General features: G+C 47.3%; 1 protein-coding gene across 1 annotated transcript; it reads left to right on the top strand.

Annotated features, from left to right (window-relative positions):
- Window positions 1-744: 744 nt before the first annotated feature.
- Window positions 745-36,519, top strand: LOC121834759 (arylsulfatase B-like). The gene is made up of 8 exons (XM_042288520.1): window positions 745-843; window positions 13,130-13,289; window positions 19,476-19,588; window positions 27,174-27,284; window positions 27,398-27,529; window positions 27,786-27,912; window positions 28,309-28,602; window positions 36,020-36,519. The coding sequence occupies exons 1-8, from the start codon at window positions 745-747 to the stop codon at window positions 36,517-36,519; spliced, it is 1,536 nt and encodes a 511-aa protein (XP_042144454.1).
- Window positions 36,520-60,948: the final 24,429 nt, after the last annotated feature.

The following is a 60,948-nucleotide window of genomic DNA, read 5'->3' as shown; positions in this document are numbered from 1 at the left end:
CCCTCCCCCCCCCCCCCCCCCCCGCGAAGGAAAATCCTGGCTACATGCCTTCCTGCAGCCATATAACTCAATTGTACTAAGCGAATTTGTGTAGCTTTGGTTGCCTCTCTTATTTAACACTCTGTAAAGCTTAAAAACATTTTCAGATATAATACAATCTAACTATAGCGTCACTCGATGTAGTTTTAACGATTGAGCTTGTCTCTCTTGATATCCTTCTTTCCGTGTATTCGTAGGAAATTCTGTAACCCTAAATGCGTGTGACTTAATATTTAATGGCCTTAATACTTTAAAGTCCCTCTTTCCCTATCGTAGCTGGTGAAGATCAACCATATTCTTGAACCACCTGGTGGTGGGTGCAGGAGAAGTAGAAGAACTAAAAGTGGAAGGGGCAGGAACAGAACAGGAAACGACGCATTTTGCTTTTTTCTGTTTCTGTCCCTACCAATGTTGGTTCTTCTAGTTTCCACCCAGTCCCAGGTGGTTCTAGAAAGTGCTTAATATTTTGTTTCCTACATAGAACAAGGAATAAATGTTCAAAATTATACGAACTTTCCGCAATATAGCTTTTTTTAAATATTGTTAAATGCTCATCGATTATGCTGTTATAGATGGGAACAATTATTGATATCTCAAATTTGAGTTAATCACTAGACATTTCAATTTTTACAAGAAGCTGAGTGCAGATAATAGCTGGACTATGCTGAATTCAGGGATATATGCTCTTTTTTTTTTTGTTACAGGATGATTGCACTCGTGCTCTTGGCCGTAGTTGGGATGTCAATGCAACAGAAGGTTGTAAAGAACAAACCCCACATTGTTTTCATCTTGGCAGATGATTTGGTATGAAATATTTTGATATGTTTCATATTATGCTGAAAAAACTGAACGAATTCGGGTTTATAGCTTTAGGTGCGTATATCTGACTGTAGTCTGTTACAGAAAGTAGAATGGTTGCAGCGGGTCTGCTTTGTGATGTACTAATTTCTGAGGTTGGATAAAGAAAACTTAATTTTTGCTAGTACTTAGCCATTGTGGCTTTACATGGTTTGTACCTGGTTTCAGCTGTATGTTTACGGGGTCTTTATGATTGACACCAGTGAACCAGAGACGGTGATAGCCAGTCATTGAATATAAAAAAAAAATTTAAATACATGGACGTGTTTTGTAAAGTTTCCCCACCCCCTTGAGGGTTCGCCGGTGTTACTGAGATTGTCCTGAGCCCCTTGGAAGTGCACGAGCCAGCTTCCGTGTTTAAGAATTGTTGTGCATGAAATCTGACGTGAACGCTCAATACGATATTTTTGCTATCTGGAAAGCGGAGAGGATTATTTGTTCTTCACGAAGCACGTCCGTTCATAATAAGCCCTGCTACGCGAATGCTAAACGCTACTAATCGATATATCTTTATCACGTGTGAATTAGTTGTGATGCGAGTCTCAGAGTCAGAGAGCCGTTTACACCAATTGTTGTTAAACAGCGAGGAGAGCCCGGAGCCAGCCATGCATTCGGACGTTGCTAGTGCACTTGTGTCCTCCGTAGTTCTTGACACTCTTTCAATCGAAGTATTAACCACTGGGCGTCGTCAATGCCAGTATATTGATTACACATACAAGTAAATACATCTGGAGATTATAGGTTGTGCTGCTAGTTCAGTTAAAGCGATGTATCACAGATTACACAAACATACGATATACAGCGATAATGAAAGTGCCCGTCAAGAAAGACGACACAAACAAAGCCTTACTATCAACTGAACTTTAATGCGGAAACACGCACTCACACATACACGCGCACACACAGACACGCACACACCAACACACGCAAACACACACACACACACACACACATATATATATATATATATGCATCTACTCCGATTGATGGCGCAATGTACTCACATTCTTTTGGTGTTAGCCGTAATAACGGTCCAGTGAGCATTTTCCTTCGCATGCAAGGCTGATGATTAAGTGATTTAATGACGCGAAACAGGTTCGCCCATGGCAGCGTGCCAGGCGAAGCATATACGTTAAAACTCTTACGTTAGAGTGCCTGCTAGCCTGCCGCTATGTACGCTGCGAGTGCGAAGAAACCCACCCTAGAATAAAACTGATGTGGCAATGATGGTTATGGTTAGAGAGGGGAAGGGTGAAAGAGTCGGATAAGTGAAAGTAAGGATTGTGTCACAAGCGACACGCCCAATCACACTTGTGTGGCAAATACTCTACAAAGTTCTAGAGACTCCTTGTGCAAACGCCGCAAACTTTTTTTTCTTTTTGCGTGTTTTTTATTGTTTTTTTACCTGCCTACAATCTAGACGGCCAGCAACATTTTTGGTAGTGCAGCGAGTGCCCTGAACACGTGTTTGCTCTCTTAAGAGTTTATGGCATCTTGCTCTTTCATTCAGGCATCTCCCTGTTTGGCCAACGTGTGCACACGGCCATACGTTGTCGACCGCGTGCGATAAAATCCAAGTTATGCGTGGAACCAGGGATGGGCAAAATACATGCAAATACGTATCGAAATACAAATACAAAATACTTCGTCAAAAATGTATTTAATTACAAATATAATTACATTTCCAAAAAAGCATTTAAGTACAAGATACAAATACAACCAAATGTATTTGGTCTCCTCCAAATACTTCTCCAAATACATTCCTCAAAATTTCCGTCAGCGACTTCAGGGCACCTACAACGGGTTTCTGGGTATCATCTTAATTTTGCATCAAACTCTGGAGTAAGTATGCGAGGCTCTAGTAACGTAATAGAAATATAATCAAAAAAAAAAATGTAATCAGCTTGGACGTAATAGGTGAAAAAAGTACAGAGCTTCAAGCAGCTTTTTTTTGTCGATTACATTTTGGTATAGACCAACAAAGAACCGAGACGACCAAGACGCGCAGCACTAGCTAGAGAATCTTTTATTGTTGCAACTCGCACCAGTTACGAAAATCTGGACGACCCGCGCATTTAGAATGTTCCAGGCAAAAATATGGATGGAAATCAGGCTGGGAAGCATCACAAGTTTTCATAGGCACTTATTTAGCCTGTCTGCCTGTGAACGTCTATTTCGTCTCTATTCTTGCCCTGTACTAGCACCGTAATCACAAAGTCACTAAACGCTTGTGCTTGATTGAGAGACACTGCATTCGGTGCAGAACGTAGTTTTCTTCCTGCTCTGGACACTGCCTTTAAAATAAAGCCGGAGGTAAAAAAAAAAAAGCCCCATGGCCGAATAAAGGATGGAGACTATATCTTACAAGCACATGCATAAAAACAAGAATTGTAACTTTGGCAATAACATTTATTTAACGTAATAGAGGCAAGTGCCGCGGGCGCCCGGCGTGCCCGGGCGCCCGCGGTGAGCGAGACGCGCACTGCCGCAGGGCTGGTGTATGAAGAGATTAAGAGTTTCTTGGTTTCTTGTTGCCGTTGGCGTTGAGATGAAGAAAGAGCAGCTTTGGGATGAGCAAAATGAGTCGTGACAATAAATTTGAGGGATGTATTTTCGCCCACAAAATTGTATTCAATTACAATTGTATTTGAAATACCCACGTTTTAGTATTTAAATACACACGTCAAATACATTACGCAATTTGTAATTAAATACAAATGCAGAATACACAAAGTATTTGAAATACGTATTTCAAATACTTGTATTTGAAATACTGCCCATCCCTGCGTGGAACAAATCCAAAACAAAACAAAAAACACACAAAAGTTAAGTTTTTTGATGATCGCCTCCTCAGCATTATGTAAACTAAATCCAGAAATTTTGGATGGCGGTTAACCCAAAGCAAGCCATAATGTCCTTCCGTTTCACTAGTTCTTTAGGAGACGAGCTAGATGCTGCAGTGGTAGAGAGAAAATCAGGAATATTTTTAGCGAGATATTTTCCCAGGACATTTTTTATTGCTATTTATCCCCCTAAATACAATATTATTGTATCATGAATCGATTCAATCACTCTGTCATCTAATGAAATTAATATGCTATTTAACATTCTTTGCGCAAATAAATCTTCTTCCGCAGATAACACATTTACGAAGCTCTACAAGCTCAGTAAACATGAAAGTTTCATATTTTTGTGTTCTATTTTTTAACAGCTCCTAGATCCAGGGCAATTACCAACTGATTGATGATTAACAGAAAGTCACTCCGGTCTTCAAAACTGACCAAAAAAATGAGCTTACGAAATATAGATCAATTTTTCTCAGAAGTTTAGCTAGCAAAGTAATAAGAAATACGATATTGTCAAATGTTATAAGCCACTTGTCTGTAAGCGACTGTATTTTCGATACTCAATATTTTTAATCTGGTACCAATTTATACTGCACCCATTGCCCTAGGGCGGAAACCCATGAAAGTTTTATTGACTTCCAGAAGACATTTGATAAAGTATCATATCGCCGGCTCTTTCTTAAATTTCGCGTTTTTCAAATAGAATCGTCTTCGCAATTCAGTGCATTTAATTTTTTTTCTCTTACGCTTAAAAGCTATTCACAATAATCAGGAATGCTCATATTATAAGAAAGTGAAGTAAGGAGTATCGCAAGAGACCGCTTTGGGCCTCCTACTTTTTATGTCAATAACTTACCGACTACAGTATCCAGTAAATCATTAGTTAGTATGCTAAACATGTAAAGTATTCATGACTGCTTTACGCTTAAAACTGATTTGATTAGTATAGAAAATGTATGTAAAAAGTGTCAGATGCACATAAGTGTTAAAAATATATAGTAACAATAATAACTATTCAGTCGCATTTAACCATTATTACTTCGATGCACCTGTTAAACACGCGTAAAAATATCGGGGGGTTCATTTCACATCACACACCTCTTGGGAAGCACATATTAATCATATAACCACAAAGGCAAACCAAATTCTCGGCTTCTTAAAGCGAACTCTGCAGATGGCCAAGTGGGAAAAAATACTCTTTGGTTACACTCCGCTCGTACGCTCTCAGCTAGGGTGTGCATCTGTAAAATAGAGCCCACCTCAATCTTATTTAATAAAAATTATAATCTGTCCAAAACAAGGCCACTCGCTTCATTCTAAAAAATTACTTTCGCAGAAGCATGACGAAATTGAAGAACGTACTTGATAATTCTCTCCTAACGGAGAGAGTTAAGATGTCCAGCCTTGTCTCCTTATACACCTTACATTACCATACCCCATCAAAGAGATGTTTGTATTGTCTGGCTTCATTCCATATATTGCCACGCGCGCCGCCGAGCGAGCGCATCCGTGGCCGAATAGTTACCGTGCTTGGCTGTTGCACCGAGGCTCCAGGTTCGATTCTAGGGAGCGGACTCTTCTTTCACTTAATCTTCCAACTTGGCGTTCTCGTAAGTTCGAGAACCATGTTGTCTGATCGAGTTAGGAATGTACTACGCGCCGAACATTCTACGCCGAACGCTCTAAAAACTTAAGCGGGTACAAAAAGTGCTCCGCGTGACGTGTCGGAGGCAATCTCGCTCTTGCGTTCGATCGAGCTACTCCGCCGACCTGCGACGCAACCTCTTAGTACTTTTGTTTGCGTCACAAGTTCGCCAAATTAAACGTTCACTTTTTGTTCATTCGTCGCCTCATCATCTGTCATTCGTGCCATTTTGGTGGAGGTGCTGGGTATCGCATTCTATGGCCGTGAAGCGTACCCTTCCGATGACATTCCTGCCAAGGGAGGTGCTCAGCCCCGGAAGGCTACCCTTCGCGGAGCATGCCGACGCCCGAGCAAGCCGCCGTACTAATGTCCAACTCCCGGAATTCGGACCCCTGCTGCAGAAGCCAAAAAAGAAAACCGCGACGATATACACCACCCGTCATGATCCTACCCGTCACACCCCGCACTGCGACGCCGTTTCACGGCGAAGCCCACGATGATGTAGAGTACTTCCTGCAGCATTCTGAACATGTAGCCCGCCACATAGAATGGACGGCTGAGCAGCGCCTCCAGGACCTCTACTTCTCGCTTGAGGGAACCTCGAGGCATTGGTTTGAGAACCACGAAGTCTTCTTTACTTCCTAAGAGTCATGCGCCGCCGAATTGAAGCGGACGTTTATCAACTACCACCGTCGGCAGCGAGCAGAGGACATTTTTCAAACAAGGGTGCGGGGCGCCAACGAAAGCAAGACAAGCTTTGTCGAAGATGTCCTGCGCATAAGTGCCCCAGCCGATAAGGAGGCCGCCGAGGAGAAAAAATTTCGCTCCCGTATGTGTGGCGTGAAAAGTGAAATTTTCAGAAGCCTGGTATATTATCTTCCGACGACTGTCGATGGTTCTGTAACCGAAGCCACCAATATCGACCGGAACTGATGGCTTGATCAAGCCACTACCACCGACTCGCCGGCACGCCTATTGCTCCAACCGTCGCAGCCACCCTCCTGGACCTCAACACCACCGGTGTCGACAGCCATCGGGAGATCGTCCGGGATATCGCCATAGAAGAGCTCCGCAAGAGAACCTACCTTGTGCAGATCGCCCATTCACACTCTCACTCGCCGAGGTCGTGCGAGAGGAGGTTCAACGAGCCTTCCAGCCCGAGACTCTCGTCACCGTAGCAGCAGAGGAGGAGCCTGCTCTAAGCTACTTCGCAATGGTATGACGAGAACCGCCTTTCCCGCGTCCGTACATGGCGCCCCCTTCGACGTGAAACACCAGCGCCGCAGTATCCCCGATGCAAGGAAGGTCAGGCGCACGTACACCCAGAACAAGCTGCGGCAAGGAAAACTGACCTGTGGGGGACGGCTGACAGGCGACCGCTATGCTACCATTGCGGTGAGGCTGGCCACTTCTACCGGAGTTGCCCATACCTCCAAATGGGCCTCCGAGGGTTTGTAACGAACTACCTCCGCCCAAGATACGGCGAACATCCTCGCGACATCGAGGACTACCTCCATCGCCCGCGCCAACAGCACCACGAGGTTCCAGTTCTCCATCCCCCGACGGTCCGCATCGCCTTTCCGACGGTCGCGCCGTGACAGCATGTCTCCCCTGTCCCGCCGGGAAAACTAGGTGCGGCAGATCATGGAAGTGGTGTTGCCGAAGACGGTAAATGCAAAGAGCCTCCAAGAACGCCAGAGAACTTTTACTGCAACGGCAACACGTGTCGGGACGACGCTTCCGCTGGAGTGCCCAACAACGTCAACGTTGTCATCGACGGCCACGACGCGTTGGCACTCATGGACACCAGAGCGGACTACTCCGATTTGGTTGGGAAACTTTTTCGACGCCTCCGGAAAGTCACTGCACCGTGGGATGGCCCGCAGATACGCACTGCCGGAAGGCATCTTATTGTACACGATGGAATGTGACCGCCCGGGTTAGAATTCACGGCGAGACATGTCCTGTGAAATTCGTCGTTCTACAAGACTGTGCCAGAGACGTCTTTTTCGGCATGGACTTTCTGTGCGAATACGACGTCGTCATCGACCTTAAAATGAACAGATTGACGCTTCAGACACCTGTTTCGTCTCCAGAAATGCCCCAACCAACGTCTGTCACCGTCAGAGTACCTGCTGACCAGGCGAACCTGCCGACGCGAGGTTGTTGTACTCGTCGTGACCGATGCAGCTACTTGCGGCGGAGTTGTTTTGGAAGGAAATGTTCAATTGCTCCTAGGAAGAAATATAGGCGTCGCGAGAGGGGTAACTGAACTTTAAGATGGGCGCACTGTGGTCCTCGTGACGAACTGTCGACGAGAAACGCAACACCTCACGAAAGGTTCGCTGTGGGCCGCGTCAAGAACTCCTGAACTCCGCCGAAATTGCCACGATTACTGAAGAATCATCATCACCTCAGCATGACAGTACTTCGCCAGCGCAGCTCGACATTGACCCCAAGCTTCCGTGCCCGAAACGACGGCAGCTGATTAACCTCCTCGCCGAATACAGCGACTGCTGGTAAGAACAGATACCAGCAGCTGCTGATAAGAACAGATACTGCTGACAAGAACAGATACTGCTGATAAGAACAGATACAACGCCGGTTTGGCGCACCTTCGACGAGGTCTCACAGCGACTGCTCTGAGACGTCGTCGAAGGTGCGCCAAACCGCCGCTGCGAAACTCCGCATCGTTACCGAGGACGACCCACTTCCTGTCAATCGATCGCCGTACAGAGTCCCCGTAAGAGAAAGAGAGTTAATCCAGGAGCCAGTTTAAGACATGCTGAATGACGACATAATCCAGCCTTCAACCAGTCCGTGGGCCTTTCCTGTTTTACTGGTTAGGAAAAAGGACGGAAAGTTTAGGTTTTGCGTGGAATACCGGCACCTGAACGCAGCGAAGAAGAAAAACGTCTATCCATTACCCCGTATCGACGGCACGCTAGCCCAGCTGCGCCACTCTCAAAATTTTTTGTCGATTGACCTGAAGAGCGGCTACTGTAAGATCAAGGCTACGAACGGGACCGAGAGAAGACAGCTTACGTTTCGCCGGATGGACTGTACGAGTTCAAGGTGATGCCCTTCGCAGGATGCACGGCGCCAGCAACGTTCCAGCGTGTCATAAATAGAGTACTGGCAGAACAGAAGTGGCAAAACTGTTTCGTCTACGTTGACAACGTCGTAGTGTTTTCAAGCGACTTCGACGAGCACTTGCGACGACACGGCGTGGTTCTCCGAGCCATACAGACCGCTGGAATCACCCTCAAGCCGTCAAAGTGTCGGTTTGCCTATGATGAGTTCAAGTTCCTAGGCCACATGGTTAGTAACGAAGACGTCCGCCCAGATCCAGAGAAGAATCGCACCGACACGGCATTTTCAGCGCCGACAGACAAGTAGCCGTGCGAAGGTTCCTTGGATTCTGTGCGTACCATTTACGCTTCGTTCGGGATTTCGCAAATAGTTCCGCACCGCTCACAAACCTCCCGAATGGCGCCGAGAAGTTTGAGTTGGCTGAGGAGCAGCAGCAGGCATTCGACGAACTAAAGCGAAAACTCCAGACTCATATTCTTGGTCTCTTCGATCAGAATGCAGAAACCGAGATTCACACGGACGCTAATAACGCAGGACTTGGCGCGGTACAGGTTCTAGTGCAAGAAGGCACCGAGCAAGTCATCGCCTATGCAAGTCGCACACTGCTTAATGCGGGAAGAAATCACTCCACAAATGAATAAGATCGTTTTGGGGTCGTCTGGGCAATCACGAAATTCCACCCGTACTTGTACGGGAAGCCGTTGCGCGTAGTAAGAGACCATCACTCACTAGGCTGGCTTGTGAACCTCAAGGACCCTGCAGGGCGCCTCGCTCGACGAAGTCCCTGACTACAAGAGTTCAACATGACTGTGGTCTAGAAGTGAATCCTCAAACACAGCGACGCTGACTGCCTGTCCAGAGCCCCTGTCGAGACAACGTGCGGCAGCTGTGACGATAATGACGACGAGCCATTGCTTGGCGCAGTCAGCACCAATGACATAACTGAACATTCACGAGGCGATCCTGAGATGTGCGCACTAATAGAACACCTGGAAGGGCGCGGGAGTACAATTCCACGTGTTTTCAAACGAGCCGTGGAGACCTTCTCCATTCGGCAAGGTGTACTCTACAAAGAGAACTTCAGGGACAACAACTTACCGTGGCTGCTGGTAATCCCGCGCGACATTCAAGAGGAGATATTTAAAGCATGTCGTGATGACCCGACGTCGGGACACCTTGGTTACAGTAAGACGCTGGCCCGTATTCGTGAAAAGTATTACTATACTCCGCGACAACTTTTCTTGGCAATGCAGTGGAAGGTTCAGGCCTGCGTCCCCTCTCCCATTTTGAGTGTACGCAGGCTCTCCTCCTCCCCCATTTCCGGGGAAAGGAAGAGAGCCCGCGCATACTCAAAATGGGAGAGGGGACGCAGGCCTGTACCTTCCACTGCATTGCCAAGAAAAGCTGTCGCGGAGTATAGCCCAAGTTCCCCTAAAACCGTCCACCTCTATCCCCGATTATGTCATGAGAGCCAACGACGAAGAAACCCGTCAACGAAGCCGGCAGGTCTCCTGCATCGAACTTCTCCGCCAACTGCACCTTTCTTGCCGATCGGTATGAATATACTTGCTCCTTTTCCGCAGTCGTCGCTGGGAGACCGTTGGATAATCGTAACCACTGATTATGTAACACGTAACGCCGAGACAAATGCTTTTCTGTCGGAGACTGCTGCGGAAGTTGCCAAGTTATTTCTGGTGTCCGTCGTCCCACGTCGTGTCGCTTCTCAAGTCCTTATTACAAATCGGGGGTCATCGTTCATTGCGCAGCTTATTAAGGAGATACTTTGTCTAAGCCACACCGAACACCGTCGGACCACGGCATACCACCCGCAGACCAACGGACTGACGGATCGGCACAACAAGACCATCGCCGACATGATCGCTATGTACGTCGAAGTTTAGCACAAGGCATGGTACGTACGTCATGTTTGCCTACAACACTGCAGTTCAAGAAACCACCGGAGTGAGTCCATTCCAGCTGGTGCACGGCAGAAAGATGACAACGATGCTCGACGCAATGCTACCCCACGACCCAGCAGACGACGGAAACGACGGCGTCGAGTTGATAATCCAACAAGCAGAGGAAGTACGCCAGCTCGTGCGACTGCGGATCCAGGACCAACAACGTGTTGACGCAGGACGATACAACCTTCGGCGTGGCGACGTCCACTTTCAACCCGGAGACAGGGTGTGGGTGTGGACACCCATTCGTCGCCGCGGTCTCAACGAGAAGCTGTTAAAACTATACTTCGGACCGTACAAGGAGCTTCGTCGACTAGGGGACCTGAACTACGAGGTGATGCCCGACGGAACTTGGACTTCATCACTGCCGCCATCCACGACCGGAAGTCGTCCACGTCGTGCACCTCAAGCGGTACTACGCTCGATAGGACTGTGAACTGTTTTCGTACTACGTTTAACAAAACCGTGTTCTGCCATTTTTGTTTTTGCTGTTTTGTTTTGTGGCACGTTGCATCAAGGCAATGCGCTTTTAAAGGGATACTTCAAAGGAACTTGAGATATACCCCTCGTGTCCAGAAATAGGCTCAATATGATCCACATTCTCCTTAAATGACAATCGCAAAGTCCCGTTGACAGTCCCATGACAATCATGTTGAATGGGGAGTTCCTCCCTCCCCTTTTCTCTTGCGCTGGCTGTAGAGCTGTCGGGATGACGTCAGGTTCAAAGTCTATATAATTCTAGGCGAGAGAGTTGCCTTCACTACCGTTCAAGGTTCCAAGACGGGCATTACAAAGGAGGCTTTAGCGACATCAACCAGGTACTCTTTGCTAATGTTTTAATTTGTTTTAAAATTCCTTTTCGTGCAGTTCTTAACAACATATTGCTGTGTCCGATGTGATACTGCTCCTTTGAACACGTATAGACCGAAAGCCAAGCGCCGAAATGTCGTTGTATAGTGTTCCTTTAAAGGAGAGGGGGGAGTAATGGCACGCCCATTGCCGAGCTAGAGCATGCGTGGCTGAATGGTTACCGTGCTTGGCTGTTGCGCTGACGCTCCAGGTCTCATTCAAAAGAGCGGACTCTTTTATTTCTTCTTTCAACTTGGCGTTCTCGTAAGTTTGAGAACCTTGTTGTCTGATTGAGCTACAAATGTTCTACGCGCCGAACGTTCTACGCCGAATGTTTCAGACCCACGCGTGTGCGAAAAGGCGCTCCGCGTGGCGAGCCGGAGACAGTCTCGTTCTTGCGCTCGATCGTGCTACTCTGCCGACCTTCGACGCATTGACGCAATCTCTTTGTATTTTTGTTTTCGGCCCAAGTTCTCCTTATTAAACGTTCATCTGTCATTCATGACATATGATGCACTGACTATACTATGCACTGACGATCCCGGCGCACTGACTATACTAAAAAAAGATTTCAATTGGTCACACTCAGAACAAACCTCTTTAAATTGTTCCCTTATTAACTATCCGTTTCTAAGTAGAATTCACTACCTGACAACATTGAAACTACCTAAGAATCATCTAGCTTCCGCGCTTAACTTTCAACTTTCATGAACACAAAGCAACAAGCAACTTTTCTTCTTTTTTGTGTGTTTTATTAATGCGAAAGCATTAAGTGTCTCATGGAGCGCCGCCTGAATTGCTCGCTAGTGAACCAAGAGTCGTCGCGCACCCACCCAAACACAAAGCAAAAATGAAAGAGCCGGAAGTATTTCTGTCTCCCTGTAAATTCGGCCGGAAGTGACGCGCACACCCTGTATAGCAATGTGCTCAGGTAAACTGCCATTGATCAGAAACTAAGGTTGGCTGCTACACAGAATGTCTATGACAGTTCGGCCGTGGTTTATGCGAAATGGTTGTACTAGGAACCGCACCGTGGCGCCAATAACTCGTCGCACACTTTCAACTGCTACATGTGTTGACAAAAAAAGCCAAACGGAGCAAAAACTAAATTACCACTCATTCTAATTGGATAATATAGGCAACGGTAAGATATCTCGAACATATGACACATTTTAAGAATAACAAAAATCATTGGTCCTTTGCATTCTCTCCGTGGCTACAGTAAACATTCTGTAATTTATTTTGTTGCCAACGAATTTCGTCTGCGTGTCGTCTGCTTTCTTTCGCTGGTCGGCTACACCATAGGATATACCCAAACGTTACTCCCGCGCCATCTATCACTACGCGCGCCAAACACGCGTCCCACAACCCGACTCGGCGTCTGCGTCGCCGTCCGCCGTTGACCCTGGCAAGTTTTCTGGCCCTATATTTTACAGAGAGAGAGAGAGACAGCTACACTTTCCAATTTAATAAGAAACACCGGCCTTTGAAATACACATTTCACGAAAAGATTAGATTGCTACGTGCAGGGGTCGATTTTTATGGTCCATTTTAGATCGAGCCTGGTGACTTGTGACACCCTATATATTTCGCCTTATAGAGATTGTTCCGCAGAATAGAACAGGTGCCACGCTTACTTCTACCTACAGGTCTATCGTTGTGATATCAAGAAATGAGCCACAGTTTGCTTGGTATTTATATGACACAAATATCATGGCTACATTTACTGCCCACGAGTCTTTGTTAGACACATCTTCCCTTGGCATCGAATGTCTAAAATAACAATTAAATATGTGGGAGTAATAACTATTATAATGAAAAAGGCCTTTCCACCATAGGGATGGGATGACGTAAGCTTTCATGGGTCATCTCAAATACCCACTCCGAACATGGATGCGATGGCGGCGGATGGCATCATACTTAACCAGCACTACGTTCAGCATTTGTGCACGCCATCGAGGTCCTCGCTTATGACAGGCCGCTATCCCTACCTTACAGGTAAAGTACACTGGGTGACGTTTGGCTGCATGTGTAATTAGAAGGGCGGAAAGTCGTCTAATATATCGGGAAAGAAACTACCATTGGTTTGAAGTGTTTTTTTCTGGATTAATATTTTATACGATGTTTGCTAACGCGCAATTTCAGGTAATCCTGATAGCATTAAAATCAGGTGTAACATTGTCAGTTTGTAGTTTCTTTTTAGTTTTAAGGAACTTTATTTTTCATTTCGACACATAAATAGAGGAAGCAAGAGAAAGAAGCTGTGAGAATTGCTTGACGGAGCCCCTTGCTCCCTTCTAGTGGCATATCCAGAAGTCAAAACAAGGCAACGGCGAAAAACACTAAGCAAACCGACATAACAAAGTAAGTTAGAAAAATTAAGCAGGTTTCAGAAATCGATTCATTCGTTTTCGCCCCACACTAGTTCAGTTCGTAATTCCTGAACTGTAATAGAAATAATATCAATCTTATTTTTTTATTAGGATGCTCAATATAGTAGGAATTGTGTATTTAAGTGATTGCATTGAATAGTTGTTATGGCACAGTGGCACAGACCAATGTTTCGCCGACCGAGTTGGGTACAAAGTTGCATGAGCTTTTAGCTCCGCAAGGTTTACCAAACTATCCCCATTTATTTTATTTTCTAACTTAAAACTGATCGCGAGTCTATACTTGTACATGCTGTAAACAGGAAGTATGCTATTTTTTATGAACAGAAACTGGGTGCTAGAGTAGTAAGAAGCATTCTAACTCACAACATAATAGGAAGATGACCGCTAAGGCCGTAACTAATTATTCCAGACCTTATATTGCTTTCCTCGTAATTTGTTATGAACAGGTCGATCAACGTTTCTGAAGTAACATTTAGCCTACTTGGTAAACTGACTTCGCTCTGAGAACCATTCATGATTATTAAGTTATTTTTTGTATTAGCAAACTAAAACAAATAGCAAATAAAAAATCCAACCAGGGAGCCAAAACGCCACTGGGAAGTCGATGAATGACATTGACAATACCGTGCTTAGTTCGCAAGGACAAAGCTTCATAGCCCTTACTGATGCTAAACGTAGGCGACAATGGACACTGTAGGGATGGCCGAAGGGGCTTAGCCGAAAGAGCTCGGGGAATTGGCGGCGCGGTCACCCGAAGCGTCCTTGGGAGGCGCCCGATGTCTTGTCTTTCCCTTTGGCGGCAAGCGGAGGCCAGCTCCCGAAAGTGGAAGCAGATTTCCCCGCGTGGGAAGTAAACAAACCTCTGTTCGCGGGTGGTCGCCCTTGCCGCCGAGGGAATTGGGGAGGCGACCTTGTCGGGGCCATGTCGGCGACTTCGGGGGAGAGAGGGAGGTCTGGCCTCCCTTCGGAATGTCGGTGCGCCTTTTTGGAAAAGTTGAGTCTGAACGAGCCCGTGCGCGGAGCAAGACGTTATTCTCCCGCGGTCCCGAGGGCTCCGCGTATTCTGTCTCGCGAGACAGAGGCCTTGCCGTGCGCGGCAAGGGACTAGGCGCCGAGGCGCTATTGTTGGCGTTGGGTTGCCGCGGCAGCAGCAGCGTGACAATTGTTTGTCCTGTAAAAAGTTGTTCCTCATCTGTAAATATATATTTATTTACTCAACTACCGAGTCGTGAGCGTCACTGAAGCCACCGGAAAGAAGCCACCCTCCAGCCAGCGCAGCACCCCACGATCGACGAGAAACATTACTGGCGCAGTCGACAGGATCGTGGACGTCGTCGGCCACCTCGACAACAACGTGTGCCAGGAAGACGACGAGGCCAGTGCTGGCGCGGAGTGTGGCGGTGTCCATCGGCAGGAGCCCAGGACCAGTCGAGACGACCAGCAGCCTGGCACAGCGAGGCACGGCTACGAGTACGCCTGTGGCCGACAGCGACGAAAGCCGAGAAGCGGACGTCACGTGGGGTGATCGGCGCCGGTGACCTGCGGGTTCGGCGTCATCGACAACTGCCGTGGGCCTGGGGCCTTCGACGGCGACAACAGATTCAGGCAAGCGAACGTCGCCGGCTGCAATCGACGCCAGTGACCTGCGGGTTTGGCGACACCCGACGCCTGCAGCGGTGACAGCCGGGTCTCACAGAACGGACTCTGCTTGTGGCGATCGACGCCGCGGGGACTCGCGAGTTCGGCGGCGTCAACGACCTCCGTGGGCTCTACAGCACCGCCAGGTAAGTGGTCGTTTTCCCTTCCGTCGCCGGCTGACACCCGCGCACTTAGCTGCATGGCGAGGTATAACTGGCCCATTGGGGAGAGCCTCAGTGACGGAGACGACGAATGGTCGGATGGGGAAGCGGTTCCGCTGAGTGTTCAGATAGCCCTCGTGAGGAAAAGAACGAAGGAGCTAGACCTGCAGATACAACTCGCAGAGCTCCGGGCGGAGGAGCGGAGAGCAAGAGCTCGGCTCCTGGAGGAGCGCCGAGAAGGGTCGCTGATTAATGCAGCGGCGGGCGCGGAGCCCGAGGCTCACCGCGTGAGCGAAACGGAACCGGACGCACTGGGCGACCCGGAGGCTGCCATGGGGTCCGAGGCCGATTGTGCCGCACAAACGCCGGAGACTGCCATGGAGTCCGAGGGTGATCGCGCTGTCCAGGAGCCGGAGACTGCGGTAGGCTCCGAGGCCAATCGAACCGTACAGGGACCGGAGACTGCGGTGGGGTCTGAGGCCGACCGCGGTGTCGAGGAACAGGACACTGCCGGAGGGTCCGAGGCTGACCGCGCTGTCCAGGAACCGAACCCTGACGGGGGTTCCGAGGCTTATCGCGCTGTCCAGGAACCGGAGACTGCGGTGGGGTCCGGGGCCGATCGTGTCGTTCAGGAACCGGACACTGCGGTGGGGTTCAACGCCGATCGCGATCTCCAAGAAGTAGGGTTTGAGGCCGATCGAGCCGTACCGGGACCGCTGACTGCCGTGGGGTCCGAGGCCGACCGTCCCGTGCTAGGACTGGAGACTGCCGGGGGGCCCGACGCCGATCGCGCTCTCCAGGAACCAGACACGGTCATAGGGTTCGAGGCCGATCGTGCCGTACTGGGACCGCAGACTGCCGTGGGGTCCGACGCCGATCGCGCTCTCCAGGAACCGGACACTGTCGTAGGGTTCGAGGCCGATCGTGCCGTATTGGGACTGGAGACTGCCGGGGGGTCTGAGGGCCATCGGGCCACTTGCCAACCAGGGTCTTCCTACGTCCGGGCAGCTGGAAGGGAGGAGCTCCCGGAGAGCCAGGGGTCGGTCCCGGCACTGGGGAGGCTGGTGGATGCCGATGTCGCGAGGGGGGCCACTGCCGCTGTTCAGATTGGACTTCGGGGTCACCACGACGGGCCTTGTGTTGAGGGTGTGACACAGCGGGTGCCACCAAGCGGGCGGCGCGAGGAGGTACAGGTGCAGGAGCACGAATCGCCGTGGGGCAACAATCTTGGAAGGGGGACGGCGATGGCGCGCCATGGGCGCAAAGTTGATCCTTTCTCTGATGTCTGCGAAGCGATTGCCGAAAGCGCTTCCGTGGAGAGGCCGAGCCGAGCACGCCTTCGTGGGCCTAATGAAGCTCTGGCGAGCTACACTGTTCTCGCGACACTCGACACGGGTGCCCGAGTAAGGGTTGATTGTAGGGTGGCAAGGGAGCGCTTTGTCGCACTCATGCACGTGGTGTCAGCGGGCGTGCTTGTGGGGAAGCGATCACTGCCGCGGCCCTTGTGAGGTGCCATTGAACTCTAACTTGTTGAGTAGCGTTTGCCACACTTTTTGAGTTTTGTTGTGTTTTTGTTTACAGCAACTATTGCGGCGCTTTTGATGTCGTTGGTGCGACCAAGACAGGTCCGCAGAGTCTATAGTTAAGTGGGTGATCAAGGTTTCTGTCTCCACGAGCAGAAAGAAGTGTTGTTCCTGTTTTTAATTTTCATTTAGCAGGTCGTAGTAGAGGAGCGTGGCTGTGTTTTATTTTTCGCTCTCTCTATACGGGAGTGCTGTCAGTTCGGGAGGCAATCACTGCCGCGGTTCTGTGCAATCGAACGTTCCTGCGTTGTTCAGTGTTCACCAAGCGTTTTCAGTCTTTCGTTTGCTGTTGGTTTGCCGGGATTTATTGATGTTTTTGTCTTTTGGTTGCGGAAGCTCTTGCGGCACCAACGGTGTCGTTGTTGCGAGCGGTCCAGGTCCTCGAGAGGCCTGCTGAGAAACGGAGTGTACTAAGAAGTGTTGTCTTTTTTTTTCTCTCAGTTTTATATAGCAATTGGTGCTAGAGGTGCCTGGCTTCGTTATTTCCAGCCATGTGTTTTGTTGTTTTTATTTTTCGCTTCAGTTTAAGCGGGTTGTTTTTGTGTTCTTGTTGGGTTTTCGGCTATCCTGTTTTTGTAACTGCTGGCTAGTCCAGAAGTCCTAGCGCAGTTTTCGGGGGGACGTGTAGGGATGGCCGAAGGGGCTTAGCCGAAAGAGCTCGGGGAATTGGCGGCGCGGTCACCCGAAGCGTCCTTGGGAGGCGCCCGATGTCTTGTCTTTCCCTTTGGCGGCAAGCGGAGGCCAGCTCCCGAAAGTGGAAGCAGATTTCCCCGCGTGGGAAGTAAACAAACCTCTGTTCGCGGGTGGTCGCCCTTGCCGCCGAGGGAATTGGGGAGGCGACCTTGTCGGGGCCATGTCGGCGACTTCGGGGGAGAGAGGGAGGTCTGGCCTCCCTTCGGAATGTCGGTGCGCCTTTTTGGAAAAGTTGAGTCTGAACGAGCCCGTGCGCGGAGCAAGACGTTATTCTCCCGCGGTCCCGAGGGCTCCGCGTATTCTGTCTCGCGAGACAGAGGCCTTGCCGTGCGCGGCAAGGGACTAGGCGCCGAGGCGCTATTGTTGGCGTTGGGTTGCCGCGGCAGCAGCAGCGTGACAATTGTTTGTCCTGTAAAAAGTTGTTCCTTATCTGTAAATATATATTTATTTACTCAACTACCGAGTCGTGAGCGTCACTGAAGCCACCGGAAAGAAGCCACCCTCCAGCCAGCGCAGCACCCCACGATCGACGAGAAACATTACTGACACTTAATGCTTTCCTCAATCAAAATTGACACACCTCGCCCTCGGTTTTTAGTGCGATTGGGAAAAAAGAGATTCGTAAAGCTGTAGCCTAGATACGTCAGTATATTCCGTGTACCAGGTCTCGGAAAACATGATAATGTCGAAATTAACGAACTCAGCAAAACAAATCACTCAAGATCAACACTTCTATTTTTAGCTGATCAAATATTAACACGCAGACAACTAGTCGAAAAAGAAAACTGTTTTTCCAATACATGTTTCAAATTGGGGCCGTAAAACGTAATCTGAGGTTGCCATGAGCAAAAGAAGTGCCCCCCAAAAAATGTGATAACCTGATAGTATATTCTGCTCTGAGTTTCGCTAATAAAGTAAACAATATAGCTGCACATTATGAAAACTGAACTGGCATTTCAAAAATTAGAGGAAGATCTACGGGTGAATCCTGAGAGGCATGACCTTCGGGAAATACCACACGTGTCCCAGTTTGGGGGATGCTAAAGCTGACCCCTTCACCGTTCTGTCTTGGCTTTCGTTTTTGCTTCTTCTACATTTTGCTGCCTCTTTCTGGTTTAGTTACGGGGTCAGCGTGAGCGTTTCCCCAAGGGTCATGCTAATGATTCCCTGATGATCCACCACTCCATCTTTCTTTAGTTTCTACCGCCGAAAAAATGGCTCGCCGAGCACGCTTCGTCCCAGCGTCTGTCGCACGCAGACCTGCGTCGGCTTGCCGCTCCTTGTAAGGCATTTCGCCCAGCCGACCTTGGCGCTGCTTCTCCTCCTCTTTCACCCTCGCCCGCCTTGCGCTGCCTGACGCTGCTTTCGCTGTTCACCGGCTTCTCTTGCGCGCATTGGCTTCCGCCCCGTGACGTCACCTCCCTCTCGCCTTTGTCCGTCACTACTTTCCTCCTCTCTACGCGGCGCGCTTTCCTTTCCAGTGTTTTGTCCGCAGGGGGACGGCGAGAGCTTTTCTCTTTCATGTAGGTACGAATGCTAACGCATTAATAAAGTCGCATATTGTCGAAGTATTACTAAACGATGATGTTTTCAAATAGCTTATCGCTTTCTCGGAATGGCATTAAAAATATTTGTGGCAACACTCGTGGTTTGTGCAATAGTTGCCCGTTTTTTTACGTCATTATTGGCCGCCAAAGCTACATATCTCACATCTAGGTATGCAGCATTTTGTGATCATGCCAGCGGAACCATCGGGTGTGCCACTGAAATACACTTTTATGCCACAACACCTCAAGCGCCTCGGTTACCGAACCCACCTGATTGGAAAGGTACGTAATTATTTCTATATAACGTTTTTAACCTAATAACCGTTGGCAGTGGAAGTTTCCCTTTCCTCCCCCCTTAATTTCTAAAAGTCATAATTGGAGATAATCAAAATGATTTATGGATTAGAGTAACATCGCCAATTGTTCCAAACTGGTTTTTACTTGACAGAGAATTTGTTTATGTTCGCTAAGTTTAAACATCTGAACTCTCGCTCTCCGTTTTCCGACGTTAAGCAAAGAACTATCTTAGCAGCATATTTAAAAGGAATAAGTATATTCTAGTCAACGAATAAATGATATTCAAGCAGAACAGGGCCTTTGTCATCTAAGCTCCTGGGGAGGGGTGCGGACTATAATATATATAATTCAATATGCAGATATATAAGCAAGAAATATTAAAACAAAACAGGTGGTGCATTGAGTGAATAAATAACCATATAACTAAACAATAAAAAAAACAAAAAAAATAAGCTAGACAGATATGCGTTTTTTGTCCGAAGCATAAAGGCCGTCACTATGGCAACGAACACCGATTTTCCAAACGCCGTCTCCTATCCAAAGTTTGATGTTTTTTAATTAGCAGCCGCATACTGTCGGCCCGAAGGCACGCGAACCAGGCGGGGTAGTGGGTTAACACGTTCCCCAGTGATACGGGCCGTCCGAAAAGGTCATTCCGCGTTCGTTGCCATGGTGACGGTGATGAAAGCAGACAGTTTTTTTTCTGTGGAAGAACACTGCAGCACTGCGATACGAGGGGAGTGCTGAGGCGCTTTCCGCATGCTTTTCAAAGGGTGGAACGCGAACAAAAAGAGTACGAAATAAGGACTTAACCCAGAAGGCTGGTTTTATCCAGCACCTCATAACCCGACGAGCCTTGCACGAAAAGCGTATTTTTGAACATCCCGCACCCTATTTCTTTTGTTTTTTTCAAAGCGTACCATGGCCCTCAAGTGTCAAGTACCGAGTCCTTGATAGTAGCAGAATTCTAGTTTACAAATGTAATAATGTTCTCCTAATGTGAATGCGCGGCTGCTAATATTTGTCACATAATTCTTCGGAATCTTGCACCAGACGCAAAATCCTCCCAGAATAAACAAGTACACTGTACTACCATCTGCAGGAGGTTTCACGTACGAGAAACGCCAAGACGAAAGCGTACTAGTCAGAGGAGTGAATCTACTTTTTGATGTAGTATATTTTGTACTCACGATAATAATTTAAGTGGCAGCATTCTCCATGCTCATCGATTGTTAGATTCTGCCCGCGATTTGATTGGCATTGTGATTACGAGAATTCTTTTACCAGCACAATCACACGATCAGATTAACGCAGAATCTGTGTGAAATCACACAGAATTCATACTGATTCACACCAATAATTGAAGAAGAAACAGGACCACGACCAACAAAAAATGATTAACTGCAAACAAGAATATGCTTCCTCAAGTGCATGCTTTTCAATACGATTCAACAATTTCTCAGGAACTAAGAAACGACCTCTCATGCAATTACTTATACTATAGGGGTAAAAGGAACACCAACCATTCCCTAGAAACTAGGGGCCCAACGTTTGAAAACCGTCTTGGTTCTTCTTCATGGGCGGCTATAATTCTTTAAAGTGCTAGAGCAACTTCTTCTACTGTTGGGGTGATATTTTCTTTTTCTTCGGTATGTGGCATAAAGGGTTTACCTATACGGATAATAAAGCGCCCAGGAATTTATTGATATTGCAGGGCCCGCTTGCTCGAGGCCGGTTAACTTTAGCTGCGGCAAATGGTTAACCGCATTTTCATACAAGGAGGAATTTTAGGTCACGTCACCGGCAGAGTAAGGACGGGGGGAAAACATGGCCGTGCCCCTGCGAGCGAGCGTCGCTCGCTTTGGAACTAATATGTCGTAGTAGCTGCAATATCGGGCGCGTTAGTTAGCAATGAATGGTGCGGGAGCCTTCCGCTTTGCCTTACCTCACCTAAGTCGCAAAGCGCGAGTAATGACGTCGCCGCATTTTTAGATAGTCTTTCGATTCTGGTAATTTCTAAGCCTAAATGGGCGCGGTAATTGTCGACATGGCAACATCTTTGGAATACTATATAGACCGATCCCACCAGCCAGTTTGACTACGCCACCGCTGCCGCAATGCATCGAGGAACTTTAGTGCTTCTGCACGTGCGACAACTTCGCTGAAGCTGAGCACGTCTAGAGCATGAGCCGGGACGAGCCGTCCTGTGCACTGCTGCCTGCCTCCTGTGAACTAAAGTTATGGCGGCGTCACGCATGCGCCGAACGCTTGGTGAGATCGGTCTGTTGGATTGCCTTGACTCAATCGTACGGGTATTGATAGCACGCAGACACAGACATTGTTCCAATAGACCTTTTGATAAATTTCCCAAGCACCGGGGTGCATGCTGCGTTCAGGCGTCTGCTGTAGCCTTCTAGCCACCTACTGACAAAACCTGGCAGATCGACACGAGAAGCGGCCGCCGAAAGGGAAAAGGTGGAGCGGTTAAAAACGAATGAGAGGAGAGCCACGTGACTAGCGCCCCGCTGCGCCAAGACGCCGAAACACACTTCTCGCGAGCGAACAAGTGTGTTTCGGGTCCTCGCCGCTGCGAAAGCTGAGCGTTGACGTCCAGGTTCCCAGAGAAATGGCTCTTTGATGCTCTGTGCTACCAGATCCCCGCGCTCTCAATCTGCGACCGGGCACTCTATGGCTCCGTCATCGAACTACCAGCTTTGTGAATATAAAGGAGGCTATGTCTAACACAAATTTTGCCTTGCACGCGCGGTCGTCAAAACTCTATTATAATTATTTACTTCGAATCTTCTATACGGGGAAAGCGGGAACGCACGCGGAGTGTACAATTTAATTTTCACCATTCTCCTCGATGCTTGAGCAGTTTAGTAACAGGTCCATTTTTACTGGAGTCGAATTACACGCTTTTCACTTTGTGATGGTTTGATGTACAGTTTTTACATGCTGGCCAACCATGCTGCCGGAATACCGCCCTCCTTTCACTGTTCACTCCTTTGCAATTGTTTTTAGGACTGCACTCCGTCGTCCTATTGCGAAATCGGAGGGAAATTTAATCGAGGATTGTCTTCACTTCAGACAGCCAAACATTTAGAAATTTTCCAAAGAAGGGCTAAATTAGTTTTATCTTACCAAATATCTGTACCACGATCAACAAACAAAAAGTGTTTTTTAAGCTTGGATGTATGCCGCGCTTTATCCCGGAAACCACTTCAGCACGCGTTCTTGGGTTCCCTTATTTGGGAACATTTGCACGAAATCCACTTTCATTCGCTACAACGAGTGGGTGACACCAGCTACCACCCCATAATAAAACGCGGCGATATCGCTCATCCAGCCTTCGTCAAACTTGGCTCGGTACTTGTAGGTACCCAGCAGGGAAGGGCGGTTATCTTTTTGCAGCGGTTAAACTTAACCGGCTTCGTGCAAACGGGCCCTTGTGTATTTTGAATGTGGCACGATTCAAGAAAAAGTATCTGCCGGGATTACTCGCGACATCAGAGATGCACGTTCTCCTAGTCGAATTTGCGCACGTCGTTTTTGTGTTGGCGAAGCGTTGCGTAGAAGTTTTTTGTTTCGCCGTTGTATGTGGCGGCGCAATCAGAGTAGGGAATTCCGCACTTGACTCCTTGCTTCTCTTCATTAGGGGAGCGATCTTTAGGCCGTGGCATTAGTCGTTCCAGTGTTGACATAAGCTTGTGGGTGAGCTGAATTCCATCTTGTGGCAGCACGTGTTCTAGTGCCTCACATCTACCCTTTATAAAGGGAACGCGGATGCGTGTAGTTTTAGTGTTGTTCTTGAGCGCGCCGATGAGTTCGACCTTGACTTCGGGTAACTCGATAAATAAAGGCCTCGCTAAGCGCGTGCTGACGACAGCATTCACCGAATTTGTTTCGCACCATCAAAAATGTTGCTTGTGGCAGACAATAAGGTACTGAACACGTGGACAGCGCTGTGTCAACGCTCCACTGAATTTGGGAGCCAGCATTAAATCTGCCATGACCATTTTTTTATCACGTTTTTTTTGTCTATCTCGGATAAGCAGATACCCATCGCATTGGAGAGGAGTGTCGATACCACCGATGCTTCGTGACTCGTCAGATTGCTTGCGTCAAACCGGAGGTAACGTCGTGTGTACGTTGACTTCCGGTATACACAAATATTGAGTTCTTCGTATCTTTGTATCGAGGAAAGGCAGTTTGTTCCTGTTCTCCTATTCCACGGTAAAGTAAAAGGCGGGCTCGATAGAGTCGAGGTTTGCGAGAAAGCTGTTTATTTGCGACTTCTTTAAAACACAAAAGCAGTCATTGTCGCAGAGGAGGAGCACTCTAGGGCTTGCAGAAAAGGACTGCTGGGCCTTTCGATGTCTTTCCTGGATATGTCTGCCATTGTAAAGGGAGTAGATGTGCCCATAGGCGGTTCCGCTTCTCAGCTTGAAGTGTTGTCTTTTAAAACTTTAGTACTGTACGTACTGTTGAGGCATAATTCGAGGAGTCGGCACAGTTCATCCACACATAGTTTTGCTCTCTCCGTTCCGGTTCTTATCTCACTGCAGGGCAGTTCTGGACGTGTCAATTTTCAGATGAACAGGAACGCCTGTGAAAAGAGAGACCACGTCGAAAGGCACGAGGGTATTTTCAGCGTTGACTTTTCTTTGCGAAACAAGTTCCACAAAGTGGCGGCGTTACGTACATAGTTTTTTGTTTGTCCAGCGAGAGGAGAAATTGTGCGATGCAGGTAGTTGGATAGCTCTAGAAGCAGCGAGGTCGAGAAGTCTTCTAAGGGCCTCAGAGAAACGTTTAACTTATGAATTTTCAGACAGTCTGTAGAAACCTGGCGCAAATCCGTTCCTGCAGACACCGACTTCGTGAAAAGACTTCAAGAACAGGTGCATCCTTAGCGTCGAGAATAACCTCCGGTAGATACTTTCTATTGACTATTGGAACATTCAAAATACACCGGGCAACTACAATAGTTTCCTTGGCACTCTACCATCCCAATGCATAAACGCTCTACGTCACATAACGAAGAAAAGGAAAATATTACCACCAGCATTGAAGAAGTTGCTGCACTTCAAAGAAGTATAGCCGACCCTGAAGAGGAACCAAGTCGTGTTTGAAACGTTGGGCCAGTGGTTTTAAGGAATTGGTTGGTTTTCCTTTAATTTCTAATTTTTTACGCAACCATACAGATACCTATCAAATCTTCAGCGACAGGTCTTTAAATCGCTATAACGCGTGATGTACTTTAGTGATCCCAGTTCGTCAGTAGCATTGAACTGGCTATATTTACCCCTCGATCAAACCGTGATGTATTTTAGGCAGGTTATTTTCCTCTTTCTAAATTTAAAAATAAATGTATGTATAAGAAATACAGGTAGATAATTTGAATATTCTTAACCTAGTAGGTTTAAAATTAAGCAGGTTAGTAGTAGTGGCCATAGAGTTATTACAATAAACGCTAGAGGCTCAGGTGGCGCTAGTCTGCTGTTACATATTGAAGCAGACAGCAAGCAGTCAGAAATTGACTTCCGGCAATGCATTTCTATGGGAAAAAGTGAGTGCATTTTCTCTCTGCGCTTGATTATCAGAGTAAACATCACGAATAATTTTTACGTACTAGGCACATTGGAACATTTCTCAGTCACGCAGACGAAATAATTGGTCAGTTACGGCGTTTTTATTTGAAATTCGTGGCATGAAAAACGGTGCTAAAACCGCTTCGTACGTGTATTTATGTGCACTGTCGGACACTGTTAGCGCGAACAACGCGTCGACGCTTTCCAGCATGGGGGATATACGTGCCAAACGAACGAAGGATATGTGGAAAACCAAGAGAGACGGCAAGAACTACGCAGTAACACTAGATAAGTAACTTCTTGTGCACGCTTTACTCTTTCTGCTCATGAATATGTGCGAAGATGATTGTTCTGGGTTCAAATCATCACCTGCCGCTCCAAATCTTTGCACATAGGGGGAGCCAGAGAGCAGGTGCCCGATAAAAACTGCCCGAGATAGGAAATAAATATTAAGACTGACCTTTCGTAGCTTACGTGCTTTATTTTTTGCATTCGAATGTTTCTTTAACCGATCGTAAAGATGGACGACGGGGTCATTTTCATCCAATGACAGGACGGGCATATTAGCAATATATAAGCACCACCGAAATGCTAGCAAACCTTTAACACACTCTACATTCATTTGGACCGTTATTTTGCTTAGAATCATCGCTCGCTTTCACATGCCTTCCTTGAAACAGAGATTTGGGCCTGAAATAGAGCGAAGTTTAACATTGTTCAGTGGTACAGAAAAATGCTGTAACTAAATCAATTACACTTTCACAATACCAATGAAGGTACATACTATCTGGTACAGCCGAAATGAGAAAAGTTATTCATGTTATTTTCCGGAGGCTGGAAATGTGGATTGCATGCTGTCTGCTTCAATTTGCAACCGGAAGTCCCGTAGACACTAGCGCCAGCTAAGCCTCCAGCGTTTATTGTAATAACTCTATGGTAGTGGCATAAGACATGTAATAAACATATTTCTTGTTTTTTGCGCTCCGTAAGCTCAATATTGGTTACGAATGAAACAGAATCCCGTTTGAGATACGTTACACTTCAGATAAATAAGAGTTATTTCATGGGTTTGTTTTTTAGACGCCGTACTGAGCTGACACGTGGATTTTTCTCATGTAACATGTGCGCTTCTGATGCCGGGCTGTTTTGAAGTGTGATGCATTCAGGCTTTTTTTAATGTTGCAGAGGTTTTTAAAACAAAACACTCGTTTAAAACTGATGGTGTTAAGAGAACGCAAAATAAATTCATATTACTATTACATTATTAAAATATATTATTTCGTTTAACAAAAATTAATTCCTGCTCTGCGAATAAGCCGAAATATACACGAGCAACTTATATCCCAAAATTATAGCTTCGTACAGACGCTTTATGTGGCTTCCAAAATTTTATTTAGGCCTTGTATGCGAGTAATTTTTTTGCGACTAATGAAAATGTTACAATTTGAAGTTTCTTTCAAAGGCTATTTTAAATATCATTTGGGATTTCTCGCACGAAACGAATAACGGAAACAAAACATCGGGACTTCTTCGTATTTAGAAGTTTTTGAAGGTATTCCAGTTTTAATGTATGGGGGCCCCATTGGCGCCAAACGCTTGTGCATATCATTGCACAGAAGTTGTATTTTTAACGTTTAGGAGTTCAAGGAAAAAATATGAAAATAATTGTGAACTATTGTTTGTTCTAAGAATGTCACTCTATCTGATATCCATCAACCATCATAGATTTAAATGGTTTTGAATGTGACATTGGACTGACTTATAAAATCTCATACGACACTTTTGTGTTGTTTTTTTGTTTTGTTCGTATTATGCTTTGAGCGCCATGTGAAGGCTCCAGTATATTAAAAAAATTCAGGAAATTTCAAAGTATTCCAGCTTAAAATAGCGCTTCACCACCGCTTTTGAGATATGTCATGTCGTGCGGCACATGTCTATCAAATACTGAAATAATTCTTACATTAAACATTTCGTTGCAGTGGCATCTTGGCTACTATGATAGCAAGTATGTACCCGTAAACCGTGGATTTGACACATTTCTTGGATTCCACGGCCCCTCACTGGACTATTACACCCAGAACTTCACTCTTGTATGTTCATATAAAACGTTTAAAAATACAATCAATTATTGCCATTTCTTTTGAGCATACCGTGTAAACAATTTAACGTATGAGAACTAACACTTTGCTTTTATTTCTTCTAGGATAATCATACGGGACATGATTTTTGGAATGGTGACAACATTTACTGGGTCGACAAAGAAAAAAAACAATACTCGACACATTACTACACGCAAAAGACCATAGAACTAATTCAGCGTCATAATAAATCAACGGTGAGGAACGCACAATATACTAATACATAAAAATAAAGATTTCAGTTTAGACAGGTCGTGGCCTGTGGTACACCTTTAATGATAGGTGTACCGCAAGAATATACGCCACATCGATCGTATCTACTATTGTTTTATTGACATCCAAATAATAACGATGCATCGATGTATGAGAAATCTATCATATATGTTATGTTTCTTTAGGCTTCTAATTACAACAATTAGAACAATATTTATTGAATTTGTTCTGCAATTTCAGCCATTGTTCTTGCTCCTAACTCATCAAGCACCTCACGGGAGTGGTGGGCCCACGATTCTCCAAGTTCCAGAAAAGGGCGTTAGGAATTTTTCTTACATTAAAGAGGAAAACAGAACATTATATGCAGGTTCGTATAAAACATCGCATTCTCACGCGTGCGCTCATTAATGTTTCATTTTATGGACGTACATGTAAAAGTTTGTATAACTATTTTCGTGGTTCATTCAAAACTGATGTAGAATACATTTACATTCACCCGACCGTATCTTCTGCACAGACATCTTACGACTTCACAGCGTATAAGTCGTGAGATGGAAAACCAACTAGTTCAAACTGCTGTGTTAACTTCGCAGTCAGTTTATCTTGTGCAGAAGGCATGGAAATGCAATGTTAATTATGCTACTTTCATGTATGCTACTTTCATGTATGTATTAGTTTTATAAGAATAATCGTGGTACATTTGCATGATAAAAAAATGAGGCCCAAAATGTTCACAATATTTCACGTCTTTTATGCTTCTAAGGTATGGTGGACGCACTGGATCAATCTGTGGGTCGCGTTGTGGATGCCCTGCAAAAAGCGGACATGTTAAACAACACGATTATCGTGTTCTGTACGGACAACGGAGCTTTACCCTGGGGATTGCAGTCAAATCGAGGCTATAACTGGCCCCTTAGAGGAGCCAAGTTCACCCTGTATGAAGGTGGTGTTAGGGGCACTGCTTTTATATGGAGTCCTCTTCTCAACAACTCAAGGCGGGTTTCCAGCCAACTAATGCACATTACCGATTGGCTTCCGACATTATACTCTGCAGCGGGTGAGTATTTATGAATTCGGGATGTAACATAAATCTACATTGGTTTCCTTAGGTTTCTAATTTGTACATACTACATAGTAACTTGAGTGTTTGTAATATGAGTCATAAATGAAATATTTGCTGTTTGGTTCTTCAAAAAATGCATATATCGAATTGAATGATTTGAGCTTACATTATGTTTCAAGTCTGGTTTCTAAATTGAGTGTTTACAAAACGTTGCTACGAAAATAAAATAAAACGAAGCAATGTATACAGAAAATGCTTTGTTTCTCGACAGGGATTCAAAACTGGGCGTCTCGCTCTCTAGTCTTATGCTACCACAGCGACATCGAGATAGATTAGACGAGTGTCCTTACAAATGCTATGTACTGTTGTTGCCAAAAGAAGTTACCCCAGTGCATGGAGGGGTCACGTGAATTTTGTGATCAGGTAATCAGAGTTGCTACATCATCACGAAATTAGAGATGTTACGAACATTTTCGAACTGAGGTATGAAATCGACTGGTTGACAATCCTTTGAACTTTTCGCAAATTTTGACAAAGTTCGACTTTTTAAAAAGTGTTTACAACTTCTAATCGAGATTTAGAACTTTACAAAATGCTTATGGTAATTTACCCCGTTATTGATGACTGGAGGACATGGCACTGCGCTCACGAACAACCGTTGCTAGGGTTGTTGTTATAGACAAATGATTGGGGGCTCGACGTGAGTTCAGAATTTGCCTTATATATAGTAAATAATGTATTGCAAGCATTTTGTCTTCTCAATACCTCATTATCAAGACCTTTTCTGTCGTCTCAGTGCCATAAAGCGATAATAAACGCCCGTAATAAAGTCTCACAGCCGGGTTTGCCTTGCTAGCGGACGGCACGATGTCTTCGTAGGTTATGTGGTTCTTTCGGAGGGAGTACGCGACTGTTAAATTAGGTTTATAACGAGAGACGAAACTTCTACTTTTGGGGTAAACTTATTATGGGATTTCTGTAGTGCCCGTGCACAGCTTTAAACGCCGCTCGAGGTACGTCAGCTCACGAACGCCAGCCTGGAGATTATTTCGCAACATTTAGGAATGGTGAAAACATTGTTAAGCCCAATTCCGTAAGACGACGACGTGAAATGTTTCAGCATCGAAGTGCACGTCAGTACACGTTTCAAGAAGTCGTGACGGAACACGACTTCTTGAAATCAGATTTATTTTATCAAAGGAACTGTCTCTAATATATATATATATATATATATATATATATACAGGGTGTTTTTACTTATTCTTTCAGATTTGTTTTAAAAAAAACGTGACAGCTACACTTATGCGGTTTATGCATGAGATTTATACGGCCAAGAGGACATAGTATAGGGTGATAATCGCAACTATTAGTGGGTTAATTAAGTAAATTTGTTATTTAAATTTTTAATTACTGCAAATGGACATATAGTTCCAATAAGAAACTTGCTGAGCATCATCGAAAACCACTAAATCAACGCTTTTTAGAATGATATAACGCCGGGGCAGCATTTTACGGCGCTCTGTAAAAACGCTTCATTTGGTCGCGTTTCTAGATTTCGGTTTCTTATCGGAGCACATCTACGCGCCCGCGGTCCTGCTCCCCAGCGGCTGAGATGTGCAACACATGCGTGCCCTACTTCCTTCTGTTCTACGAGGGAGGCGAGGGGGTGGCTTCGCGCCCCCACCACCGGGGAGCGGGACCGCGGTCGATAGGAGGCGCTCCGATAAGAAACCGAAATCTAGGAACGTGTCCAAATCGAGCGTTTTTGCAGAACGCCGTAAAATACTGCCAAGGCGGTATATCATTCTAAAAAAGTTGATTTAGTGGTTTTCGATGAGATCTCAGCAAGTTCCTAATTGGAACCATATGTCTAATTACACTAATAAAATGTGAATCAACAAATTTGACTTAATTAGCCGACTGAGAAATGCGACTATCTCCCTATACTGTGTTCCCCTGGCCATATAAATCGCCTGCACAAACCGCATGATTGTCGCTTTCACAGAAGAAAGGTCAGGACAGTACACGATGAGAGAGCAAACACACGATTTATAGAGGCCGAGCCGGCCCGTGGGTCCTGGCGCGAGATGGTCGCGCGCGCCACTATCCTGTCGTCGTCGTCACCTTCCTAACAATATATATATATATATATATATATATATATATATATATATATATATAAAGAGAGAGAGAGAAAGAAAGTCAGCTAGATTTTTTTGGGTCAATACTTTAGCTTGGGCGAGCTGGTGAATCAAGCTAGCACTTCATAGCGCACAAAAACAGCACACTATAAAAATACATAAACACAAAGAAACAATTCTCACGCAGCGCTGCGTGAAATTTATTTCTTTCTGTCTATGTATTTTTATAGTATGTCTTTTTTGTGCGCTGGGAAGTGTTAGCAAGATGTTTTTCTCAGTGTGATGGTTACAATCAGGTACGACGCACACCCAGATTGGGAGCGTCGAACACGAAGTTTGGGGTTTCGAACAAATCATGTTGGAGTAAAAATTATTACTCCTTTGTCTCAATACAGAACAACTGCAAACTAAAAAAAAAAAAAAAAAATGGCCTGACGCAGCTTTGATAACATGCTCTAAACAGATACTTCTCTCGGTGTATTTTCGCAGGTCTCCACACGTGTTATGATTTTAGCCAGACAATATCCTGTATCTAACGCAAACGCAAATAGTTTTTATATACCAGAAAAGGTCTTTTAGAGCGCAGCTCTTAGGGGCCCGTTCCCGGCTTGAGCGGCGTCGGCGTCGCCGTCGGCGTCGGCGTAACCAAGGTCATCCCAAGGTCACGTGGCCCCCAAAGTCATCCCAAGGTCACGTGACCCCCAAGGTCACGTGACCCCCCCTGAAGTCACGTGACCCCCCGAGGTCACGTGACCCCCCCAGGTCACGTGACCCCCCCCCCACCCCGAAGTCACGTGACACCCCCAGGTCACGTGACCTCCCCGATGACGTCATCGTCACTGATGACGTCATCGTCACTGATGACGTCATCGTCACTGATGACGTCATCAGTGATGATGACGATGACGATGCGGATGCCGGTGAGGTCATCAGTGACGTCACTGATGACGTCATCAGTGACGATGACGATGACGATGCGGATGCCGGTGACGTCATCAGTGACGATGACGTCATCGGGGAGGTCACGTGACCTCGGCGGGGTCACGTGACCCTGGGGGTGTCACGTGACTTCGGGGGCATCCGCATCGTCATCGTCATCATCACAGATGACGTCATCAGTGACGTCACTGATGACGTCACCGACATCCGCATCGTCGTCGTCATCATCGCTGATGACGTCATCGGAGTCCGCATCGTCATCGTCACTGATGACGTCATCAGAGACGTCACTGATGACATCATCGGCGTCGTCACGTGACCCCCCAAGGTCACGTGACCCCCCCCCAGGTCACTTCACCCCCCAGTACCCTTCCCTCTTCCTCAAGAGCTGCGCTCTAATTCGGTGTTACAGGGAGTTGTAAACGGCTTTCACTTTTTAGATGTACACCCAATAAATACCCAATCAAACTCGTACACGGAAACAATTCAAACCTGCAGACGGCATATTTCATTCATTCTGGATGCCTTCGTCGTCTACAGAAGGTACCTGAGACGTCTCAGGGGCAACAATTTATGTAGCAAGTATTTAAGGGACAGCCCATTCTCGGTAAACTTCTCTCCTGTAAAGGCCCGTTCACACATTTGCGTTCGGAGCGACCACTATACTTACGAACGAATGCAACCGCTGCGACTTCAACGACAACTGTGCGCGACGTGTACACACACATGCAACCACATGCAACCACACGAATCAACAGCCAATAAGAAACGAGCTTCAGCTCTTGCTCCTAGCCAATAGGAAGCAACCCAGCTACGCTTACAAACATGGAGGACGGTTTCGTGCCAGACGCGGGGTAGCGGGGGTGGCGGGGTCCTCACCGGAGCAGCCCGAGGTTTCGGCCACGGCGTACAGTCACAAAGATCTGCTGTGCGCCTACAATATCTGTGTAAAGGCTGGTTCAGACATCTAAAACGAACCCGTTATCCGCGACTGCGTCCGTTGTGACCAGAGCGACCGGAACGATCGCTCTGCGCCGCGCGTACACTCCTGCTACCACTGCAACAAGCGCAGCGGGTCGGCAGCACGGCGACCGCCTCTCCGTTGGCGTCAGCTGTTTCAGCGGTGCCTCCAAAAAGAAGGAGACGCGCTGCCACTCACTTGCGTAACAGAAAATAGACAGACCGTCTTCTATGACCTCAAGCTTTATTACTCTTTTTTTTTAGGATACGCTTGCAGGGTAGTGCATTAAAAAAAGAAAAAGATGCAGTACGCCGTCTTGCACGATCACGACTTTAATGCACGACTTTGCCAACCGTACAAATCTCGCCACACGCCTTTTCTACGATTATAAAAGACGATGTAATCTTAGCAATGATATAGCAACATAGAAATACAAAATGACAGACGATGCGAGCTTTCAGGATTGCTAACCCTAATCACCTTTTTCGGGCGATGAAAACGAGTAAAAAATTCGCATCCTTTGTACGGTACGCACTAGTAATACCTTGAACTTGAGCACACGCAAGGAATGCGCCAAAAAATAAATCCGGGTGATGTTTGAGGACACAAATGCTAAGAAAGCACTACTGTAGTCGAAGTAAACAAACACGACGGCACAGGCGTTTCTGCTGTCTTGAGAGTGCCACCACGAGGTCGCCGCACAAGAAGGTGGATCTTCCCTACTAGTACGTGCTGGGTTATCATAACGACACACGACGAAAATTCACAGTCAAGGATAGCGCTTTTACGGGGAACGATGAGCGTTTACCACGCCGTCCATGTCGACGATCACCACCGACGCCATGTTTGCAAATAGTAGGAGCCTGAACGACCGGCATGCAACATGCGCGACCGAGCTCCTCGACCTGTGATTGGTCTGTCGCTCCCGTCGTTCCCGAACGTAACGAAAAAGTTCAGCCCGGCTCAACTCCTTGCGTTGCGAACGAACACGAACGAAACGACCGTTTGGCGCTTCGTTGCTACGATAACTCGTCGTTCCAACCGGTTGCATTCGTTCGTAAGCGTAGTGGTCGCTCCGAACTCAACTGTGTGAACGGGCCTTAAGTGTAAGATTTAGGTGTCCTATACCTATTCATTTCCGACGTTTAAATTCCGCGCCCAAGTTTTGAACGATGTCATTGTTGTTTGTCGATATCACAGTTTATTTCTTCCGGAAATGTACTTTTTAGTGAGCGTGCCCTTGCTTTGAACTGTTGTTGCGCGTTAGGAAAACGAGCATGTTGATATTCAAACGTTGCAGAAACCTCAACGTGCGAAGCTTTGTGGTGGGCGAGCGCGTTATAGGAACCGTCCCCGTCACTGTTCGTGGCAGATTATTTTTGAGGGTAATGGAAATATCGTCTTTGCGCTTTGCCTGGCAATTAGTGCTCCAAAAAAGGGAGCCGCGCAAGGTGACCGTCAAGAGCAGTGTTCACAGCATTGATGTCTTCGTGCCACAGGCTCGCAACTCGCTGCTCACCGTCTCGATTTTAGTGTGTTGCAACAAGTGATCCAACTGCTCTATGGTTATTTGATAGGAAGTTTGTTACCGCAGGCTATCATGCGGTGTAGCATTACAATAGAAAGCTCGCACTGAGCCTTTGAAGGACCATTTTGAGCGCGCGCCAGGAGCGTTGCCGTGCTCACGGTAGCCAACGGTAGCGCGCGGTAACGCTATGCTAAAACTTCTTATGAACAGACTTGGTGTGTTTAGGGGTTTTATTTATTGCTCTAACAAAAATAAATAGTTCAATACTATACCCCACATTTTTTGTACCGTGTTATTTGCAACGTCGCGGCCCCTCTCGCCAAAACTGCCAGTCTAAGCTGTCGTCACGAATGGCTGGCTAACACAAGCGCTTGAAAAACTTTGATCATTTCTTATTTGCTTTGGAATTACCTGAAAGCAAGTACGCGTATTCTGTCTTTTGAAAGGGCTTGGAATAAATGGTCATGTTTCTTGTAACGGCCTAAAAACACGAACTCATTCCCGAAGTGTAGTGCTCGACATACCGTTGCGCGACCAGTTTTGTCCTACTTAGGGCAACGAACAGACCTTTCGTAGACCGTACGCTACAGCTCTGCATTACTAGCGGGAGCGTTGGCCGTCACGTGGAGCACAGATTGAGCTGGCGAACACAAGACCAGAAATCTGCAGCGTATGCGATATACGAAACTTCAGGGCGTCACTAAACGCCCTCAAAGATGGCGTCCAGTGCCGCGATAATTGAGAGGGAGTCGGAAAAAAACTAAACATATTTTAAAGATAAATTTCAGATCACGCTTTTAGTGTCATATGAAAACGTTAAGAATACCTTTATTTTAGCTTTTTTGTTCTTGTTATATTCAATCACACATATACATGTACCAATAAAATTTTGCCATCCTGCGGCCGCAAGAAATGTGAAATATCGTAATGACGCGAAGCCGAAGCGCTACGGAAAATAAAGACAAGTTTTCTTGCTAGAGGCACTCCCCGAACTAGGCCCAAAATTATAACATATTTTGTAGTAAATGTATAGGCGCCGCCGTCGTGGTACGGTCGGGACTAAACATTTAGCACAAAAAATTGTAAACGACCGCACAAAGTGTCCTGTGATTGGCAGCGGTAGCTGCTGCATTGCGGAAAGGCACGTTGAAGGAGATTTGCCTTCAGTCTGTGTGCTGTACAATGTTTGCAATGTGTTCTTTTCACTCAGTGGAATTCATGTAGGAGACATTTTGGTGTATTTTATGAAGACTAAACCAAACGAATAAAATTCTTAATTGTTTAAAGCAAGTCAAGCATTTCTTTTTGTATTTTCCCAATTAACTAATTAATTAAGAATAATCAATGATCTTTTCAAATATTCACTCAAGAACAGAAGTTCCAATGACAGCGCGGTAAGGCATCCTCAGAAACATCCAAATGGGACTTCATTTGTGTTTCCAATACTAACTCCTACCGCTGTTAGTAAGGCAACACCCCGAGAACCAGATTGCCTTGCGGTAGCCATTTTTGTAGTACTGGGAAGGGCAGCCGACAACAGCCGCTTTCCAGGCGTGCTTTTAAAACACCTCTACACTTTTGCAGGCTTTCACCGACCGTGCATAAGTGCGCGCAAGGTGTCTTTTTTTTATGGTTTAGATCGATCACTGCCTGCCGCAGCTCTCCTGATGCCAAAATTGGGGAACGGTAGAACCGCTCTCTATTTTGGTACGTTCGTGACAATGCAACCCCGCGTTCCAGTTCCGTCCCAATTTCGTGGATGACTTATGATGATCTCCTTTAGCGGCGATTGTACAACACTGGGTGTCTGATTGCAGCTTCCATGGGAATTGCTTCTTTCAGGAGGAAATGTGTACGACCTCGGAAGTATTGATGGAGTCGATATGTGGGGTGCATTACGTACAGGAACTGAATCCAGGCGTACAGCTGTGGTGCACAACATCAATGGCAGATTAAACTACTCTGCTATTCGGGATGGCGATTACAAACTGATTGACGGAACATACAACGAAAGCCTATTTGACCAGAGATTTGAGAGTGTTGGAGGCAAGCGCCCGTACGATGACCTTGACATATTGATGAATAACTCCATGGCTGCCAACGCGTTGAGAGCCTTTTATAAACGGAAGCATCTGAAGTATCGTGAAAACTGGAGAAGAGACGCCAAAATTGACTGCGGTAACAAAACCTCAACTGTGGACATTCATCAGGGGAGATTCTACTTGTTTAACATAAAGGAAGATCCCTGCGAAACGAACAATTTGGTAAAGAAGCCAGAACTGGTAAGTAAGCTTTATAGTTATAGAGTGACAATAGTACTCGGAGTAAAAAATGGTTCATAAAAATGGGGGGGGGGGGGGGGGATTGTTGACTGAATTATATTTGTTGCTTTTCTTCACAACACACATTACATTACAACTTTTCGGAGGAAACGGTAGTTTGAAATCCTTGGGCTGCTCTCTTAAAAACGGGAAAGATGTAGAATAAATGGACACCAGGGCCCGTTTGCTCGAAGCGCTAACCGCGGCTAAAGTTAGCCGCAGTACCTAGGAGAGGGATTTTGAGATCACGTGACTGGCTCGGTAGGGATGCGGGGAAACATGGCGGTGCGCCAGTGAGTGAGCGCCGGTCGCTTTGGAACTAATGTGTCGTTGCAGCTGCAATATCGGGCGCGTTAGTCAGCAATGAATAATGCAGGAGGATTTCGCTTTGCCTTACCTCACTTAAACCGCAAGGCATGGGCAATGATATCGCCGCATTTTTTAGATAGTGTTTCGATTCTGGGCATTCCTAAGCCTAAATGAACGCGATAATTGTCGGCATGGCAACGTCTTTGGAAAGCGGATTGTTGATAGCACACAAAAGCAGACAGCGTCCCGACCACTGATCTCAATGACAATTGCTGGATCGCGCTTCCCCACTTGTTCGGTGCAGCGCAAGTGAAGCCACCGGGCCTCACTCGCTTGGGATACGATTTGCCGTTTTTGCTAGCCTTTGCTGCGGTTTTCCAGCGTGCTGACGACACGTTTTCTACTCGTTCGTCGTCATTCGCCGAAGAAGTTTTTTGAAGACTCTGTGTATTGTTGAGACTTGCCGTTGTGAACACGTGAAAAATTTTACGAAAGTGCAGTGTCGCAGGAAAAAGGCACAACGCGTCGAAAGGAAGGGCTGGCGGCGTGTTCAAAGCTTCCTTGGCAAGCCGAAGTGCCGTGTCTCTGTGCCTTCGCACGCTTGGATACCGACTAAGAACCGACGCCGTGTGTATGTGTTCAGCGAGTGCAATGTGCGTGAAGCTGTTCGTGCCTCTGGATCAGCGTCTTTTCCTCTCGCGTTTTAGGAACGAGCTTAATCCAGCGTCCACTAGCGACGGAAGATGGGGAGAAGGTACGTATTTTTTTCGTCCTTAGACGATTTCCACAATACCGTGCACAACAGCTCCTCATCACTGATCAGTGGTCCCGACAGACTTTTTTTTCTAAATTATTCATGCATCGCGAGGAGAATGCTGGAAGTGTAAATCTACGGTTCACGCGCGCTGGCCTTCCTCTTATAAAAGATTTGAAGTAAAAAATCATAAATAAGGCTTTAACGAACGCGCGTGCAAGGCAAAATTTGTTTTGTACTTTTTGCTTTAGAACCGTTGCTACTGCAGACGCCAGCACGTGCGACGCGTGTAACTACAGTCGTAGCATGCACCTCGGTGCTTGGATAATTTAGAAAAAAGGTCTGTTGGGACGCCGTCTGCTTTTGCGTGCTATCAACAATACGCTTTCCAAAGGTATTGCTATGCCGCCAATTATCGCGTTCATTTGGGCTTAGGAGTGCCCAGAATCGAAACACTATCTAAAAAATGCGGCGATGTCATTGCCCATGCTTTGCAGTTTAAGTGAGGTAAGGCAAAGCGAAAGCCTCCTGCACCATTCGTTGCTGACTAACGCGCCCGATATTGCAACCACAACGACATATTAGTTCCAAAGCGACCGGCGCTCACTCACTGGGGCACCGCCATGTTTCCCTGTATCCCTACCGAGCCAGTCACGTGATCTCAAAGTCCCTCTCCTAGGTACTGCGGCTAACTTTAGCCGCTGTTAGTGCTTCGAGCAAACGGGCCCAGGTTTGCTTTATACAAACAGCCCGTTTTATCAGTTTGAATAAAAAATAACGGCCAGTCAGTGCTAAACATGAGTAAATTTTCTGCCCAAATAGTTTTTTTTTTTGGACAGAGTTGGGTGAATCGAAACGCAATGCTCACTTTCCCCATGCATATTGCATTGCTGGGCAGGAGGCAAGCCCTTTGGTCTTGTCATTTGCTTGGGACTTCAAACCTCATCATTTGTTTCGTTATACAGTTATATTTCTTTAAGACTTCGTTCTGTCTTAAGTCGCAGTTATCGCCAGATCTGTGATGCCGTCTCGCCACGTCTTTGCTATCGGCAAGGCTTTGTCAGCTTCCGGCTTCCTCACCCTTGGAAACGTCCCGCGACCAGCTTTTCTGTGCGACAAAAGTCAACATAGGGTCACAATTAGTGATAATTGTTTACGACATTTTCCAATTCAAATAACATTATTTGCCTTTTACACAACCCATATATTTATGTGACCTTTTTCTGGGAAGAATGCGATGGTAGGAGGAGGGGGACGGTACACATATTTTTTAGTGCATAGTGCCACGACGTTGACGAACTGCTCGACCGATGATGCCGTGGTAGTGGTGCTCGCAACTTTAATGGCGTACCTGCTTGGCGTAATGTACACGATTTGAGTCTGTGGTTGCCGCTTCGGCAGTCAAAAGTAAGTAGCACGCATAAGTTTTGCTCGATTCTTGAGCTAAAACGGTATGGCAAAAGTCTGTAGTAAACAAATATTTAAGATATTTGTTTATAGATTGCTTTTAACCACCGTTATTTTAACCTTAACATCTCACGTGTTGCCATAATTGGTAACTTACCATGTGCAAAGCAGTTTGGGAGGAATGGCTAGTAAGTGGTGGAAGGAATGAAATAGCGTCGCATTCCTCTCTTTATTAGAGCGCAGCTCTTAGGGGCCCGTTTCCGGCTTAAGCGGCGTCGCCGTCGCCGTCGGCGTAACCAAGGTCACCCCAAGCTCACGTGACCCCACAGGTCATGTAACTTGCCCCCAAGGTCACGTGACCCCCAAGGTCATGTGACCTCTCCCAAGGTCACCTCAAGGTCACGTGACCCCCAAGGTCACGTGGCCCCCTCCCCGAGGTCACGTGACCCCCTCCCCCGAAGTCACGTGACACCCCGGGAAGTCACGTGACCCCCTCCCCCGAGGTCAGGTGACCCCCCGGAGCATATTAAAGAATGAGGGGAGGAGGAGGAGGGGTCTACCCTCCCCTCAGTACCCTTCCCTCCTCCTCCTCAAGAGCTACGCTCCAATTCGACGTTACAGGAAGATGTAAACGGCTTTCACTTTTTGTCACGATTGACAATTGATGAGGCGACGAAAACGTAAACTAAACGTTTAATGAAGCGAACTTGTGCCCAAAACAAGAAGGGAACAGAAGGTAAGAACAAAGCGTCGCGGGCGCCGAAGTCGGCGTAACAACAGAATCGGACGCTGGGCCGAGACTGACTCAGGCTCGCCACGCGGAGCACCTTTTGTGCCCGCGTGCGTCTCTGGTACATTCGGCTTGTAGAACATTTGTAGCTGGATCGCACGAGAAGGGTCTCGAACTTATGAGAACGCCAAGTAGAAAGAATAAATAAAGGAACATTCCACTCCCTGGAATCGAACCCGGATCCTTCGCGCGACTGAAAAGCTCGCTAATCACTCGGCCACGCACGCGCTCGATCGGCGACGCATGTGACATTATAAACAAGTGTGCTCTGACCAGTGTATCAACACCAAGGTTAATCTGCAATTATGGTGTACCACCTAAATTTATTTCATATTGCATTCAGTCTCGCAATTAATTGTTTTGTGTAAAATGTTTACGATTCTTAATTCCCGGTTCAAAACCACGAGCAATCGGAAGAAAAAAAAATGCGGCTGCAATCGGGTTTCTTTTCTGATGACGACCCGTCTCCTCATAATACTCACTACTACAATTTTTGGCTCAATCTTTCATGTGTCTAATTCTTTCCTGGAGGAAGGGTGGAATGGGACACGTTGGTGATCTCGCAATATATATATATATATATATATATTACATTCCTAGAATGGCGCTCTTTGAAGTACTGTTCGGCTGATGTGTAGGTTGTTTCATGCCTTTTTTAGGATCATGAGACCTGTTTCTAAGCGCTCATTAAACTACACAAAATATAGTGTTAAAACTGTCTATTAATTCCACTCCATCCTCCCCTAATTTTTAACGTTTCTCTGGGTAAGTATTTTTATATGTATTTTACTAGTGGGTGTCCTCTTTTACCTTAGGATATGATGTTAGTTTTTTGCGAAAACTGCACAGTATGTTAAATTTAAAAAAAATGCCTGGTTTATTAAAACACAGATAATTTCATTTGAAGCAAATCACCTTGCTTTATAACTGCGCTTTGTTTAGAAGCTTAAAAAAGTAACTTTTATTTGGTGACCGTTCCTTATGTCCATATCACCAAACACCAAACTGAGATAACAAACTGAAGAGCACTGCCTCACAAACGACGGCATGGCCACTAAAAGCAAAACCGGTCTGCGACAAAATGTATTAAAGGCGTAGCACCTTCGGATGTAATGACTTGCCTCTGAGTGTTTTTTTTTTGTCCTTTTTATAAGTTACTTTGTCGGTTCCAATCTTTCCTGAATTTACTAGCAAGAGTCTTCTAAACTTCTAAACGTCTAGACCGGCACATTTGCTCGCGTGCTCGTCATTTGCAAAACACGCAAGAAGTGGACGCTTTTCCAAAGACGGTAAAATTAGACACCATTTTTCTCAACACGCCACTTTTGTATAAATAAGGGAAAGTCATGTCTACACATTTTTTGACTGTGACCAACACTCCAACAAATTCAGGATTCGGGAACGCAAGCACCCTTCTTGACCAAAGGGCCATGAGCCGCTTTAGAGGGTCACTGACACCCTCTAAAAAATTGCTTTCCTTTTTTGTCAGGCGATTTATTATGATGTCGGAAGACTACCCAATTAATATTTGCAACAGTGTCACGTGTATTTTTATTAAATTCAAATTCAAATTCAGATCCGTTTATTTTTGCCACAAACGGTACATTTGTGACAGGGGCGCTGGAAAAAAAGCTGCAGGTCTGCAGCTTGACCAGTCCCAGCGCCCCAGAACAAGGTAAGAGCGGCACCGGCACATACAGACAAAAAGAACGAATATGTGCACACATACATAGGCATACACATATACAGAGGATAAACACGAGAAAAACAAAAAAATCAACTTCGCAATCAACAGTATACAAAAAAGTGGTGGTTATTTATTATAAAGCTTCTTGAATTGAACAATGACTAATGGAGTGCATCTCAATATCACGGGAAAACAGGGTGTTTAATAAAAGTGGTAACTGGTGGCGATATCTTTGTAGACCAAAATTTGTCCTTGAAAAGGGAATACGCCAGGGGGGCCTACGTCGCGATGGATATACAGACTCGTTTGCTTCTAGATTACCAAGATCTAAAGAAATGACATTATTTTCTCTTACGGATCGTTGATAATTAGCTATCAGTCTATGTGCATACAAATTGGTTATATCAATGACTTTATGTTTTTCGAAAAGAGCAAGGGAATGATAGTCACGCGGAACATTTTCGATTATCCTGAGTGCCTTTTTCTGTAATAGGCGTAATTTGTTAATGTTGCCCTTTGTAGTCGAACCCCATACCAGGTGGGAGTAGCAGAGCACAGGGTAAAACAGAGCATTGTAAATTAGCTTTTTAATATTTACCGGAAGTATGTGCCTGAATTTATTCAGTATTCCGACAACATTGCATAGCTTTTTATGAATATAGGCAACATGATTATTCCAGGACATGTGACAAGAAAATATTACTCCCAACGTCTTTATACTATCGACGCACTCTATCGCACAATCCCCCAAAAACAAATCGCGCGACAGCCTAATGCGTGGTCCTGGACACTGAAATAAAACTGCCTTTGTTTTGGATGTGTTAATAACAAGGGAATTCATAACTACCCACGATTTTAATTAATTTAAAAATAATTCGCTTTGAAAGTGAGCACCCCTTCCCTAGAATCAGAAAAACATATGCTGGTATCATCCGCGTATATAATACATTTAGCAGACGTTTCAATATTTAATATATTGAAACGTCTGAAAATATATTTAATATATATAATATTCAATATCAATAAAGCCAAAAGAACGCAACTGCCCGAAACCGGAACTGAAACCCGTTAAAGGGGGTCGGAAAAGTGGAAAGGGGAGAGAGAGTGGCGGAAGTCACGTAACTACACCCGACCCTAAGGGTTTCTTTTTTTTTTTTTGTGCAGCAGACGACATGCGTGGCGAGAACTGTTTGCCGTGCGATTCCTTTGCAGTTATGTTTGTTCCGCTCGTTGTTCTGTACTTCATGATGAGTTGTTTTGTACACTTAAGTGTTGGCAATTAGTAGTGAGTGCCCGTGGTGAATTTCCGTGATCGACTCCAAAAAGAATACCCCCAAGATGTTGTGTGAAGCGCTGCCTCACATCTCTTGTTTCGAAAAAAGTGGCATTGTGCGGCAGAAGTCTGCACAAGTTTCCGAAAGACCAACGGGACCGGGACCAATGGCTGGCTGCAATTCCTGTAGAATATCTACGGCCACCTCGGAAAGCGGACGCTACCCGGTTTATATGCTCCTTGCATTTTTTGGAAAGTGATTACATTGAGTTCGCAATTGTGAAAAAGGAAATGCCATGCCATTTGTTGGAGAGGAGAGACTGAGTATCCGAGGGTGGGCACTGACACTATATACGTATGTTCTCTTGATTTTTAATGGCAAATGAAGTCCTTGTGCTACCACAAAACAAAAAAAGTAGTCTTAGTGCGGACTACATTTCATGTATGACGTGCTTTCATTTAAATGTTAGGTCGGCAAAAAACAAAGCTGTCGAACTCAATTTGCTTTTTGCCGAATTTGGTTTTAATTTTGAAGTAATGATGCTTACTGAAACGTGGTACACCGAAGAAACTGATGTACTAAGACTGCCTTCGTACCGTTCTTTTTACATAAATCGTACAGAAAAACGCGGTGGTGGTTTAGCGATACTGACAAAGTATGTTCGTTGAGAATTAGAAAGTAATTACAGTGTTATCACTCCGAATTACGAAATGCTGTGTAATTTTTGCAGCGGTTTACAGACCACCAAACGGCAACGTTAAGTCGTTTCCTTTTTTTTAATTGGAGGGATATTTTTGGTTTTTGATAATAAAAAAAAAGTGCGTTGTCATGCGTGGTAGGGATTTTAATATCGATATGAGTGCTGATACCACTGTTAAAAGGACTTTAGAATTGCTAATCAGTGCAAATGGCTGTGCAAATGGTATCAATAAACCTACAGGGGTTACTCTTTTATCTGAAACGCTAATAGATTTGTTCATTTTGAATAGCTCTGTTGAATATATAAAGGCCGGTGTCATTGGTTGCGACCTGAATGACCACCTCCCTATATTTATTTCTCTTAAAAACGTCTCGAAAAAGATCTGCAAAACGAAGCGGACACTGGTTCAGAAAGAAAACTTTAGATCGACTAGACGCCTTCGATATCGCTGTCTCAAAGGCAAGCTGGAATGGTATACTGTGCGAAATTAGTGCCGACGGTGCTTAAAACACTTTTATTGAATTATTTCTAAGTTTGTATAAAACATACTTTCATTTCACACTTATACAAACAAATAAACGCATAAGAAAGCCTTGGATAACTCCAGAGCTTCTTTGTAAAATTAACACAAAAACGTCTTAAATGGTAAATTCGCAGAGTCAAGAGACCAGAATTATCTATCAATATTCAAAAACTATCGCGCACAACTTAACAAAAAAACTACGGCCTGTGAGACAGCGTTATCATTTCGGAAAGAAAAGAGTATAAATTTAGAGGAGAACCAAGCATACAAATGTGAGAAGAACAAGAGAGATGCATTCAACCGCTGAACTACCAACTCTGTTTAATGAAACACTTCACCTTTATCAACAGGCTAGGACCAATCAAACCTAGCTTGCTTCATTTCTTTCTTTTTTCCCTCATTCTCAAACTAGGGCATCCTGCTCGTCTGTCTACTTGTGGGCGGTACCTCCACCTCGCAAGAACGTCCTCTCTTCTCTGGTTAAGGTCACAGATGGTGAAGTAACACACATGTCCCCTTTCTCTTCAATGTTTAAAGCTTCTAAAACCTCACGTGGAAACCGGTTTCGATGGTGCCCCAATGACGGTAACTTTGTCTAAGTTTGCCTTTCACTTGCAGTCATGGCAATGTAGGGCTAAAATACCTGCTGCCGTCAAGTTCTTCAAATTATGAGCATGTTCCCGGGTCCTATCATTTATACACCACCCGGTCTGTCCGATGTAACAGCGGCCGCATGTCATGGGTATGTGGTATATAACCTCCTTGTGGCACTGGGCATAAACGGTCCTGTGATTGGTGCCACACCCCTTGCTGTTGCTGGTTTTCCCCTGATTAACCTTGCGGCACAACGAATAGGTCTTATTGGGCGCCGAACACAGCACTTGTACCTCGTGCCGTTTTGCCCTCTTTTTTAACCTATGTGTAATCCCATGAATATATAGAACAACCACAAACGGTTTTGTCTTCTTTTGCTGTGTGGAATGGTCGTTGCGTCCGCATGTCGTCTTGATGGTGCGGCGAATTCTTTCGCACACGGAGGCAATTAGACGTCGTGGGTAGCCCGCGTCCTCGAGTCTGGATATTTGTAACTCAAACTTCGGGAGATGTGATGCTCACATGATTTGTTCAGGCTAGAAAACAGGGCTGTGACAGTCACTGCCTGCTTAACAGTTTTTGAATGCTGAGACGAGAAGGGGAGAAACCCTTTGCCTGAACGGGCTTGGTATCTCCAGCAAACATGATCTGCTCTGAACTTCAAAACCAAATCAACAAGCTTGATGGTCTTTCTGACTGGAAGCTCATGCGTGAAAGTGAGCCCCATGCACGACTGCTGAAGGGTGTTGTTGAGGTACCCGTCGATATGATCGTCCACTTCTGTAGCGCATAAAATGAAAAAAAAAATCATCTACATACCTAAATATCGACGTGATTCTCGAATCTTTAAAGGGATACTACAACGAAATTTCGGCGCTCATTTTTTGGTCTATATGTGTTCAAAGGAGCAGCATCACATCGAACATACCAATATCTTGTTAAAAAAATCACGAAAAGAAATTTTAAAACGAATCGAACGATTAGCAAAGAGCACCTGGTGGATGTCGCTAACACCTCCCTTGTGATGCCCGTCTAGGAACCTCGACAGCTAGTGACGGAGGTTGTCTCGCCTCCGGCCACGACGAGAGAAGAGGGGCAGGAGGAACTCCTCTCTTCCCGAGAATGCCTTTCGTGTGTTGCAGAAGTCGATATTTTCCCCCTACAAGATTACGGAAGATTAACCCGTCACTCAAAATTCGTACCAAAGCAGCCGCTTCGGTGGCTGGAACGACTAGGCCATCCTCTCGACGTCAGCCTCGCCGTAGCTTTGTGCTCGTCCTGAGACGACCTACGTCACGATTGCGTTGGATGTCACGTGGTCTCCACTGGGCCTTCTCCGAGCGCTTGCCAGAGTGGGCCATTTATAAAGAAAAATACAGCCACACGGGGCCAAAATACAAACGTGCGATTTTCATTTACGGATATTATGGATCATATTCAACATATTTTTGAACACGACGGGAATATTTCAAATTTCGTTGAGTATCCCTTTAATGCTTTCTTGGATGGCACGGCACGCCCGCACGCTCCGCACGCTCTGCACATAGTGGCGGTCTTGGTAGGCCACGACCGTGGCTGATAGGTAATAGCGCAAATGTTCTAAGAAGGTATTCACTTGCATCCCTACCGCATTCTGGAATGATGTGAGGCCTTGGTCTTCTATGTTTGACCGAAGAACTTGTAGTAGACGTGCATGAGGAATGGAGTAGAACATGTCTTGAACGTCCATGGAAAACCCAGACACAATGATGTTCCCTTTTTCTTTAAGAAAATATACCACATTTTCAGCATTGGAAATCCGGAAAGGGTCTTGCATTGAAACAAAGTTGATCTTTTCGGAAAGAAATTTGGACACGCAAGCTTGCCACGTGTTCCTCTCCGAAATAATTGGCCGGAACGGAGGTCCCTCTTTGTGCGTTTTGGCTGAGAAGAACACCGTTAACTGGTCAATCCTGTCTGCCTTGATCTTGGAGCACAAACCACCCTGATGGTTTCTCTCTAATATCGTGAGAATGTCTCTTTTTGTTGCTTTTGTTCTATTGATGTCAACCGGGACAAAATTCCTGTTCATGGCTTGAAGGGCTTTTTCTCCAAAAGCCCCTGAGTCAACAACTACAAAACTTCCTTCCTTATCGGAAAGGCAAAGCTTAAGGTCCTTGCTTCTCAGTTCTTGTATGGTAGGTCCAAAGCTCAGACATGAGAGGGCTTGATGTTTAAGGTTTACAAAAACCTGAATCCCTTCATCACTGACCTGCGGGCATCTTTCATGTGCTACTTTGGCAGCTATGCTCCTTACAAGCGCTACTTGGACAACGGCTTCAAGCTGTTGTCCCATATATTCATGGTCCCATAAATTCATAGGTTAAAGAAGATGGCAAATCGGCACGAGGTACAAGTGCTGTGTTCGGCGCCCAATAAGGCCTACTCGTTGTGCCGCAAGGTCAATCAGGGGCAAACCAGCAACAGCAAGGGGTGTGGCACCAATCACAAGACCGTTTATGGCCAGTGCGACAAGGAGGTTATATATAGGGTTCCGCGTTTTCGGTTTCTATTTTTCGAAATTCGGTGAACTTTTTTGGTGTTTATTTTAAAATTCAGTTTCCGTTTTTTTTCGCCGTATATTTATGCCAACAAAAGATTATCGACTTTTTTCGGTGAATATGAAATAAACACCAACGGACACCGGATCAGTTGATCCAAGTAGCTCTGATATTTGTGATCTCTCAAAGAATAATGGCACAGATGCATTGAAAAAGATATTAACACTTTATTTCGCAAATGTGTGCAACTGTAAAAGAAACAAAAAAAACAAAACAACAGAAGAAAAGACAAGTCATAGATATGAAGCCTGTGCCCAAAAAACAAGGAACTTCATCTACTGTACATCAGGATTACGTGATCTTATTATAGTACACAGAATTACTTTCTCACGTTCTCCTCGTTGGTCTGCACTCTTTCTTTCCTGTTGATGTGACCCTAAGCTTCGAGAGCCCTCTCAACGCTGACACTGGGCACTGGCAGACTGATGAGATGGATCGCTGCCTGAGCCAAAATCGGCCAATCAACCAATTGCGACCACCAAATGAGACACGCTGCGACGTATTGAAGCCCAACACAACATGCAGAGCTTGCATCAAGTCAGTCCTCCTTACAACGAGTTTGGAAACACGCTCGTACATGGCGAACTCATGGGGAATTTCGGACATCACGTTCCAATCGATGATGTGCACATTAAACAAAAACGTCATGATGACATAGGTGCATCCCATACATTGTTACACATTTCGAGAGGCACTAACGTTCCACTTTTTCGCCATGGCTCTGCTGTACAAAGAAAGGTCAAAGTGACCTTTTCCAGTTAAAACTGAATTTTAAAAAAATGGATTTGACGTACTTTTATCGTTTTTTATTAGTTTAAATCGAAAATGCCGAACCTAAAGAAACTGAACTTTTTCGGTAAAAACCGAATTTAGGAAAATTGGTTCGGCGTACTTTTATCGGTTTTTATTGGTTTAAATCGAAAACCCCAAACCCTAGTTATACACCACAAACCCCTGACATGCGGCTGCTTTTACGTCGGACAGACCGGGCGGTGTATAATTGATATGACTGGGGAGCATGCCAATAGTTCGAAGAACTTGAAGGCAACAGGTCACCTAGCCCTACATTGTCGTGACTACTTAGACAAAGTTAACATCATGAGGCACCATCGAAACCGGTTTGCACGTGAGTTGATAGAAGCTTTAAACATAGAAGAGAAAGGGGAGATGTGTGTTACTTCACCATCTGTGACCTTAACCAGAGAAGAGAGGACGTTCTTGCGAGGTGGAAGTACCGCCCACAAATAGACAGACGAGCAGGATGCCCTAGTTTAAAATTAGGAAAAAAAGGAAGAATTGAAGCAAGCTATACTTCATTTCACCTTATGTCCGAGCGCCGACGATGTTATGAGCCGGAGGGCCAATCAAACAGCGCGAAAAGCGCAAAGTCATGGCGTGCTCTCTGCGCTTGATAGGACTAGCCGGCGGAGGAGCACCCAGAGAGAGACGGCTAGTCCTATCAACTGCAGAGAGCACGCCATGACGTTGCGCCTCTTTCGCTGTTTGATTGGCCCTTCGGCTCATAACATCGGCCGCGCTCGGACTTAAGGCGAAACGAAGTATAGGTTTCATTGATCCTAGCCTGTCGATAAAGATGAAGGGCAGTTGGTAGACTAATGGTAGATTAAATGCAGTTGGTAGTCTAGCGGTTGAATGCGTCTTTCTCGCTCTCCTCACATTTGTGTGCTTGGTTTGTTCAGCTGGTGTCCCCTAAATACGCTATAAAGATTCGTGTATTTTTATTTGACCGATATGCGATTAGAACGGCGCAGTTACATTGCCGGAATTGAAAAAGTATCGTACATATAAGCTGTCAGATGGGAAACATTCATCGATATATATATTTGTTTTCAGGCCGAAGTGCTTCAGGAGCTTAAGTGGCAAATCGAGTGTTCTAAGGCACTAGAGGTGACACCAATTAACAAAGAAATCGATCCTGCAGGATTCCCAGAGCACCACAACGGCGTGTGGGACCATTGGGTTCCAACGTCATTCAAGAAAAGCATCCTGGTGAAAAATAAAGTGGCTTAGAATAAATATTTGGACTGCTCAATTCTAGAGTACGAAAGCATATAAGTGAGAGGTGCAGCTGATTTGTACTGTCGGGGACAAAAGTCTCCAGGACACGCGAGCTGCGGCTGAAACGCATTGCTCTGCCATCTGCCGGCAGGTCGCCTGGTTTCGAGATCACACAAAAGCGCATGCCCGTCCTACTCTGTCTGCAAACATGTGTGTTTTCCCGCTTTTCTGCGTCACAGCACCTAACTCGGAATCAGGAGCGTGGTACCGCCTCGGAGATAGCGGTGGCGGCTTACGAGCGTCTGCTACACATTCCGAAACACGAGATACCGCCTGGGGCATTGCGCCGCATTTCGCTGTGTCAGCGCACCTTGCTTTATAACCAGTTGAGTTTATCGCTCAGTTGAGTTGCCGTAACTTCTTGCTTTATAGGTGCCATGTCAGTAAGCGCTATCTCCGAGGCGGTACCCCGCGCCTGATTCCGAGTTAGGCGCCGCGCCGCAGAAAAGCGGGAAAGCGCACATGTTGGCACGCACAGTAGGACGCGCATGCGCTTTTGTGTGATCTCGAAACCAGGCGACCCACCGGCAGATGGCAGAGCAATGCGTTTCAGTCCAGAGCCGTTTATACTGAGAGAGTTTGGCCGATGGGCGGAGCTTGTTGGCCGCTAGAACCAGCGGATTTCGCGATAACACAATATGGCGTTACTTCTTTGTCTTGTTCATTCCTGTGCAATCGCGTAGAGTTCCTATGAGTCAGATCCACAATATGGCGGACGGAAGTAGTCATCCCCCGGTTGTCAGACTACGCTGCTGTGGTTGTCAGACTGCCAAAATCTCCTTAAGAAGGCCAAACTCTCTCAGTATAAACGGCTCTGTTTCAGTCTAAAGCCCCTTGATAAAGGCGTTTTTTACAAGTACCGCCAACTATTGTTGTGGAAATGCGCGAGACACGTGCCACGAGCGGGTGCTCCGCCGCCATTCGCTTCCTAGGGCCGCTCATTTCAGTGCTGCGCCGCCATTTGCTTCCAAGGGGCGCTCGAGACACGGGCCACGTGAGCTCGCGCGTTTGACGCTACTTGCAAGACAAACAGAAACATATCGAGGGGCTTTATTTCAGTCTAAAGCCCCTCGATATGTTTTCGTTTTTTCTTTGCAAGTAGCGCCAAATGCGCGAGCGCACGTGGCCCAGGTCTCGAGCGGCCCTTGGAAGCGAATGGCGGCGGAGCACCCGCTCGTGGCACGTGTCTTGCGCATTTCCACAACAATGGTTGGCGGTACTTGTGAAAACACCTTTATCAAGGGGCTTTATTTCAGTCGCAGCTCGCGTGTTCTGGAGACTTTTGTCCCCAACTGTACATCATGAACCTATATAGAAGTTGGTAATTTATGCTTCATTAATAAAACTTTAAATAAACCAGAGTAATGCTTGGGCAATGACTTAAACGAATGTTATTTGCAATGTGAATCTACAGTTTTGAAAAACTCCGAAGGTCAGATTTTGGTCTCCGATGAGACCGAAAGCGTGATCAGCTATGGATTTGGCATGGCAATGGTGCGCTTAAAAAAGGGGGGGGGGGGCGGTGACAACTGTATTGGTATTAAGGCTGGCAACACTGTTGGCCCAAGCCGAGGGGCGGGCTCGCGGGCATTAAAAAAAAAATATCACAGTCTCGTTCCAGCTGCCACGTGTACGGCCTGATTCCTAAACATGGTGTGAGAAGTGGGATGTAGCGTTCGGTCCCTGCTGAGCTGATATTCCCTGCTCTGCCTTCAGGTGAACACTCATTCTCCCCTGCTAGCTTGAAGCTTCCTGCAGAATGGAAAGCCTACTACCGCCGCCTTAACGCCTCGTGCTGTCATAGAATGCTGCCGAAAACTGGAAGAAATTTCGGCAATGGATCGAACTGTATTCCAAGGCCACGCCTACCGCAAAGCCACAAACCAAGGCGCAGAAGGCAGCGCTGTTTGTGGCGGGTCAAGAAGCTATTGACATTTTCAACACGTTCGGCCTGTCGGCAGAAGGGCAGGAAAACTACGACGCCATCGTGTTGAAGCTGGAAGACTACTGCACCCCAAGGCGAAACGAAACGTTCGAACTCTATGTGTTTCGTTCACGGCAACAGCAAGAGGACGAACCTTTCGAGCAATTTCTGCGAGACTTAGAGCTGAAGGCGCAAACCTGCAATTTCGGTGAGCTCTAAGGTTCCTTGGTGCGAGATCAGCTGGTGTGCGGTACAGCAGATACGAAATTGAGAACGAGGCTCCTGCGGGAGAAAGACCTCACGCTTGACAAAGCGATTGAATTCTGCAAAGGCAGAGTTGGCAGCACTCAAAAACCATACATGGGAGAAGAAGGACGTGAAGGTCACCGCTGTGCAGGAGCATTCAAGGGAGCAGCGTAATACTTGGACCAGACAAGCTCACTTCAGTTACTACAATAGAAGCCATGAGCCGAGAAAGTGCCCAGCCTGGGAAAGAAATGCGGAATATGCAAAAAAGAGGACCACTTTGCTGCATGGTGCAGGCGAAAGCCAGTGATTTAAGAATTAAACTGTCAGCTCCGTCCATTTGAAGAACAGAGCCAGTAGCGATCGTCCTATGAATCTGACGACGACTTTCAAACCTTGTCTGTCAACATCGGCGGTGTGTCAACTGGTCGAGTCGACTAGCTGGGTAATCACGGCCACGGTGTAATCACGGCGCATCCAGCAGGGCATGCGGTGCACGTGAATTTGTTGCCCTATTCTTTCTTCCGCAAGGTTAGTAATAAAACGGCGCCAAGCCCTTGCAAGACACTCCTTACTAACTACGGAGCAGAAGTGATCCAACATTTCGGAACAGTCACAAAACCCCCGCAAGTTGGTAAAAAAAAATGCCTGTCACGTTTTTTTTTGTTTTTTTTTTTTTGGCCTGAAGAAAGGAAAGATTGCCGTATTAGGCCTACACGCATGTGAGCACTTCAGACTGGTGTCACGCGTCCTTTCAGTATATGCATTCGATGAGCTGAAGCAGAACATCGTGAGTGAATTTCCTTCACTTTTTAGAGGACTTGGGTGTACTAAGCAAGCTTTCGCTTTATCTCTCAAAGAGGGATTACTGCCAGTGGATCTGCCGCCGAGAAGAATGCCACACGCTCTTCAAGCCCCTCTACGCATTGAGTTGGACCGCATGGAGGCCGAGGGCATCATCAAGAAAATGGACGAGCAGTCAGATTGGGTGAGTCTCCTTGTTATTGTCAGAAACAAAGACGGACGTCTCCGCGTATGCATGGACCCACGACACGTGAATCAGAGCTTAAGGCGCGAGCATAAGGGGTATTCACACGAGGGAGAAATCCCGGGGATTTCTCCCCGGCACGCGCGCATCACGAGATGAAAACGCGAGGCTTTTGCACATCGCAAAGCCTGACGTTTTCGTCCTGGGATGCGCGTGGCGGGGAGATCTCCCCGGGATTTCTCCCTCGTGTGAATACCCCTTTGAACTGCACGTTCGAGAAGAAATGAAAGCCGAACTTTCGGGTGCCAAAGTCTTTAGCGAATTAGACGCTAACTGCAGGTTTCACCCCATTCTATTGGATGATGCAACTTCAAAACTCTGCACATTCAGCACGCCGTTTAGAAGATATCGCTTCTTAAGACTACCGTTTGAAATTTATTCCGCCCCGGAAGTGTTTCAGAAAACTATGAGCCGTATATTTGATGAGCTTGAGGGGACGCCTGTCAACATTGTTGATGTGCTGAGTTGGGGTGCTTTACAGAAAGAGCACGACAAGCGCCTACGAACAGTCCTACAGGCAGCACAAACCGCAGGTTTGGCACTCAACCTTGGAAAATGTGTTTTTGGGGTTGAAAGTATACGGTTCCTTGGTGATATGATAAGCAATGAAGGCATAAAACCAGACGAAAACTTGATCAAGTGCATCACAGACTTGCCGGCTCCGACATGCAAGCAAGAATTACAACGGATGTTGGGAGCCGTAAATTACTTCGGAAAGTATTTGCCTAATTTGTCAGAGAAAACACGAGCTTTGCGTAGTCTAATCAAGCGTGACAGCGTTTTTGAGTGGACCAGCGTCTACGACAAAGAAGGGAGGGACCCGTGCAAACTGCTCACGACAGCCCCTGTACTAGCTATCTTTTGACCCATCAAAGAAAACAAAGAAATCGACAGATTCATCAAGTTTTGCTGTTGCTGCAGCGCTGTTGCAGCTTCACGGCAAAGACTGGCGCCCGGTTGCTTATGCATCGCGCGTACTGGCAGGCAGTGAAACGCGGTATGCTCCAATAGAAAAAGAGGCTCTGAGTATAGTTTTCGGCTGCGAACGTTTCCAAGACTTTATCACCTGCTATCAAGTGGTCGTAGGGACAGGCCACCAACCACTACTGGCGATATCTCAAAAGAACCTGAGCGAAATGCCTCCCAGACTACAGAGATTTTTTCTAAGGTTCATGCAGTTTGATATCGTTCTGCAGTTTATTCCCGGAAAAGACCTGCTCCTGGCCGACGCACTCTCTCAAATATGGGACCCCAGGCAAAACTGCCCAACAAGCGAACTAAAGGGTGTTGCTATTCCTGCGACAAGCGTCCTCACAGGTCTTGTCAATGACGCAATGGTGTCCAAGATAACGGAAGCGACGCCACAGGACGTCGACATACGGCAAGTACTTGACGATATTGAAAACAACCGCAGCGTCGCTGGAGCGCTGGTTCCATTTGCGCCAGAAATCTCTTGCATTAATGGAATTCTAATGCGGGTATCCAAAGTAGTTATTCCGAGTTCAATGAGAAAGAAAATGCTTCAACGATTGCACGAGGGACACCTGGGTGTAAACAAATGCAAAGCTCTAACGCGACTTTTGATGTATTGGCCTGGCATGAGCGCAGACATTTTTGATAAATTAAGCAAATGTGCATCGTGTCAACGTTTCGCATACCGACAACCTGCCGAGCCACTTCTACAAAAGGAATTCCCACGTCAACCATGGGCACGTATCGGAGTAGACCTCTGCGAGCAGGTAGGAAAGTCTTATCTGGTAGTTTACAACGCATATTCCAATTTTATGGTAGTGGAGCACATGCCTCAGACAACGAGTCGTCAAGTAATGGAGAAACTAGCAATGATTTTCGCACGTCATGGAATTCCTCTTAAAGTCTGTACCGACGGAGGACCTCAGTTTGCATCGAGTGACTTCAAAACATTCGCAGCTATTTGTAATTTTCCTCACGTTATCTCGAGCCCGAAATTCTCAAGGCCCAAAGGCTTTGCGGAAAAGGGAGTTCAGGTCGTGAAAAGGCTTATGAAAAAGACGAGGTATATGAACTAGGACTTCGGGGGGGGGGGGGGGGGTGAGCTTCTGATCTACCGGTGTGCACCGCTGGAGGACGGTCGGGCTCCCTGCGAACTGCTGATGGGAAGGAGACTCCGTGGACTACTTCCAGATTTCGGGGTAATTCCGGCTCATCAAGTACGTAAGCACAGTCAGAACTTTAGGACTGCGTGTCACCTACAGGTGCTGCAAAAGGCCGACACTCTGAGGTTCCTCGACGACTAAGGCTGGAGCATGAAGGAATAGGTTGAAGGATGTGTGGCTCCTCGTTCCTATCGAGTTAATACGGAGGACGGAAGGCCACTTCGGGGAAACCGACAGCATCTTCTTAAGACCTCGGAAGGATTCAAGCCCGGACGAAGAAACGGTGAGATAGACAGCAGAAGTGAGCAGCACAGTATGAAGCTTTAAACCCAGACGTCCGCTCAGGTCGCTCCAAAAGTACCGCAGCGCACTAACCAGAACGTCTCGCAAACGGAATTAGACATTCCCTTACAGAAATGTCATATATGACCCAGATATATTTGATATAGGGCCGTATATGGGCATATAAGTAGACATATACGGTCATATATTGCCATACAAGGGCTGAAATCAGGGCAGATATGGTAAGGTGACACCATATATGACGACATATTGTCACGGGTGGTGACCAATAAAAAGTAAACAATAAATAAACAAAAAGAAATAAACGTTTAATGTGGCGAACTTGTGCCAAAAATAAAAGGGTACAAAAGATAATAACGGAGCGTCGCGGGCGTCGAAGTCGGCGTAGCAGCAGAGTCGAACGCTGGGCGAAACTGACTGCAGATCAGCACGCGGAGTCCCTTATGTACGCGCGTTGGGTTCTGGAACAATCGGCCTAGATTGTTCGGCGACTGGAACATTCAGAACTCGATCTGACGAGAATGTTCTCGAACTCACGAGAACACAATGAAAGAACAAATAAAAGAGCATTCAACTGACTGGAATCGAACCCAGACTTTCTGCACGACAGTCAAGCACGGTAACCACTCGGCCACGCGCGCGGTCGCTCGCTGACGAGCGTGGCATTACTCCCCCCTTTAAAAAGGCATCGTCTCGATGCGACGTGAAAGGCAACAAAACAGAGCGAAACGAACAAAAAAAAATGGGAACATACGGAGGCTCGCGAAACACAATCCTATCAAGCGGTGCACAAGATAACAGTCCGCAGTCTTATCGCGCGTAGTACGGCTTGAGGCGCACGACGTGGACGACTTCCGGTCGTGGAGCGCGGCGTGATGAAGTCCGTGTTCCGTCGGGCATCACCTCGTAGTTCAGATCCCCGAGTCGACGAAGTACTTTGTAGGGTCCAAAGTAGCGCTTTAGGAGTTTCTCACTGAGACCACGGCGGCGGATCGGTGTCCACACCCACACCCTGTCTCCGGGCTGGAAGTGGACGTCCCGACGACGAAGGTTGTAGCGGCCAGTGTCGACACGTTGTTGGGCTTGAATACGGTGTCTGGCGAGCTGGCGGACTTCTTCTGCCCGTTGGGCAACCACCTGGGCGTCGTCGCTTCCGTCGAGAGCCGGTTCGTGGGGTAACATCGCGTCCAGCATTGTCGTTACTTTACGACCATGAACCAGTTGGAAGGGTGTCACCCCGGTGGTCTCTTGCACGGCCGTGTTGTAGGCGAATGTGACGCACGGCAACACCTCGTCCCATGTCTTGTGCTCCACGTCGACGTACATGGAGATCATGTCGGCGATGGTCTTGTTGAGTCTCTCCGTCAGCCCGTTGGTCTGCGGGTGGTACGCCGTTGTGCGCCGATGGCTGGTGTGGCTGAGACGAAGGATTTCTTGCGTCAGCTGGGCCATGAACGATGATCCACGGTCTGAGATCAAAACTTCGGGAGCGCCATGCCGGAGGACGATGGATTCGATAAAGAACTTGGCGACTTCCACAGCAGTCCCTACAGGAAGGGCTTTCGTTTCGGCGTACCGTGTGAGATAATCTGTGGCGACAATAATCCATCTGTTTCCCTATGCGTCGATGGTGGGAAAGGACCAAGTAGATCCATTCCGATCTGCTGGAACGGTACGGTTGGCGGAGCGATCGGATGCAGGAGACCTGCCGGCTTCGTCGGCGGTTTCTTGCGCGCTGGCACTCGTGGCAGGACCGTGTGTAGAGGTGAACGGTCTTCGGCAGCTTGGGCCAGTAATACCTTTCACGAATTCGGGCCAGCGTACGGCTGTAACCAAGGTGTCCGGACGTCGGGTCGTCGTGGCAGGCTTGGAAGATCTCCGCTCTAAGGTCGGTGGGGACTACCAGCAGCCATGGTGTGTTGTTATCTCCGAAGTTCTCCTTGTAAAGTACACCTTGTCGGAGGACGAAAGTCGGAAGGGCTCTCGAGAAGACACGGGGGACAGTACCCCCTCGTCCTTCGAGGTGCTCGATTAGCGCGCGCAACTCAGGATCGTCTCTTTGACGTCGTGACATGTCGTCGGTGTTCACTGCACCTAGGAAGCACTCGTCGTCTTCGTCGTTGCTGATGCCGGAAGGTGTTTCGATGGGTGCTCTGGACAGGCAGTCGGCGTCGCTGTGTTTGCGGCCTGACTTGTAGACCACAGTCATGTTGAACTCTTGTAGTCGTAGACTCCATCGAGCGAGGCGTCCTGACGGGTCCTTGAGGTTCCCAAGCCAGCAGAGCGAGTGGTGGTCCGTGACTACACGGAACGGGCTCCCGTACAAATACGGACGAAACTTCGTGATTGCCCAGACGACAGCAAGGCATTCTTTCTCAGTCGTGGAGTAATTTTTCTCCGCCTTGGACAGTGCCCGACTTGCGTAGGCGATAACTCGCTCGGTGCCGTCTTGCACTTGAACCAGTACCCCGCCAAGTCCAGCGTTACTTGCGTCCATGTGAATTTCGGTTTCCGCATCTTGATCGAAATGTCCTAGAACAGGAGGAGTCTGCAGTCGTCGCTTCAGCTCGTCGAATGCCTGCTGCTGCTTCTGGGCCCATTCGAACTTCTCGGCGTCCTTTGTGAGGTTTGTGAGTGGTGCGGAAATCCTTGCGAAATCCCGGATGAAGCGCCGATAGTAGGCACATAGTCCAAGAAACCTTCGCACGGCCTTCTTGTCTGTCGGTACTGGAAATGCTGCGACGGCGCGAGTCTTCTCTGGGTCGGGGCGAATGCCTTCGTTACTAACCACGTGACCTAGAAACTTCAGTTCGTCATAGGCGAACCGACACTTTGACGGCTTCAGGGTGAGTCCGGCGGTCCGTATGGCTTGGAGAACTGCTCGGAGTCGTCGCAAGTGCTCGTCGAAGTCGCTGGAAAACACTACGACGTCATCGAGGTAGACGAGACAGCTCTGCCACTTCAGTCCTGCCAGTACGGTGTCCATGACACGCTGGAAAGTTGCTGGAGCCGTGCACAGTCCGAAGGGCATCACCTTGAACTCGTACAGCCCATCTGGCGTGACGAAAGCTGTTTTCTCTCGGTCCCGTTCGTCAACTTCGATCTGCCAGTAGCCGCTCTTCAGGTCCATGGATGAAAAGTATCGGGAGTGGCGCAGCCGGTCTAACGTGTCGTCGATGCGGGGGAGTGGATAGACGTCTTTCTTCGTCACTGCGTTCAGCTGCCGGTAGTCCACGCAGAACCTAAGCGTTCTGTCCTTCTTCTTAACCAGTACAACTGGAGAGGCCCACGGACTGCTCGAGGGTTGGATTATGTCGTCATTCAGCATTTCTTGCACTTGCTCCTGGATCACCTCCCTTTCTTTAACGGAGACTCTGTACGGCGATCGATGCACAGGGCGCGCGTCGTCCTCGGTAACGATGCGGTGTTTCGCAATGGTGGTTTGGCGCACCCTCGACGACGTCGCGAAGCAGTCACTGTATTCGGCGAGAAGGTCACTTAGCTGCCGTCGTTTCGGGCCTGGAAGCTTGCGGTCAATGTCGAGCTGCGCTGGCGCCGTAATGTGTTGCTGAGGTGGGAATGATTCTTCAGCAATCGCGGCGATTTCGGCGGAGTTCCGAATTTCCTCGACGTGGCCTACAGCGGCACCTTTCGTGAGGTGTTGCGCTTCTTGTCGAAAGTTTGTCACGAAGACCACGGTGCGCCCATCCTGAAGTTCAGCCACTCCTCTTGCGACGCCTATTCCCTTTCTAGGAGTAATTGAAGGTTGCCTTCAAGAACAACTTCGCCGCAGGTAGCTACATTGGCCACTACGGGTACGACAACACTTGATCGCGGCGGCAGGTTCACGTGGTCGGCAGCGACTCGGACGGCGGCTGACGCTGTTTGAGGTTTCTCTGAAGACGGAACGGGCTTGCGCAGCGTCAATCTGTTCTCTCCAAGGTCGATGACGGCGCCGTATTCAGACAGAAAGTCCATGCCGAGAATAACGTCTCTGGAACAGTCTTGTAGAACGATGAACTTCACAGGGCACGTTTCACCGCGGATCTCGACGCGAGCAGTGCATCTCCCGATGGGTGTGATGAGGTGCCCTCCGGCGGTTCGTATCTGAGGTCCATCCCACGGCGTCGTGACTTTTCGAAGGCGGCGGGAGAGCCTCCCACTCAAGACTGAGTAGTCTGCTCCGGTGTCCACGAGTGCTGATGCGTTGTTGCCGTCGATGACGACGTTTAGGTTATTGGACACCGTTGCAGGGGCGTCGTTTTGGCCTCTGGTAGCGCTCGAGTGGGGGCCCTCCGACGTTTGTGGAGGATCTTGGCGTCGGTCGTCTTCGGCAACTCCACCTCCAGGGGTTGCCGCGCCTAGTTTTCCCGGCGAGGAGCGAGGGGTGACAGGCTTTCACGTCGGGGTCGGTGCATCGGCGAAGCTGGACGTCGTGGCGACGGCGACCGGAATTCTCGGCGGGACGCGGGCTCGGGGGACTGAGGTCGTCGCAGGTACTCGTCGATCTCCCGAGGTCGTTCACCATAGCGAGGGCGCGGGTCGTTCGGGTGGAACCCGCGCAGCCCGAGTCGTCGGTATGGGCTTCGGCGGTAGGTGTGGTCTGCCTCCCCGCAGTGGAAGCACAGAGGGCGTCGGTCGGGCGTTCGCCACACGTCGGTCTTGCGGGGTGCGCGAGGCTCCGGGCAGGCGTACTGGACCTGGTCGTCGTGGCGTCGGTCGTGCTGCGGCGCAGGAGACTGACGTCGGGGCGGCGTGACATAGGTGCGACGAGGAGGCGGTGGCCGTCGGGCCACTGCGGCGTAACTTCGGTGGTTCCGGAGCGGTGCTGACGAGCACCTCAGGCTGCAGCGCTTGCTGGACTTCTTCCCTGACAATCTCGGCGATTGAGGGCGAAGCTGGGCTTGCGGCGGCAGGTAGAAGTTTCTTGATCTCTTCCCGGACGACGTCTCGGATCATCTCGCGGATGTCCGTGGTGTTGCAACCGGAAGACGAAGAGGAACCGATGCCGAGAACTCGGTGATAGTGGGTGGCTCGTGCTTGAAGGGCACGTTCGATGTTGGTGGCCTCCGTCATGAAGCCTTCGACGGTGGTAGGCGGGCTCCGCACAAGACCACCGAAAATGTTTTCCTTGACGCCACGCATCAAGGCTCTGAGCTTCTTTGCTTCGGATGCTTCGGGATCGGCGCGGTTGCTCAGTCGCAGGACATCTTCCACGAAGCTAACGACACTCTTGTTAGGGCCTTGAATCCTCGCTTGAAGAAGCTCTTCCGCGCGTTCTCTTCGTTGTTGGTTCGTGAACGTTCTTCGCAACTCAGCCTTGAGTTGCTCCCAGGAAGTGATCGAAGCTTCGTGGTTCTCGAACCAGTTCCGGGCGGTGGCTTCCAAGGCGAAGTAAGCGTTTTGTAGACACTGTTCCCTTGTCCACCCGTTATGACGGGCCACTCGTTCGTACTGTTGGACCCAGTCGTCGATGTCTTCGTGGCTTTCGCCGTGGAAGGGAGCCGGTGTCCGAGGAGCGACGGGTAGGTAGACGACGGCAGGAGCGGCGGGGGCCTGCGACTGGTTGTCCATCGTCGTCTTCTTCGGCTTGGGTTTGTCCAGGAGCAAACCGTACTCCGGATCCTCTACCTTGGTGCGGCAGCTGGTCCGAGTTTCAGGTTCCGCGCTGAGTGGTCTTCTCGGCGAGCTTGGAGTCGGGCTTGCACGGCGGGTCCTGGGAGGGGAACGCTGCACGGGCATGCGGTACCCCGCACCTCCACCAAAATGTCACGGGTGGTGACCAATAAACAATAAACAATAAATAAACAAAAAGAAATAAACGTTTAATGTGGCGAACTTGTGCCAAAAATAAAAGGGTACAAAAGATAATAACGGAGCGTCGCGGGCGTCGAAGTCGGCGTAGCAGCAGAGTCGAACGCTGGGCGAAGCTGACTGCAGATCAGCACGCGGAGTCCCTTATGTACGCGCGTTGGGTTCTGGAACAATCGGCCTAGATTGTTCGGCGACTGGAACATTCAGAACTCGATCTGACGAGAATGTTCTCGAACTCACGAGAACACAATGAAAGAACAAAT

This window comes from Ixodes scapularis, unplaced genomic scaffold (genome assembly GCF_016920785.2).
Source record: "Ixodes scapularis isolate PalLabHiFi unplaced genomic scaffold, ASM1692078v2 PGA_scaffold10__122_contigs__length_95168666, whole genome shotgun sequence".
NCBI classification, from domain to species: Eukaryota; Metazoa; Arthropoda; class Arachnida; order Ixodida; family Ixodidae; genus Ixodes; species Ixodes scapularis.
The sequence above is the reverse complement of the archived record's forward strand: the minus strand, read 5'-3'. Positions and strand labels throughout refer to the sequence as shown.

Excerpts from the sequence above, each read along its gene's own strand:
- LOC121834759 (XM_042288520.1), top strand. The coding sequence starts at position 745 with ATGATTGCACTCGTGCTCTTGGCCGTAGTTGGGATGTCAATGCAACAG. Across the intron at positions 844-13,129 it reads TCATCTTGGCAGATGATTTG|GGATGGGATGACGTAAGCTT; the intron begins GTATGAAATATT and ends TTTCCACCATAG. Across the intron at positions 28,603-36,019 it reads GACATTATACTCTGCAGCGG|GAGGAAATGTGTACGACCTC; the intron begins GTGAGTATTTAT and ends TGCTTCTTTCAG.